Source organism: Bufo gargarizans, chromosome 1, assembly GCF_014858855.1.
Source record: "Bufo gargarizans isolate SCDJY-AF-19 chromosome 1, ASM1485885v1, whole genome shotgun sequence".
NCBI lineage: Eukaryota > Metazoa > Chordata > Amphibia > Anura > Bufonidae > Bufo > Bufo gargarizans.
The window spans coordinates 403563106-403635194 of record NC_058080.1 but is presented as its reverse complement, the minus strand read 5'-3'; the positions used below and the strand labels follow the sequence as shown (position 1 = coordinate 403635194).

Sequence of the window (72089 nt, the reverse complement as noted above, 5' to 3'; positions counted from 1 at the left end):
AAACAAAACTCAGTATTTATGGCCTCGATTCTGTAGTTTACAGAAACACCCCATATGTGGTCATAAACCGCTGTATGGGCACACGGCAGGGCGCAGAAGGAAAGGAATGCCATATGGTTTTTGGAAGGCAAATTTTGCTGGACTGTTTTTTTGACACCATGTCCCATTTGAAGCCCCCCTGATGCACCCCTTAGGCTGCGTTCACACGGGCAAGATTTCCGCGCGGGTGCAATGCAGTAGGTGAACGTATTGCACCCGCACTGAATCCTGACCCATTCATTTCAATGGGGCTGTGTACATGAGCGTTGTTTTTCACGCATCACTTCTGCAATGCTTTAAAATCGCAGCATGTTCTATATTCTGCGTTTTTCACGCAGCCCTGGCTCCATAGAAGTGAATGGGGCTGCGTGAAAAACGCATTGCATCCGCAAGCAAGTGCGGATGCAATGCGTTTTTCACTGATGGTTGCTAGGAGATGTTGTTTGTAAACCTTCAGTTTTTTATCACGCGCGTGAAAAATGCATCAAAACGCATTGCACCCGCGCGGAAAAAACTGAACAACTAAACGCAATCGCAGACAAAACTGACTGAACTTGCTTGCAAAATGGTGCGAGTTTAACTGAACGCATCCGGACCTAATCTGTCACGCTCGTGTGAACTCAGCCTTAGGCCTCATGCACACGGACGTTTTTTTTCACGGTCCGCAAAACGGGGTTCCGTTGGTCCGTGATCCGTGACCGTTTTTCCGTCCGTGGGTCTTCCTTGATTTTTGGAGGATCCACGGACATGAAAAAAAAGTCATTTTGGTGTCCGCCTGGCCGTGCGGAGCCAAACGGATCCGTCCTGAATTACAATGCAAGTCAATGGGGACGGATCCGTTTGATGTTGACACAATATGGTGCCATTTCAAACTGATCCGTCCCCATTGACTTTCAATGTAAAGTCTGGAGTTCTGTTATACCATCGGATTGGATTTTTCTCCAATCCGATGGTATATTTTAACTTGTAGCGTCCCCATCACCATGGGAACGCCTCTATGTTAGAATATACTGTCGGATATGAGCTACATCGTGAAACTCATTTCCGACAGTATATTCTAACACAGAGGCGTTCCCATGGTGATGGAGACGCTTCAGGTTAGAATATACAAAAAAACTGTGTACATGACTGTCCCCTGCTGCCAGGTGCTGCCAGGCAGCAGGGGGCAGACCCCCCCCCCCCCCCTGTTTTTAACTCATTGGTGGCCAGTGGGCCCCCCCTCCCCTGTTGTTAACTCGTTGGTGGCCAGTGTGCGCACCCCCCTCCCTCCCTCCCTCTATTGTAATAATAGCATTGGGGCCAGTGTGCGCGCCCCCCCAACCCCCCCTCCCTCCCTCTATTGTAATAATAGCATTGGGGCCAGTGTGCCCCCCCCCCCCTCCCCGATCATCGGTGGCAGCGGAGTAGAAGATTCATACTTACCTGGCTGCTGGCTGCTGCGATCTCTGTGTCTACTCCGCTGCCACCGATGATCGGGGGGGGGGGTGTGCGCACACTGGCCCCAATGCTATTATTACAATAGAGGGAGGGAGGGGGGGGGGGGTTGGGGGGGTGCGCACACTGGCCCCAATGTATTAAAACAATAGAGGGAGGGAGGGGGGGGTTGGGGGGGCGCGCGCACACTGGCCCCAATGTATTAAAACAATAGAGGGAGGGAGGGAGGGGGGTGCGCACACTGGCCACCAACGAGTTAACAACAGGGGAGGGGGGGGCCGCACAATGATATTCAAACTGGGGAGGGGGGGGGGGGTCTGCCCCCTGCTGCCTGGCAGCCCTGATCTCTTACAGGGGGATATGATAGTACAATTAACCCCTTCAGGTGCCGCACTATCATATCCCCCTGTAAGAGATCGGGTGCTGCCAGGCAGCAGGGGGCAGTCTTGTACACAGTTTGTAGTGTATTCTAACTAGAAGCGTCCCATCACCATGGGAACGCTTCTGTGTTAGAATATACTGTCGGATCTGAGTTTTCACGAAGTGAAAACTCAGCTCTGAAAAAGCTTTTATGCAGACGGATCTTCGGATCCGTCTGTATGAAACTAAAACCTACGGCCACGGATCACGGACACGGATGCCAATCTTGTGTGCATCCGTGTTCTTTCACGGACCCATTGACTTGAATGGGCCCGTGAACCGTTGGCCGTGAAAAAAATAGGACAGGTCATATTTTTTTCACGGCCAGGAAACACGGCTCACGGATGCGGCTGCCAAACGGTGCATTTTCAGATTTTTCCACGGACCCATTGAAAGTCAATGGATCCGTGAAAAAAAACGGAAAACGGCACAACGGCCACGGATGCACACAACGGTCGTGTGCATGAGGCCTTAAGTAGAAACTCCAAAAAAGTGACCCCATTTTAGAAACTACACCCCTCAAGGTATACAAAACAGATTTTACAAACTTTGTTAACCCTTTAGGTGTTCCACAAGAATTAATGGAAAATAGAGATACAATTTCAAAATTTCACTTTTTTGGCAGATTTTCCATTTTAATATTTTTTTTCCAGTTACAAAGCAAGGGTTAACAGCCAAACAAAACTCAATATTTATGGCCCTGATTCTGTGGTTTAAAGAAACACCTCATATGTGGTAGTAAACTGCAGTACGGGCACACGGCAGAGCGCAGAAGGAAAGGAATGCCATACGGTTTTTGGAAGGCAAATTTTGCTGGACTGTTTTTTTGACACCATGTCCCATTTGAAGCCCCCCCTGATGCACCCCTAGAGTAGAAACTCCCAAAAAGTGACCCCATTTTGGAAACTTCGGGATAGGGTGGCAGTTTTGTTGGTACTATTTTAACCACCTCCCGACCGCATAACGCACGGATGCGTCCGGGAGGTGGTTGATTTATTCCTCCTGGACGCATCCGTGCGTCATCTCGCGAGACGCGAGATTACGTCACAGCCGGCCCGCGCATGCGCATCGCGGGCCGGCATTTCGCTAGCAGAGTATTTCGTCAGCAGCCTGCCGGCCACGATCATTGGCTGGCAGGTTGCTGATTTTCAAAAAAAAACAATCAGCAGCCATTTAACCCCACATATTAGTAAATATGATGGGGTTATATGGCTGCTGTGCTCCTCTGCTCCTTCTTTTGGTCGGTTGGTTCCAGCAGAGGAGCAGAGGAGCACACATCACTGTGAGTACCCACTACACCACATACTAGCCCCAGATCACCCCAATTAACCCTTTGATCACCCCTTTGATCGCCCCTGTCAATCACTAGTGAAAGGAAAAAAGTGATCAGTGCAAACTGTCACTTTTTTTTTTCACTGGTATTGACCGTTAGGTTTCAGTATAGTTTAGGCCCCTTGGTTAGGTAGTTTAGGGATCGGTTAGCGCCCAGCCCACCGCACCGCAGTCCGTTATTCGCTGATTAGCGTATCGCTAATCAGCATTTGTACTTTTATAGTATCTGGAAGTGATCAAAACTGATCACGGTCAGATCTATAATAGTACTAGTGTCACTTTAGTTCTCCCTCCACCCAAAACGCAGTGTTTGCCCGATCAGGCCTGATCGGTCGCCCACACGTGCGTTCGCCCACGCCCGCCCCACCGCAGTGACAAAAAAAATTTTTTTTTGATCGCTGCACATTCACTTTACACGCACTGCGGCGATAAAAAAAATCAGTTTTGATATTTTTTATCAACCGCAGCGGCCTCCGGTACTTCGCTAGCCTCCCATTTGTAAGACAGGCTTGCTTTTTTTTTCTTGGGTAGTCTCAGGGAATACCCCTAAATTTAGTTGCCCACATGTCTAACAGGGGGTATTCTTCTGAAGAGGCCTACAGGCTTCTGACCCAGTCGGATGAGGAGTGGGAACCCTCATCTGATGAATCCAGCGGGTCAGAATACGAACCTGTAGAAAGCAGTGGCTCTCTGACCCAAAGTTCGGACGAGGAGGCTGAGGTCCCTGATAGCAGCAGGCGTACCCGGCCCCGTGTCGCTAGACCGCAGGTTGCGCAGGATCCGCTTCAAGAGCAGCAGAGTGGGGCTGGTGCTGTCGGATTACGTGGTGAGGCATACACCAGCAGCCCAGCCCTTCCTGGACCTAGTACCAGCACTGCCGTAGAACATGGTGAAGTAGCGAGCACCAGAAGGGCAGTTGAAGCTGGTACGGTGGCACGTGCAGTAGTGACCCCGTCGCAGCCACCGCAAAGACGTGCCCGTAGAGCCCCTAGAATCCCAGAGGTGCTGGCAAACCCTGATTGGCAGTCCCCAACTTCAGCCGCACCTGTAGTTCCCCCTTTCACCGCCCAGTCTGGAGTTCGGGTTGAGACAGCTCAGATCGGTTCGGCCCTGGGATTTTTTGAGCTGTTCTTGACTGCGGAGCTCTTAGACTTAGTTGTGGCAGAGACAAACCGGTATGCCACACAATTTATAACCGCTAACCCGGGAAGCTTTTATGCCCAGCCTTTCCGGTGGAAACCAGTCCAAGTTTCCGAAATTAAAACTTTTCTGGGCCTCCTCCTCAACATGGGCCTGACAAAAAAGCATGAATTGCGGTCATATTGGTCCACGAACCCGATTCATCACATGCCCATGTTCTCTGCTGCTATGTCCAGGACACGATTTGAGACCATCCTGCGTTTCCTGCACTTTAGTGATAACAGCACCTCCCGTCCCAGAGGCCACCCTGCTTTTGACCGGCTCCACAAAATTCGGCCCCTCATAGACCATTTCAACCTGAAATTTGCAGATATTTATACCCCTGAGCAAAACATCTGCGTAGACGAGTCCCTTATACATTTTACCGGGCGCCTTGGCTTCAAACAATACATCCCAAGCAAGCGCGCCCGGTATGGGGTCAAATTGTATAAGCTCTGTGAAAGGGCCACAGGCTATACACACAAATTTCGTGTCTATGAGGGAAAAGATCAGACCCTGGAGCCGGTCGGTTGCCCTGACTACCTGGGGAGCAGTGGGAAGATAGTCTGGGACTTGGTGTCACCCTTATTCGGCAAGGGGTACCATCTTTATGTGGACAATTTTTACACAAGTGTGGCCCTCTTTAGGCATTTGTTTCTAGAACGGATTGGCGCCTGTGGTACCGCGCGAACTAGTCGCGCGGGCTTCCCCCAACGGCTCGTTAGCACCCGTCTTGCAAGGGGGCAGAGGGCCGCACTGTGTAACGAAGAACTGCTCGCGGTGAAATGGAGAGACAAGCGTGACGTTTACATGCTCTCCTCCATTCACGCAGACACGACAATACAAATTGAGCGAGCAACCCGTGTCATTGAAAAGCCCCTCTCAGTCCACGACTATAACCTCCACATGGGAGGGGTGGACTTCAATGACCAGATGTTGTCTCCGTATTTAGTTTCCCGCAGAACCAGACGCTGGTATAAGAAGGTGTCTGTATATTTAATTCAATTGGCTCTGTACAATAGTTTTGTTCTCTACAGTAAGGCTGGGAGAACTGGATCCTTCCTCAAATTTCAGGAAGAGATCATCGAGAACCTCCTGTATCCAGGAGGTTCCGTGGCCCCATCCACCAGTGTAGTTAGCCGTCTACACGAGCGACATTTCCCCAATGTCGTTGCTGGTACCTCAACCCACCCGTCACCCCGAAAAAGATGTCGTGTCTGTAGCAGGAGTGGAATAAGGCGTGACACCCGCTATTTCTGTCCTGACTGTCCTGACCACCCTGCCCTATGCTTAGGGGAGTGTTTCCGAAAGTACCACACACAGGTACACCTAGCATAGGGATCATCTCACCAGGATAGGCACACAGGGCTATTAGGGCCCATTCACTCACAGCTGCTGCAAACGTCTCCTTTCACATGGGACAAAGTGCATAACGCACTTCGCCACATCTTTGGGCGATTTGCGCTTTGCACATTGACCCATGGGGAAGGAGAGGTTTGTTCTATAAAGGTAAAAAAAAAAAAAAAACACCAGTAAGCAAACACGTTAATGTTTAGTTCAAAAAGTTAAAGTTACATGTTCTGTTCCAAAGTTAATAAAATTATTGCGTTGTGGCCTGGTTTTTTCTTTTTTTTTTTTTTGTCTTATTACCTTCCAGGTGGACCAACCGATCTACTAGCTGCAGCACCGATGTGCATTCTGACAGAAGCATTGCGCTGCTGTCAGATTACACACAAGTCGGTGTGTGCGGCGCTGCAAGACGGGATTTTCTCCTCTGCAGTGACAGATACGTTTGCCAAGGCATACGAGCTGAGGAGGAGGCGGCGTTCCTATGCTTTGGCAAACACTTTGTATATATATATTTTAAAAAAATCAAAAAAAAATCCCGGCAATGATTTATTCATCCACATCGATTGATGCGAATGGAGAAATCTGGTTTGCCAGGGCATACGAGCTAAGTGGGTATGGATGTAGGGCGGAGCTCCTATGTCCTGGCAGACGCCTTTCCCCTCCATTTTTTTTTTTGGCAGAGATTTTTTCATCCACATTGATCGATGCGAATGAAGAAATCTGTGCCGTTCATTTTTTTCTTTCAGCCCAGAGGCTGAACGGAAAAAAAAATCTCATTACCTGTATGCTCAATATAAGGAGAATAGCAGAAACTCCTAATGCTGGCCATACATGTAATGATTGCGGAGACCCTCAAATGCCAGGGCAGTACAAACACCCCACAACTGACCCCATTTTGGAAAGAAGACACCCCAAGGTATTTGCTGAGGGGCATATTGAGTCCATGAAAGATTGAAATTTTTGTCCTAAGTTAGCGGAAAGTGAGACTTTGTGAGAAAAAACAAAAAAAAATCAATTTCCGCTAACTTTTGCGAAAAAAAATAAATTTCTATGAACTTGCCAGGCCCCTCATTGGATACCTTGGGGTGTCTTCTTTCCAAAGTGGGGTCACATGTGGGGTATTTATACTGCCCTGGCTTTTTAGGGGCCCTAAAGCGTGAGAAGAAGTCTGGGATCCAAATGTCTAAAAATGCCCTCCTAAAAGGAATTTGGGCACCTTTGCGCATCTAGGCTGCAAAAAAGTGTGACACATCTGGTATCGCCGTACTCAGGAGAAGTTGGGGAATGTGTTTTGGGGTGTCATTTTACATATACCCATGCTGGGTGAGATAAATATCTTGGTCAAATGCCAACTTTGTATAAAAAAAATGGGAAAAGTTGTCTTTTGCCAAGATATTTCTCTCACCCAGCATGGGTATATGTAAAATGGCACCCCAAAACACATTCCCCAACTTCTCCTGAGTACGGCGATACCAGATGTGTGACACTTTTTTGATGCCAAGGTGGGCAAAGGGGCACATATTCCAAAGTGCACCTTTCGGATTTCACCGGTCATTTTTTACACATTTTGATTGCAAAGTACTTCTCACACATATGGACCCCTAAATTGCCAGGGCAGTATAACTACCCCACAAATGACCCCATTTTGGAAAAAAGACACCCCAAGGTATTCTGTGAGGGGCATGGCGAGTTCCTAGAATTTTTTATTTTTTGTCGCAAGTTAGTGGAATATGAGACTTTGTAAGAAAAAAAATAAAAAATAAAATCATCATCATTTTCCGCTAACTTGTGACAAAAAATAAAAAGTTCTATGAACTCACTATGCCCATCAGCGAATACCTTAGGGTGTCTACTTTCCGAAATGGGGTCATTTGTGGGGTTTTTCTACTGTTTGGGCATTGCAGAACCTCAGGAATCATGACAGGTGCTCAGAAAATCAGAGCTGTTTCAAAAAGCGGAAATTCACATTTTGTACCATAGTTTGTAAACGCTATAACTTTTACCCAAACCATTTTTTTTTGCCCAAACATTTTTTTTTTATCAAAGACATGTAGAACAATAAATTTGGTGAAAAATTTATATATGGATGTCGTTTTTTTTGCAAAATTTTACAGCTGAAAGTGAAAAATGTCATTTTTTTGCAAAAAAATCGTTACATTTTGATTAATAACAAAAAAAGTAAAAATGTCAGCAGCAATAAAATACCACCAAATGAAAGCTCCATTAGTGAGAAGAAAAGGAGGTAAAATTCATTTGGGTGGTAAGTTGCATGACCGAGCGATAAACGATGAAAGTAGTGTAGTGCCGAAGTGTAAAAAGTGGCCTGGTCATGAAGGGGGTTTCAGCTAGCGGGGCTGAAGTGGTTAAGGTACATATTATTTTTGGTTGCTCTATATTACACTTTTTGTGAGGCAAGTAACAAGAAATAGCTGTTTTGGCACAGTTTTTATTATTTACATTCATCTGGTTCACAGGTTAGATCATGTGGTATTTTTATAGAGCAGGTTATTTTACACCGTTTTTTTTTTTTTACGGTATTCACCTGAGGGGTTAGGTCATGTGATATTTTTAAAGAGAAGGTTATTACTGACGTGACGATACCTGGTATGTCTACTTTTTTTATTTATGTAAGTTTTACACAATTATTTCATTTTTGAAACAAAAAAAAACATATTTTAGTGTCTCCATAGTCCGAGAGCCATAGATTTTTCAGTTTTTGGGCGAATATCTTGGGTAGGATATGATGTTTGCTGGATGAGATGACGGTTTGATTGGCACTATTTTGGGGTGCATATGATTTTTTGATAGCTTACTATTACACTTTTTGTCATGTAAGGTGACATAAAATGGCTTTTTTTTTTTACACAATTTTTTTTACGGTATTCACATGAGGGGTTAAGTCATCTGATATTTTTATAGAGCAGGTTATTACGGACACGGCGATACCCAATATGTGTAGTGCATTTTATTTTATTTTTAATCAGTGATAAAAAATATAAAAAATTGTACTTTTTCCCCCCTTTTTTTTTTACCCAGAACCACTTGGTTCTTGAAGATCCAGTAGGTCTGATGTATGTATAATACAGTACAGTACACTGTATAGTGTACTGTACTGTATTTTCACTTTACACTCAGTCTGATCAGCATCATGGAAAGCCGGAAGCCTGTGAAGGCGTCCGGTTGCCATGGTAACCATCATCCGCTGCCACAACAAAGCAGCGGGTGATAGGGAGGGAGGGGGGCCCCCTCCCTCTGTGATCCCGTCAAGAATCGGGGGCTGAAATGGCACAGGGAGGGAGGGAGCTCCCTCTCTGTTAACCCCTTCCATACAGCAGTCCCTACAGACCGCGGCATGGAAGGGGTTAAACGGTTGACATCACAGAACAGATGTCAGCTGTTTCAAGCAGAGTGTCAGCAATGTGCTGACACTCTGCTTGCTAACCGCACGGCCATCCTGGAAATAAGAGGGGGCAGGCAGGATGATCGCAATGAAAATTTAGGTCATTTTGAAGGTTCTGATCCCTGCAGTCACGGACTACGGGGATCAGAAACTTCTGAAAGCGCTGCAAACAGCAGGTCTGAATTGACCTGCGGTTTGCAGCGATCGCTGATACGGGGGGGGGGGGGTAACAGGACCCCCCTCGGCATTGAGGGCCCACCAGTAAAATTTATTTTGGGGGCCCACCGTACGGATACATTCAAATATAATAAACACTTTTTTTTATATGAGCATAGGCTGGTTGAGGTGCTGTACATTGAATATATGTATGTAGTGCAAGAAATCTAATATGTTACGTGTCACTTGTGTAGGGGGTGGGAGACTAGGGGCCCACCTTGCTCAGGGGCCCACCGGGGGATTCCCCTGTACACCTGTGGGCCAGTCCGGGCCTGCCGGTACATCATGTGTCCCCAAGAGGTTAAACATTGAAAATGTATAATGTATTTCATAAATCATTGCTCAAAAAGTATGTTGCACCTCTGGAACCATCACCGTTACCGCCCTTTCCAATTATTGTCGATGGCAACTTGGAGTTTCAGGTGGCAAGAATTGTTGATTCTCATTTTGTCCGCCACTCCCTTCTATATCTGGTGCATTGGAGGGGTTATGGCCTGGAAGAAAGAATGTGGGTGCTAGTGTCGTAAGTAAACGCCAGCAGGTTGATTTGTTCTTTCCACATTTCTTATCCAGAAAGACCTGGTCCACCGTGTCTGGTGGCCCCTCGTAGAAAGGGGGGGGGGGGGTACTGTCACGACCTATCGGTGATCCTGTTATGCCTGGGGTCAGACTGTCGCAGCGGGTGGCTACTAGCTCCGTTTCAAGGGATCACTCCATGACCTAGTTGTGATAATGGATTCCGGTCCAGGTATCCTCTTTGTCCTATTTAGGAATCGGTAGCTTTTCCTATCAGCTGTTCTCTGTCAGCTACTATATATTCTCCCTTTCTGCTTCCCTTGTTGCCCGATATAGACCTTCCTTCCAGATTTTCTATTCTGACCTCTGGTGGAGTTGCTGTTGGAACAGTTGAAACTGGTGCTGTCAGATCTCCGGTTCTCTGTTTGTTGTCTCCCTTTGGGGATTGTTTGTGGTGTTAGTGTTGTTTGTCCTTTCCCTGTTGTTACCCTAGGTGTCAGGGGTGAGGACTAGTGCTCCCATCGCCCTACGCACTACCTAGGCATATTTTAGGGTAAGCCAGGGATGAGGCACATGATTGTCGTACAGGTGACCAGCCCGTCTAGTTACATCAGGGCAGCCAGGTGCCAGTGCTAGGCGAGTTAGGGGTCACCACTCCTCCCTCTCCATAGTGAACGGGTACCCTCCTTTCCTCCTCTCTGCGGCGCACGTCTGTTACCTGCCATATCAGACGTGTTAGTTTGTGTACATGAACGTTCTTTTTTACGCATCATCTTTGTGTTCAGGAAAAATCACAGCATGTTCTATATGGTGCATTTTTCATACAGCTCTGGTCCCATAGAAATGAATGGGACTTGCGTGAAAAACGTAAGACATCCGAATGCAATGCGTTTTTCACTGATGGTTGCTAATAGATGTTGAGTGTTATTCTTCAGTTTTTGCGTGAAAAACGTATCAAAAACTGTATGCATGTGTGGGGGGGAAAAATGCAAGAAGTGATTTTCAGAAAACACTGAAGCAAACTGAAGAAAAACTCATGGGAAAAAAAAACATTACTTTTTTACCGACAGCACCTGCATACTCGTTTAAAAGAGGCCTAAGTATTAAAATGCCATGCAGCACCACAACAGGAGAAGTGAAACATTACATTGTCCTCTTCGAAATCAATAGTCATTCTGCACAATGCAATGTCCAGCCAGGTCCGCCAGAGAGAAATACACGGTTTGTAGCTGCTCTCCATTAAACCAGACAACCTGTTATTCAATGTCAAATATATACAGTACATTTCAACAATTTTTTTTCTATTTGTTGCCTTGCGTTTTTCCTTTCTCTAACTAACTAACTAACTAACTAACATTGACGTGCTGCAGTGATGTGATGGAAAGCTCGAAAAGCCAAGTAAGGAGCTGCAATCTTTCCCTTGCACAGCAAGATTATAATTGGAAAAGCAGTGCGACTTCAATCATCTACTCTTATATCACCATCTAGTGGCCATTCTTATACATTACAAATAAATCACACAAGTCTGAAATGTATCTATACCATATACAGTACATTACTGAAGCTTTCTCATAATAGCTACAGCGCCTATAAAATTCACTTTTTACTGTATTATTGTGTTGCTACACAATCACAGTAGATGTAGGGTTTGTCTTTTTTTTTTTCCCCCCACTAAGGCCTCTTTCAGAGGAGCAGTATGGAACTCTTCTGCGTGACTTCCTCTATATAGACTGATAGTACCTATGGAAAATCACTGAAGTGAATATGCCAGTTGTTGATGCGAGTTCTACCAGTTCTAAACTTGGACAGTGCCCAATAATATTACCCATTTAAAAAAGGGCCTAAACAAAAAAAAAAGACAACCATTTCTACCCCGCATTTTTTTTTTTTGTTTGTTTGTTTTTCACTCCCTGCCTTTACTGGGCCACTAACTTTTAATTTTCTGTTCACATATCCGTATGAGGGCTTGTTGTTATTTGCTTGACAAGTTGCACTAATTCAATTAGTATATATTGAGAAAAGCTCTACCAGCAAACTACTGGAGCTCAGCCTGTCAGTAACCAACTGAAAAAGAGCAAATAATAATATAGGCTGGCTCACAATATTTTTGCATACAAATTTATTACTACACTTAATAAAACAAACACCAACTTAGTGTTGACATGTCAGCATAAATACATTAAATAGGTATATAAAGTGCGGAGCTCACGCACAAAACCTAAAATGCTGGAGTACTCCAAAATATAAATAAGACCTTATGACTAGGGTGTAACTGCAAGAATCAATTGTATCACTCAAATGTCCATAGAATTATATGCCAATTTACCAGCTTGTTGGAACCATATGGTTCAAGGAATGTCCTTACTGCAAACTCCTACAACGAAAGCTCTGTTCTCAGGTGCCGTTCAGCAGTAATACTTACACCGCTTTCAATTAATAGCGCTCCACCTACTTTTTTCTTACGGAGCAAACTTCCGACCTGTTCTCACAGTGTCCCACGTGACCGGCTAGATGGTAATTCGCTGGTTGATGACGTAGACGCTTGGAGCCGTCGGGTTAGCGGAAGCTGATGTAGAGGAGTTCGTGGTTGTTTGAGCCCGTCGAATTAACAGAGGTTGTTAAAGCAGAGTTTGCTTAATACTGTTCGGCAACATTAGATATATCCACATAAGTTTAGACCACCTTATCAGTGATCAGCAGATAAATACTTTAGAAAGAGGTATAGGACTTCTCCCAATACTTGAAAATAGTTCTTTTCTTGCACATATAAAAAACCGCACCAGTAGCCAGGTCTTTGTCCACACTAGACGCGTTTCGGAACCATGTTCCTTCCTCAGTAGGTGTGAAGTGCTGCGTAGCACACCTATGGACATTTGAGTGATACAATTGAATAATTCTTGCAGTTACACCCTAGTCATAAGGTCTTATTTACTTTGGAGTACTCCAGCTTCTTAGGTTTTGTGCGTGAGCTCCGCACTTTATATACCTATTTAATGTATTTATGCTGATATGTCGACACTAAGTTGGTGTTTGTTTTATTAAGTGTAGTAATAAATTTGTATGCAAAAATATTGTGAGTCAGCCTATATCATAAGTTGCACTAATTCCCCTATTTAATATTGCATACAATGTAGTGGGTAGCTGGAAAAAAATTCCAAATGAGATTAAATTGGATAAAAAACACAATTTCACAGCTGTTTCATGGGCTTTGTTTTTACAGGAAAACTGACCTACTTATTTCTCCAGGTCAGAACTATTACGATAATATCACACTTGTATACTTTTGGAGTCTATGGGGATTTTACCATGTTGCTATAGGAACTAATGTGCAGCAACCTTGTATTATTCAGGAATAAAGAGGCTGCTGCACACACACTCCAGCTCCCTCCATCCTCATAAGGGGGAGCCTGGAAATACCTGTGTCATTGATCACATACATTAGTCCCTGGGTGTACAGCTTTGGACAGGAAGGGGCGTTAGGAGACTGTGGGGGGAATTTATGAAAACTTGTGTAAGTTTGTATTAGTTTTCCATAGCAACCAGATAAGATTCAAAGGAGCTTTGAAAAATGCTTGGTTGCCATAGGCAACTAAGCCTGTTTTCCATTACAACAGTTTTGACAAATATCCCCCTGTATGTCATCCATATGTGATCAATGGAAGTCTTAAAGAGGACCTGTCACCTGGAAAAACATTGTGAACTAAGTATCATGACCTATACAGCGGCGTCCAGGGATCTCACTGCACTTACTATTATCCCAGGGCGCTGCTCCATTCTCCCGTTATGTCCTCCGGTATGTTCGGGGACTTGGTTATAGTAGGCGGAGACTGCCCTTGTTCTGCTGGGCGTCTCCTTCTCCTAGGCTGTAGCTCTGGCCAATCGCATCGCAGAGCTCACAGCCTGGGAGAAAAAACCTCCCAGGCTGTGAGCTCTGCGCTGCGATTGGCCAGCGCTACAGCCTAGGAGGAGGAGACACCTAGGAGAACAAGGGCAGTCTCCGCCTACTATAACCAAGTCCCCCAAGTCTCCGCCTACTATAACCAAGTGAGCGAACATACCGGAGGACATCGCGGCCGAACGGTGCGGCGCCCAGGGATAATAGTAAGTGCAGTGAGATCCCTGGGCGCCGCTGTATATGTCATGATACTTAGTTCACAATGTTTTTCCAGGGGAAAGGTCCTCTTTAAAGGGGTTTTCTGACATTTTTTTTTTACTGATTACCTATCCTCTGATCTGACACCCGGGACCTCCGCCGATCAGTAGTTTGAGAAGGCAGATGTGCTCCTGTGAGCATTGTGGCCTTCTCTCTGCTTTTTCAAGGCAGAGTGACGACATGTGTCATGTGACCTAGGAACAGCTCAGCCTCATTCAAGTTAAATTGCAGCACAGCGTGATACCAAGCACAACCGCTATACAATGTATGGCACTATGCTTGGTAAGCTGCGAGAAGCCAGCAGCACTCACAGGAGCGCCGGTGCCTTCTCAAACAGTTTATCGGCAAGGGACCCTGGTGTCTAATCTCCACCGATCAGATACTGATGGCCCTATCCAGAGGGTAGGACTTCTTATAAACCAGGTTCTTGATTTTCATGATACAAGCAAGTAAAATCTTGGACGCATTTCGAGCTATACTTTCCCTTTGTCAAAAAACAAAACAAAACACTTTTGGACAAAGGGCAAGTGCAGCCCGAAACACGTCAAAAGTTTTACTCTGGAGGCTTCATTCTACCCAGAATATTGCAATTAAAGAGACATATCACAGGATGTATTTCCATTACCATGCCTGAGCATCAGCCTGTATCGCGGTGAGAAGAGAAGCCACAACATGTGCAGAATCCAAAATAAAGGGTACACCACTAGCAGTTCATATTCGGTCACTCTCAGCTCACTCAGTGTTTTTTCTTTAGTTTTACATTTTATGCTAGTGTAATTTAAAAACAGATGTCAAAATTTACAATCATATAAATGTTTTTATTTAAGACCTAATATAAATTTGCGCAAAGCAATCTTTTTTAATAAAAATATAAAATTTAAACCATTGCTACTCATCCATTCCCCCCCGGATTTTACATTAAAATTTATAAAATTCACGGAAGAAAAATATACAGTATATACACACACACACACAGTAAAAAAATCCACAGGTCAGGTGACAAGTTGAGAAATCACAGGGGGACTGCTGAGACAAATTCTGGGCACAAAAACAGACCTCAATGATTTTGAAAACCATGATGAATGTGAAAGGTAAAAACAGGTTTGTGCTTTTTTTTTCTAAATAACCCTGTGAATCAGGTCTTGGCCTGCTCTGCAACTGGTTGTATTTGAAGTACTTCTGCAAATCCATCCCCAAACCAGCAGGTGATGTGAATGGTATCAAGACTAAAGTAAAAGAGACGATCCAGACACTGGTTTCTTCTGTAGACTGATCGAGGGTCAGCAGAGAGAATTTTAGTTATTGCATACTTTGCTTCCTCAACAGACTGAAAGAAGCGAAATGACGGTTCTCCTAAGGTGAAAAAAAAAAAAAAGAGAAGAGGATTAATATAATGATTTTGCTTAGATCGATGCACTTTACATTCATTTTAGAATTGCTGAAAAACAAAATGGCACCTGCTAAATGGGTAGCTATTGGATGGGTAAATCCCTCAGAGTATTAAGCCTCATTCACATGTCAGTGTTTTGGTCCGGGATTTCCATCAGTAATTGTGAGCCAAAACCAGGATTGGAGCCCCCACAGACATAAGGTATAAGGGAAAGATCTTCATCTGTTCTGTGTTTAGAGCCGCACCTGGTTTTAGCTCACAATCACTGAGGGAAATCACTGACCAAAACTCCCATGTGTGAATGAGGCATAATGCTGTAGGATCAGCAACCTTCGGCACTCCAGCTGCTGTGCAACTACAACTCCCAGCATGCTCTTTCCACCTGTGTTAGAGTTTAGAGAGCAGCCAAGCAAGTGTGCATGCTGGGAGATGTAGTTTCACCCCAGCTGGAGTGCCGGAGGATGCTGACCCCTGCCGTAGCCCCTTCATTCTACCAACTGAAAGGGGTTATAGGGCACATACTGCTATTAATGACACGTTAGAAAATGATTAAAGAGGACTCTTCCCTTAAAATGGAGCTCTGACCCATACAGCCCACTTGAGTTTAGTGCTATAAAGTTAAAATAAAAAAATTATATGTAAACAATAGGGTACGTCCACACAAGACGTAATGCTCAACAAGATATTCATTGCAAACTATGCATTGCAGAGTAAAATCGATTCTGTGAAAATTTGCAACTTAAAATCAGCAAGCTGCCGACATAAAATCCCCATCACGGCTTAATTTCTGCATTGATTTTATTTCAGCAGCATGTGGATGCGATTTCCATTTTGCTGCTACTGTAAACACCATGGATTTTCCACATTCCTGTCCCATGTGTCGCTTGAAGGGGTTGTCCAGCTTCGAGGACTCCTGCATTGTGTTGCACATCTGGAAAAACTCACTCACCTGCTCCTTGATACTCTATTCCAGCTCCGTTCAGTGATCTTCCAGTCCCAGATGGATGGATGGGGTTACATGCACCACTGCAGCCAATGACCAGCCTAAGCGGTGTCATGTGTTCAGGCAACATGCTGTTTCGGGAAACATCACTGCCGAGGCAAGTAATTGGCTGCGGCAGTGCAATGACCCTATCCATCCAAAAGTTTACAGCACAGGGATTGGAAAACCTCTAAAGGAACATAGGGATCTATTGAGCAAGAATGGCGCAGCAGGTGCATGTGAGCAGGATTTTTTCCAATAGGTACAACTTGGTACAGTAATCAGTTAAAGTCCCTGCGGCTGGACAACCACTGAGTGGGGCTAAGTTCACAGGCGGAGTCACAACATGTAAACCAGGGATCCGTAACCTTCAGCACTCCAACTGCTTTAAAACTACAACTCCCACCAGGATCCATTCACTTCTACAGGAGTTAGGGTACTTTCACATTAGAGTTAGCAGGGTCCAGCAGGCTGTTTTGGCAGGGAAACAGCCTGCTGGATCCGGACTAACCCTAGCCCATGTGTGCGGCCAGAAGTCCTCTACGAACCCATTCACTATAATGGGGACGGGCCGGAGGTCCAGCCGCAGCACAGCAAACATGCCAAGAGGCGGCCGGACATGTTTGCCGTGCTGCGGCTGCATCTCCGGCCCAGCCCCATTATTGTGAATGGGGCCGGAGCAGACTTCCGGCGGCACGCATGGGCTAACGTTAGTACAGATCCGGCAAGCTGTTCCCCTGCCGAAACAGCCTGCTGGACCCTGCTAACTCTAATGTGAAAGTAGCCTTACAAGAACAACCAAACAAGTGTGCATGCTGAGAGTTGTAGTTTCACAGCAGCTAACCCTTGATCTAAACTGAAAATCCTTGGCAGCAGAATCTTGCTGCAGATTCTACAGCCTTGGATTTTTCTGACATGAATTTCCCAGAATGTAAAGGTACCCTTAAAGTGGACCTCCAATTATGCATAGAAAAGATTATTTCCTAATACACTTATCGAAACTGTTCCACCTCTTACCTGTAGTAATACATCAAGGCTTGCTCTTTGCAGCAGCTAGTCTGGTCCCTGTAACCAGGCTTCACATGGTATTGGGTAGTCCACGATGCATTACTACAAAGAGGCCAAACAAGTTTCTGGAGTATATCAAGAAAGAGCATCTTTGGGCAAGACCTACACACCGAATTTTACACACAACTGGGTGTTCTAAACTGCAAATATTTTTTTCTCTTTAACTGTATTTAGAACAATTAGAAAAACACTCACTGACAAAAATACTGCACCAAGAGTTGTTGGAATTGAATGAAACTACATATGTGTGAATGCAATGATGATATATAAAGTAATTACAATAAGGCGAAAGGTTAAGCTTATTGAGGAAAACTGTCAAACTGTACTGCAGATGAGATAAGATTGGGCATGGAGGAACAGAGGTTCCGTATGGTATCTGGTGACACATTTGCTCACAGATGTTGTTGTTGGGCCTGTAGATCCTGCACACTCATAAGATGCCGCAACTGGAGTCCCAGCTGGTCAAATAAATGCTCTATTGCAGGCATGGCCAACCTGTGGCTCTCCAGCTGTTGTAAAACTACAACTCCCACCATGCCCTGCTGTGAGCCGATAGCTGTAGGTAGTCTGGGCATGCTGGGAGTTGTAGTTTTGCAACAGCTGGAGAGCCTCAGGTTGGCCATCCCTGCTCTATTGGCTAAATGTGGAAATCGGACATGTCAAAGAAGTGTGCAGACTGTGTGTGAGCAAGCATTTACTGATGAAAACTGCCACTTGAAAGCCCTTCCATGACATTTCTACCACGATGCATTATTTGTTGTCATTGAGTGTATATTAACACCTATAAAGTGTTTTTTATCATGGAAATCATGGAAAAATGGTAGCGGTAGGCTTTACAAGTTTGCCCAAATACCCAAAGGTCTTTACTTCGTGATCCTGTCAGCAGAGACGCAGTCAGCAATGGGATGGAAGCGGGGAGGCTTGAGCATCAGTTCCTTCATTTTTCAACTCACTCTGATCCTAATGCCAACATTTTTACCCTCTGAAAAATGCAGATGTCGCCCACTCAGAAAACACCAGCCGGCAGTGTCCGTGAACCAAGTAAGCTCAGATCATGGGCATTTAAAGAAAACCTGTCACGTTGAACACTGTGAGCTAAAGGCACCATGTTCTGGAGTAGGAGGAGCTGAGCAAATTGATATGTAGTTTTGTGGGAGAAGATTCAGTCAAACTTGCAATTTATTTATTTAAATATCTGCTCTTTCAGGACTTTGAAGTCAAGCAGACGGTCCTATCAGTGATTGACAACTAAGTCCTGAAAGAGCAGATATTTAAATGAATAAGTTACAAGTTTTTCCCACAAAACTAAATATCAATCTGCTCAGCTCCTCCTGCTCTATAACATGCTGCCTACAGAATTTCAATGTGACAGGTTTGCTTTAACCCCTCAGATACCATGGTCAATGGCAACCATGGCATCTAAGGGGTCATTTACGTGGAGTGGGCTGCTCCTGGTAAACAAACAGCCATCCCATGACCAGATTGGGAGAGCAGTCACTACGGCAGGAAAATTAAATAAAAAAATTAAAATAGTTGATGATGGGAAGGGGTTAATATTATGGCAGTATAACAGTAAACTAAAATCTTTGCATCGTACCTTGTTCACATGACGATTTGAACTGTCGCAATTCTTTTTCTGAGTGAGGTGTAAATCTAACTGTTAATCTGGGCACGGGTGACTCTGTTACCCATTTTGCAACAAAACTGTCACAGGTGCCAGGTTTGTCTTGGCTTTCACTGAAGCTTCCATTTCTTTGACCAGGTAAGTCTTGACTTTGTTTCAGGTTCTTGATGTCCTCCTCTACAAGCAGTTTGGAAGAAAACTCTGGCAAGGAGCAAGTGTCTTCAACAGAAGACGGTTCACTATCAGTTTCCAACACATTGTCTAAAATTTGGCCAGATAGGTCACATTTGTCTACAGATTGGTCATCTATGTCCAAGAAAGGGTTATGGTCATCTTGCTCAGATCTTTTTTTGTGTTCAGAATTTTTTCTCTGGAACACAGGACTGGACACATCTCCACCTTCTGCCTGTGAGGTTACTTCTTCAAGACACTCCTTTAGAGAACCTTTAGGTCGTGGCGAATCATACTCAGCAATGTAAGGCTTGATGTCAATAACTGGTGTTCCCTGTATCATGTCAATTCCAGACAAATATACAGTGTCACCTGAGGAAAAGAACATACATTACAATTAGGCCTCATGCACACGACCGTTGTGTGCATCCGTGGCCGTTGTTCCGTTTTCCGTGATTTTCTGCGGACCCATTGACTTTCAATGGGTCCGTTGAAAACTCGGAAAATGCACCGTTTGTCATCCGCCTCCGTGATCCGCGTATCCTGTCCGTCAAAAAAACTAGGACCTGTCCTATTTTTTTTGACGGACAACGGTTCACGGACCCATTCAAGTCAATGGGTCAGTGAAAAAACACGGATGCACACAAGATTGGCATCCAAGTCTGTGATCGTAGGTTACTTTCATACAGACGGATCCGAAGATCCGTCTGCATAAAAGCTTTTTCAAAGCTGAGTTTTCACTTCGTGAAAACTCTGATCCGACAGTATATTCTAACACAGAGGCGTTCCCATAGTGATGGGGACGCTTCTAGTTAGAATATACTACGAACTGTGTACATGACTGCCCCCTGCTGCCTGGCAGCACCCGATCTCTTACAGGAAGCTGTGATCAGCACAATTAACTCCTCAGGTGCCGCACCTGAAGGGGTTAATTGTGCGTATCATAGCCCCCTGTAAGAGATCCAGTTTCAATTTCATTGGTGGCCCCCCCCCCCCCAACCTCTATTGTATTTATATCATTGGTGGCACAGTGTGCGGCCTCCCCCCGGCCCCCCCTCCCTCCCTCTATTGTATTTATATCATTGGTGGCACAGTGTGCAGCCCCCCCCCCTCTATTGTATTTATATCATTGGTGGGCAGTGTGCGGCCTCCCCTCCCCCGATTATTGGTGGCAGCCGAGTTCCGATCAGAGTCCCAGTTTAATCGCTGGGGCTCCGATCGGTACCTGCTGCGCTGTCTGTGACTGGCCGGGAGCTCCTCCTACTGGTAAGTGACAGATCATTAAGCAATGCGCCGCACAGACCTGTCACTTACCAGTAGGAGGAGCTCCCGGCCGGTCACAGACAGTGCAGCAGCCAGCAGGTAAGTATGATGCTTCTAATATTGCTAAGTAACCATGGCAACCAGGACTGCAGTAGCGTCCTGGATGCCATGGTTACCGATCGGAGCCCCAGCGATTAAACTGGGACTCTGATCGGAACTCGGCTGCCACCAATAATCAGGGGGGAGGCCGCACACTGCCCACTAATGATATAAATACAATAGAGGGAGGGGGGGCCGCACACTGTGCCACCAATGATCTAAATACAATAGAGGGAGCGGGGGGCGGGGGAGGCCGCACACTGGCCACCAATGATAATACAATAGAGGGAGGGAGGGGGGCCGCACACTGGCCACCAATGATATTGGTACGGCACCTGAGGGGTTAATTGTGCTGATCACAGCCCCCTGTAAGAGATCGGGTGCTGCCAGGCAGCAGGGGGCAGTAATGTGCACAGTTTGTAGTATATTCTAACTAGAAGCGTCCCCATCACCATGGGAACGCCTCTGTGTTAGCATATACTGTCGGATATGAGTTTTCACGATCTAACTCAAATTCGATGGTATATTCTAACAGAGGCGTTCCCATGGTGATGGGGACGCTTCAAGTTAAAATATACCATCGGATTGGAGAAAACTCTGATCCGATGGTATAAAAGGGACTCCTGACTTTACATTGAAAGTCAATGGGGGACGGATCAGTTTGCAATTGCACCATATTGTGTCAACGTCAAACAGATCCATCCCCATTGACTTGCATTGTAATTCAGGATAGATCCGTTTGGCTACGCACGGCCAGGCGGACACCAAAACGACTTTTTTTTCATGTCCGTGGATCCTCCAAAAATCAAGGAAGACCCACGGACGAAAAAACGTATCCCGGATCACGGACCAACGGAACCCCGTTTTGCGGACCGTGAAAAAATACTGTTGTGTGCATGAGGCCTTATCCTGATGCAGTATAAGTTCACCAAAGCTTGAGAGGTTCACCATGTACAATCACCAGACATGGGATCATGTTTTGCAATATAAATATATTTTGAGTAAAAATACATATCCTCTATTTTCATACAAATTAAATAGATAGTACAGCTTATTTCCTAAGCACTCTTGCTTAACCACTTCAACCCCGCTAGCTGAAACCCCCTTAATGACCAGGCCACTTTTTACAATTCTGCACTACACTACTTTCACAGTTTATTGCTCGGTCATGCAACTTACCACCCAAATGAATTTTACCTCCTTTTCTTCTCACTAATAGAGCTTTCATTTGGTGGTATTTCATTGCTGCTGACATTTTTACTTTTTTTGTTATTAATCAAAATTTAAAGATTTTTTTGCAAAAAAATGTCATTTTTCACTTTCAGTTGTAAAATTTTGCAAAAAAAAACGACATCCATATATAAATTTTTCGCAAAATTTATTGTTCTACATGTCTTTGATAAAAAAAATGTTTGGGTAAAAAAAAATAAAATGGTTTGGGTAAAAGTTATAGCATTTACAAACTATGGTACAAAAATGTGAATTTCCGCTTTTTGAAGCAGCTCTGACTTTCTGAGCACCTGTCATGTTTCCTGAGGTTCTACAATGCCCAGACAGTAGAAAACCCCCACAAATGACCCCATTTCGGAAAGTAGACACCCTAAGGTATTCGCTGATGGGCATAGTGAGTTCATAGAACTTTTTATTTTTTGTCACAAGTTAGCGGAAAATTATGATTTTTTATATTTTTTTCTTACAAAGTCTCATATTCCACTAACTTGTGACAAAAAATAAAAACTTCCATGAACTCACTATGCCTATCACAAAATACCTTGGGGTGTCTTCTTTCCAAAATGGGGTCACTTGTGGGGTAGTTATACTGCCCTGGCATTCTAGGGGCCCAGATGTGTGAGAAGAAGTTTGCAATCAAAATCTGTAAAAAATGAAATCCGAAAGGTGCACTTTGGAATGTGGGTCCCTTTGCCCACCTAGGCTGCAAAAAAGTGTCACACATGTGGTATCGCCGTACTCAGGAGAAGTTGGGGAATGTGTTTTGGGGTGTCATTTTACATATACCCATGCTGGGTGAGAGAAATATCTCGGCAAAAGACAACTTTTCCCATTTTTTTATACAAAGTTGGCATTTGACCAAGATATTTATCTCACCAATCATGGGGATATGCAAAATGACACCCCAAAACACATTCCCCCAACTTCTCCTGAGTACGGCGATACCACATGTGTCACACTTTTTTGCAGACTAGATGCGCAAAGCGGCCCAAATTCCTTTTAGGAGGGCATTTTTAGACATTTGGATCCCAGACTTCTTCTCACGCTTTAGGGCCCCTAAAAAGCCAAGGCAGTTCAGACGTCCGTATGTGTTTTGCGGATCCGATCCATGTATCCGTAAAAATCATACGGACGTCTGAATGGAGCCTTACAGGGGGGTGATCAATGACAGGGGGGTGATCAGGGAGTCTGTATGGGGTGATCAGGGGTGATCAGTGGTTCATAAAGGGTTAATAAGTGATGGGGGGGGGGGTGTAGTGTAGTGTAGTGGTGTTTGGAGCTACTTTAGTGAGCTGCCTGAGTCCTCTGGTGGTCGATCCAAACAAAAGGGACCACCAGAGGACCAGGTAGAAGGTATATTAGACGCTGTTATTAAAACAGCGTCTAATATACCTGTTAGGGGTTAAAAAATCACATCTCCAGCCTGCCAGCGAGCGATCGCCGCTGGCAGGCTGGAGATCCACTTGCTTACCTTCCGTTCCTGTAAGCGTGCGCGCCTATGTGCGCGCGTTCACAGGAAATCTCGGCTCTCGCGGGAGGACGCGTATATGCGTCCACCCAGAAGAGCAGGGCCGCCGGCAGGACGCAATCCTGCGTACGGCGGTCCTGTAGCGGTTAAAGGGAGTCTGTCACCTCCATATGGCCTACAGCATACAGTGCTTACATTGTCCTATCGCACACCTATATATGAATGTAATGGTACCTTTGTCTTTACACTTGCAGAAGCTGGAAAAACAAACTTTGATTGATATGCAAATAAGCACTCCCAAGTGCCCAGGCTGCTCTGCCTTTTTTCATTGTTCCCCCGCCCCAGCCTCTGCGGCCCGAAGGATGACGCAAGGGAATAAAAGGGCGGGCATATGCAGAGGCTGGGGCGGGGGAACAATGAAAAAAAAGGCAGATCAGCCTGGGCACCAACATAGTGAACGCCACCCCTGGGCACTTGCGAGTGCTCATTTGCATATCAATCAAAGTTTGATTTTCCAGCTTCTGCAAGTGTAAAGACAAAGACAAAAGGTACCATTACATTCATGTATAGGTGTGCGATAGTGCAATGTAAGCACTGTATATGGCCATATAGTGGTGAGAGACTCCCTTTAAAGAGGTTGTCTCATTAGAGGCAACCCCTTTCAAAAGGCCACTCCTGGGGCCATCAGTTGATTGCCCCAGATTCCACTCTCAGCATCCCTGATTTTGCAGTGGAAAGACCTATATATATATAGCAAAAACAGTAGCAGCACACCACTATATGCGCTAAGACTAAGTAAACAGGTGAATGTGTCATTTGTCTCAGGAGGTGCTGTTCCGTTTTTGGATATAGATAGATAGATAGAGATAGAGATAGAGATAGATAGATAGATAGATAGATAGATAGAGATATATATATATATATCTCTATATCTATCTATCTCTATATATTATAGAGGACCAGGCATCCTCTGTGGAACTTAGCACTCCTCGCCCATCCCCCACCCCTTGGTGCTTTTAATCAGAGAAACAATGGAGCTGGACATTCCGTGTTAGAGTAGGTCCCACCAGATGAGAAGCGACCTTGCCGTCCAGAAGGTGGGCCCGACATATTTTTGATCAATAATATGCGCTAAGAGCTTCTCCACTGCCTTGCAGTAACTATATGGCGTCATGTATTTTTGACCCTGTTCACACATTCACCTGTTTACTTAGTCTTAACGCATATAGTGGTGTGCTGCTACTGTTTTTTGTTTGCTGTATTATGCCGGGTAGCTTGCACCTGCGATTTATATCAGGAGGTGCTGTTCCGTTTTTGGATAGAGATAGATATAGATATATATATATATATATATATATACATACATACATATATATATACATATACACACACTTAACGTAACATTACCTTCTACTTTATCCAGTTTAGCCAATGTAAGGCCAATTGCATTGGGTCGATGAGGACTTCTTGTAGAGAAAACTCCAGTCTTTTCACCGTTAAGTCTTGGTGGCCGGACTTTTGCCTTCCAACTTAAATGTCCATTCTTATGAAAAATGAACAAAATCCTAAGACAGGAAAAATTATGCTACATTATTATCAGGAAAAAAAAATTCACTATAAAATGCTTCACAAAAGAGCAGGGTATTAAAGGGGTTTTCCAGGAGAAAAATACTGATGTCCTATCCTCCGGCAAGGTCATCAATCCAAATCCCGACCCTTCACAGATCAGCTGTTTGAAGAGGCAGCAGCAATGAGCGTTGCTGCCACTTCCTAGGGCAGTAACATCAGGTTCATCAGTCGCATGGCTTATGAGCAGCTCACACCCATTCAAGTGAATACGCCAGGGGTGCAATATCAAGCACAGCCACTATACAACAAACAGAACCGTGGTCATTAAGATGCAGCCTCTTCTCAAAGCTAATCAATAGAAGTGCTGGGAGTTGGACCTCCACCAATCTATTAACGATGACCTAACCTGAGGATAGGTTGTGAACACTGTACTCCTGAAAAACCCATTTAAAATTACGCTTGATTTTTAAATCAAATATAAGAGCTACTGTATTTATGATAATGCCCCCCTTGTCCCATTAAAAGGGTTTCTACCACCAGAAATACGGTTATGTAGCTGACTGACATTACCGATGCGCTAATGTCCGCACTACATAACAGTATGTTTCTAACAGTAGTTCCTGCAGCCGTTTTTGTTAAAAACGTACTTTTATAGATATGCTAATGAGTCTAGGTGCTATGTGGGCGTCATTAGCACCTAGAGGGCTCCGTCCACTAACCATTTCAGCCGCCCATCGCGTCCCTCCAGCCCGCCCCGCTCCTGTTGAATGACGTGAAACTTCTCGGTATCTCGTACCAATTCCCGCGCTTTCGCCGTGCGCTTCTGTATTCTCCCGGCGCCGGCTTCCTCACTGCGCCTGCGCCAACTATGTTACAGTGAGGAAGCCGGCACCAGGAGCGCAGCATTCACTCACTGCGCCTAATACAGAAGCGCACGGCGCAGGAATTGGTACGAGATTCTGAGAAGTTTCACGTCAATCAACAGGAGCGGGGCGGGCTGGAGGAACGCGATGGGCAGCTGAAATGGTTAGTGAACGGAGCCCTCTACGTGCTAATGACGCCCACATAGCACCTAGAGGCTCATTAGCATATCTATAAAAGTACGTTTTTAACAAAAACGGCTGCAGGAACTACTGTTAGAAACATACTGGTATGTAGTGCTGACATTAGCGCATCGTTAATGTCAGTCAGCTACATAACAGTATTTCTGGTGGTAGAAACCCTTTAAGGCCCCCTTCAGACGAGCAAGTTTTCCACGTGGGTGCAATGCGAAATCTGGACCCATTTATTTAAATGGGCTGTGTACATGAGCGTCGTTTTTCCACGCATCACTTCTGCGTTGCAGCATGTTCTATATTCTGCGTTTTTCTGGCCCCATAGAAGTGAATGGGGCTGCGTGAAAAATCGCATCTGCAAGCAAGTGCGGATGCGATGCGTTTTTCACGGATGGTTGCTAAGGGATGTTGTTTGTATACCTTCAGTTTTTTTATCACACGCATGCAAAACGCATTAAATCGCACTGCACCCGCACGATAAAAACTGAACACGATCGCATACAAGACTGAATGAACTTGCTTGTGAAATTGAGCATTTTTCACTGAACGCATCTGCAACGCATCCGGACCTAATCCGCTCACGCTCGTATGAAGGGGCCTAACCGATGGCACTGTGTCTGATGGAAAAGACAGAAGATCCAAAAGGGTGCTACTAGAGCAGGCATCTCAAACTCGCGGCCCTCCAGCTGTTGTAAAACTACAACTCCCACAATGCCCTGCTGTAGGATGATACCTGTAGGCTGTCCGGGCATGTTGGGAGTTGTAGTTTTGAAACAGCTGGAGGGCCATGAGTTTGAGATGCCTGCACTAGAGCATGTCAGCTCTCTACAGAAAAAAGGACGCCATATATTTTTTTTAATAAAGACTAATTTAAAAATAATTTTCAGATCGAAAATGAGTAAAATGCAATAATAAAAATAATTGCCCCCAAAAGGTGTGCATAGCCTTTAACGGGGTTGTCCACTTTTTACCATTAATGATGATTCATGATCTATCCTCAGGATAAGGGTCCATTCACACATCCGTTGTTTCTTTCCTGATCTGTTCCGTTTTTTGCTGAACAGATCTGGACCCATTCATTTTCAATGGGTCCTAAAAAAGAAAAAAAAAAGAAAGAAAAAAAAAAATCAGACATTGTGCTGTCCGATTTTTTTCAGGACCCATTGAAAATGAATGGGTCCAGATCTGTTCCGCAAAAAACGGAACAGATCAGGAAAGAAACAACGGACGTGTGAATGGACCCCTAGTCTAATTGGCAGGGGTCAGCTGATCAGCTGTTTGAAGAGAAAGCAGCACTGCCTTCTCTGCTCTGTTTACCGACTCTCCGCAGCAATTGCAGTGGTGAACAGATGTAATTACAAGTATTATGTCCCCAATCACTTCTATGGGACAGTTCTGTAGTATTCATTTGAACAGACAGAGCCATCCCATAAAAGTGAATGGGGACGCCATATTTGTAATTACTCTGCTCACCACTGCAATTGCTGCAGCGAGCAGGTAAACGAAGCAGAGAAGGCAGCGCTGCCTTCACTTCAAACAGGTGATCGGCAGGGGTGCTGGGAATCAGACTCCTGCAGATCTGATAATGATGACCTATCTTGAGGTCATCAATAGTAAAAAGTGGACAATCCCTTTAACCACTTTACATCCGCCCATAGGATATAAATGGAAAAAAAAATTAAAAAAAAAGGTTTTACATGTAAAAAATAAAATTCCCCAATTGATAAAAAAATAAAAATAAAATAAAATAATAATATGTTAAAAATAGAACAAAATAAATAAAATAGACATTTGTTATTGCCGCGTCCGTAACGACCGGCTATATAAATATATCACATGATCCACCCCATCCGATAAACTCCATAAAAAATAAAAACTGTCTCAAAAGACATTTTTGTCACCTCACATCACTTCACAGTATAAAGTAATTATGGCGGTACACGTTCACTAGAATAATAGATTCTCAGCCTGATAGAACGTTGAATAAGAAAATAATAAACTCAATCAAAAGCGGGGTATAGATAAAATCAGGCATACAGGGAATCAGAAGTGCGGAGAGGGATCAAGTGATAGACCATCCGACACTCTGAAAGCCTGACTAATAACCTGTGAGTCGGGCTGTAACTCGGTATTGGAGCACACTGATCAACGTGTAGCCTGTACCCACTAGGTAATAATAACACTACACTCAATACAGGGACTAACAGTACTGATCTAATCCACTTGACAACTTTTATTGCTCATGTGTTTGAGCCATACAGTGGATAGTCAGTACACTTAAGGCTGCTATACTCACTCTACGCGTTTCTACATGACTCTTATATGTCATGCGTCATCAGGAGCGAACAAAATTCGTCACCGTGTCAGATTAGATGAAGCTACTGCACTGTAGCGTGCATACACCGGCGCTGTGATGGCCTTATGCGGCCATACATACACGCCGGATATAAATAATCTAACACCCGCCCCCAGAGGGTGTGTACCGGCGCCAGTCACCAATCAGGGATAGAGGCGCGTCCTCCGACGCGCTCCCTGACGTGGCCGTCTCACAATGCAGCATGATACACTCACGGGGAGGAGCGCCAATATGCTCAATTGTATGGGGACAATCGTAATGTGGTATGTATATTCAAGTGACATCGCGATGAAGAATTGGACAGGATATAAGGAAGAGGCCAATATAAGAGAACTGACACAGTTTAATGCATCAGATACAAAACACAGACCATATATTAAAAGAGGAAAACATCTAGGGTGAAATATATATATATATATATATATATATATATATATATATATATATATATATATATATATATATATATATATATATATATATATATATATACCACCCCATGCGTATTGTAGGATTATTACATATTCAAGGACACTCTACATGTCCTGCCCCGAACATCTGATAATGACGAAATGATGGACCAAATCTACTGTCCCATAATCTCTTAAATAAAGCAGGAAAATGACACTGCATCATTTAATCCCTTAGGGTATACAGTATCTAACTTAAATATCAATTCGGTTTCTTTGCGGAGAAACGGCACATCAATGTCCCCTCCGCAAATGGATGTCACAATGTGTTCAATCCCTTGGACCTTCAGCACCTCTGGATTACCGCCATGATGATCACAGATGTGTTACGTTTGTTTTTTATATTGAGTATATGTTCACCAATGCGTCTCTGCAGTTAACGTCTGGTTTTACCCACATACTGAACACCACATTGGCAAGTCAATAGATACACGACTCCCACTGATGTACATCTGATGGAAAATCTTTCCTTAGTCACATGACTAGTAAAGAATGTCCCCTTCATGATGTTACCACAGATAATACATGCTCCACATGGAAAAGTCCCAGTTAATGTATTTTTGAGCCATGTAATCGGTGTAAGGGCTCTTTCACACTTGCGTTCTTGTCTTCCGGCATAGAGTTCCGTCGTCGGGGCTCTATGCCGGAAGAATCCTGATCAGGATTATTCTAATGCATTCTGAATGGAGTGAAATCCGTTCAGGATGCATCAGGATGTCTTCAGTTCTGGAACGGAACGTTTTTTGGCCGGAGAAAATACCGCAGCATGCTGCGCTTTTTGCTCCGGCCAAAAATCCTGAACACTTGCCGCAAGGCCGGATCCGGACTTAAGCTAAACGTTGTTTCGGCGCATTGCGGGATCAGACGTTTAGCTTTTTCGCAATGGTCACCATGGCTGCCGGGACGCTAAAGTCCTGGCAGCCATGGTAAAGTGTAGTGGGGAGAGGGGGAGCAGCATACTTACCGTCCATGCGGCTCCCAGGGCGCTCCAGAGTGACGTCAGGGCGCCCCAGGCGCATGGATGACGTGATCGCATGGCACGTCATCCATGCGCATGGGGCGCTCTGACGTCATTCTGGAGCGCCCCGGGAGCCGCGTGGACTGTAAGTATACCGCTCCCCACTACTACTATGGCAACCAGGACTTTAATAGCGTCCTGGCTGCCATAGTAACACTGAAAGCATTTTGAAGACGGATCAGTCTTCAAATGCTTTCAGTACACTTGCGTTTTTCCGGATCCGGCGTGTAATTCCGGCAAGTGGAGTACACGCCGGATCCGGACAACGCAAGTGTGAAAGAGGCCTTAGATGTAGGTAGGTGCTATGAACCAGACGATCGCGTATGTTAGAACTACGCCGATATGAGATAGGGGGACGATCTGACACTGATTCACCAATGTCCGGATCTGACTAAGATGGGCCAGTGCCTCTGATGGATCTCACGTACTTGTTTCTCCGCTTTATCGTACGTGGCTATAATCCTTGGAATATTCTGACCAGGGAGCTTCTGCTTGGGGACCAGTAGTTGATCACGGCTAACACTCATGGAGTGATGGTAAGCTCTTTGGAGTGTATGCTGAGGATACCCTCTACGCATAAACAGTGTCCTCAGATCATTTGCAGCCACCTTGAAATCCCCCATTTCTGAGCAGTTTCTCCTGGCCCTCAGGTATTGGCCTTTGGGAATGCCACTCCTGAGGGCCAGGGGATGGCCACTGTCCCACCTCAGCAGGCTGTTAGTGGCAGTCTGCTTGCGGAACAGATTCGTAGTGATCTTCCTATCTGTCCCCATAGCAACAGTCAAATCCAAGAACGTGATTTAATGCTCATTGATGTCAGACGTAAAAAACAAACCAAGCTGATTATTAAGCTCGGCTATGAATTGGGTGAAACAATCCTTAGTCCCCTTCCACAGTATAAACACGTCGTCGATATACAGATACAAACGCAAAAACACAAAATGCAATCGCACTCTGCCCTGCCTTTATGCTGGATGTTGAATAAGGCATTGGTGTACATTTTGGCCAAAGCGTAATAAGCCACTCACCATGTCAAGGTCGCCTTAATGAATGGTCCCTAACACTAGTTCCTACCTTTTATGGGCCATGACAGCCACACAAAGTCCAGGGAGCGCAGGTACAGCATGCACGCCAGGCACACTCTGCTTTTAACCCCGTCCGGTGCCATTACAGCTTTCATCGGATCCAGGGATGCAAGTACCAACATGCATGCTGAGCCCACTATATACTTCTCCTGGAGCCAAATGGCTACTGGTAGGCGCTGTAAAAGCAGACTCAGTTTTATACTGACTTTAAAACCAGCCTCCAGGGCAGACTAACTGGTCAGGTGTGCATGACTGCTTGGAGATCGCCACGCCTCCAATATATACTACAAAGAAAAAATATGGGGGATTCAGCCCGCACAATCCCTAGCAGGTGCAGATTGCTATGGCGAAATACAGATACAAACGCAAAAACACAAAATGCTAATCGCAGTCGTCGATATATCTGATCCAGATTAATATCGACGACGTGTACTGTTCCATAGCTTCACTGAAGACAACCTCTCTTTCCCACCAGCCCAGGTAGAGATTTGCATAAGTGGGGGCACACGGACTGCCCATCGCAACTCCCCTGAGCTGGTGGAAAATTTGACGGTCAAATAGGAACACATTGCGACTCAGGACAAAGTCCAATAGCTCCATCACGAAGGTGTTGTAAAAATGTTCACCCCTCTGTTGTAGGAAGGCCCGCACAGCTACACAACCGGTGTCATGTGGAATGGAGCGGTACAAGGCCTCCACATCTAGGCTAGCAAGCCACGTATCTTCATCACATTGAATACCCTCAAGGCGCTGTAGGACATCCATTGTATCACGGGCAAAGGATGGTAAACTTGCCACAAATGGCATCAGCATCACGTCAATATATGTACTAATATTGGCCGTGAGGCTACCAATGCCGGATACAATGGGCCTGCCTTTCATCGGGGTGCTCTGTTTATGAAGCTTAGGTAAGCTTTAAAACACAGCACGAACCGGAAACTTTGGTAGCAGGAAGTCCAATTCAGCTTTATTGATAAGCTTGTCCCTCAGGGCTTCATTAAGAAGTACAGACAGTTGTTGCCTGAAAACAGGGGTCGGATCAGAGGGGAGGAGTCTATATGTGGTGGTGTCTTGTATGTAATTATCCTACAATTCGCATGGGGTGGTATATATATATATTTATTTATTTCACCCTAGATGTCTTCCTCTTTTTAAATATGGCTGTCTGTACTGAGGAATATTAAGTCATGGTTGAATCCGGAAGGTCCTCTCTGTAGACAGGAGAAACAATTGGCCGAGTTTCTGGGCCTCACTAACCTATGGCCGGTTCTGGAACAACCAAAATTGTTTCCTCGCAAATTATTACCGATCCACAGAGTGGCAGTCCAGATGTGGACAGCCTGCAGGCGTCTGCATAATGTGGAGACGGAACTGTTGGAGACCCCAGTTTGGGATAACCCTATGTTCCCTGATTTGTTGATACTACAAGGCAAAACATTCTGGAAGGAACATGGGGTTATCACAATGGGAAATCTGTATACTGATAATGCTTTCAATGATTTTGAATCTATGAGCCGTAAATATGAGCTACCGAGACAGGCATTTTTTAGATTCCTGCAGTTGAGACATGCCCTACAGACACATTATCGGAACAACCCAGTCCTCTTCTGCTCTTTTCCAATGATAGGTATTATACGCTCTCAAGGACCACGTGGCTTCATTTCAGCATTATACACTCACCTCTTAGATGTCAAGTTGAAAGGTACCCCTATGTTAGCTTTAGATAAATGGAAAGCTGTGATTCCTGACTTGTCCAAAGAAGAAATAGAGGATGTGCTGGAATCCCCCACATTAGTGTCGCCAGCCATAAATAACAAATTTATTCAAGTATGTATAATACACCAAAGTTACTTGACTCCGTCCAGACTATTCAGAATAGGCAGACGTACACACTCTGAATGCCATAGGTGCACGTCAGAGGGCGCTGATTTTTGGCACCTCATCTGGGCGTGCCCAGTTTTACAAACGTTTTGGGGTGAAGTTACAAACTTGCTCTCAGATCTTATAGGCAACGCACTCTAACTAGACCCGAAAATTTGCATATTTGGAATACTAGACGAAACTGTACATCCGCATCACACTAGGATTTTTTTGAGAGAGACATTATTTTTAGCACGTAAGGCAATAGCCATGAGATGGATGGGGGACAGGGCACCCACTCTTACGCAGTGGAAACAACTGGTTAACAATGTCATACCATATGAAAACATAGTGTATAAGAATAGGGGCTGCTCGCCCAAATTTCAAAAAGTGTGGGGAACGTGGTGTGCGTCCTCTAGGACAGCTTATTCTGCTAGAAGACTAACTGAAGCACTAAATGCGGAACAAGTTGGATAAGTATAAAACACCTTGACATGCGGAAATAGTTGGTGCAGGTGAATGTAATGGAAATTATGAGGGGGGGTGTAATAGAAGATTTTACACAACCATGCAAATATCTCTTGTCTAGGAAAGAACAAGCAAAGGATTGTATACAGCATAGAAGTTTATTGTGTTATTGTCTTTATTCTTTTATTGTGCAAAGTCGTGTCACTTTTGTGTCATTATCAACATTACTGATGTACATTGTGTCATGATATGTGTACAAAGATTGACATCATAATTGACTTTGTGTGTTCAATAAAAATAAAAAAAATATGGCTGTCTGTGTTTGTATCTGATGCATTAAACTGTGTCAGTTCTCTTATATTGGCCTCTTCCTTATATCCTGTCCAATTCTTCATCGCGATGTCACTTGAATATACATACCACATTACGATTGTCCCCATACAATTGAGCATATTGGCGCTCCTCCCCGTGAGTGTATCATGCTGCATTGTGAGACGGCCACGTCAGGGAGCGCGTCGGAGGACGCGCCTCTATCCCTGATTGGTGACTGACGCCGGTACACACCCTCTGGGGGCGGGTGTTAAATTATTTATATCCGGCGTGTATGTATGGCCGCATAAGGCCATCACAGCGCCGGTGTATGCACGCTACAGTGCAGTAGCTTCATCTAATCTGACACGGTGACGAATTTTGTTCGCTCCTGATGACGCATGACATATAAGAGTCATGTAGAAACGCGTAGAGTGAGTATAGCAGCCTTAAGTGTACTGACTATCCACTGTATGGCTCAAACACATGAGCAATAAAAGTTGTCAAGTGGATTAGATCAGTACTGTTAGTCCCTGTATTGAGTGTAGTGTTATTATTACCTAGTGGGTACAGGCTACACGTTGATCAGTGTGCTCCAATACCGAGTTACAGCCCGACTCACAGTTTATTAGTCAGGCTTTCAGAGTGTCGGATGGTCTATCACTTGATCCCTCTCCGCACTTCTTATTCCCTGTATGCCTGATTTTATCTATACCCCGCTTTTGATTGAGTTTAATAAAGAGTTTATTATTTTCTTATTCAACGTTCTATCAGGCCGAGAATCACCTCACATCACAAAAAGTGCAACTCCAAGTGATCAAAAAAGGCATCTGCCCCCCCAACTAGTACCAATCAAATCGTCACCTCATCCTGCACAAAATGAGATCCCAACTAAAACAATTGGTCAAAAAATAAAAAGCTATGGCTCTCAGACTATGGATACACTAAAACATCATTTTTTTGTTTCAAAAATGCTATTATTGTGCAAAACTTAAATAAGAAAAAGTATACATATTAGGTATTTCAACGTCCGTAACGATCTGCTCTATAAAAATGTTACATGACCTAACCAATCAGATGAACACTGTAAAAATAAATAAAAACTGTGCTAAAAACAACCAATTTTTTGGTCACCTTGCCCGATAAAGTGTAATAATGAATGATCAAAAAATCATATGTACTTAAAAATGGTAGCAAAAAATATCAACTCTCTGAAAATAATAAATACGAGCCCCTGGCCAAGATGATCAGCAGAAAAAAAATAAATAAATAAATATATGGCATTCAGAAAATGGAGACAAAACATTTTCTTTTTTTCAAAAATGCTTTATTATGTAGAACTGAAACAAACAAAGAAAGCAGACATATTTGATATTATTGTGTCCGTAACAACCTGCTCTATAAAAAATAGCACATGATCTACCCTGTCAGATAAATGTTGTAAAAAATAAAAAATAAAGTGCCAAAACAGCAATTTTTTGGTTACCTCACAAAAAAAAAAACATAATATAGAGCAATTAAAAATCATATGTACCCCAAAATAGTACCAATAAAACTGGCACCTTTTCCAGTATGGGGTCACTTTTTGGGAGTTTCTACTGCAAGGGTGCATCAAATGGGACATGGCATCTAAAAACCAGTTCAGCAAAATCTGCCTTCCAAAAACCATACAGCGCTCCTTTTCTTCTGCGCCCTGCCATGTGCCCTTATATCAGTTTACGACCACATGTGGGGTGTTTCTGTAAACCGCAGAATCATGGTAATAAATATTGAGTTTTGTTTGGGGAAGGGGGGCGTGGCTTCAGCATGGCGGAGTCAGTCAGTGGCCAGTCCTGAACATTCAAATCAGCAGATACCTGCGCTCCGGACCGCCGGAGTCGGCACACCCAGAAACCTCAACAACAGCTGCAACAGCGGCACCTCATCCGCCCTTTACACCAGCGGTCGCGTGCCAAGGAGCCACTCCGCAAGGAACAGAGACTCGCTTGCCTCTAACCACCAGTCTCTGCCCCTCTACCAGGAGGAGACCACCTGAACACACATGGGGGCAGCGAGCTTGCTCCAGTAGAGATCTACAGAGGGACGTCAGTGCGGTAGCTCAAACCGCTGAACAGGTACCGACCACCTTCATGGCGGTGGCTTAGACACCTTCACTTAGTCAAATCAATTTTTGTTACACCCTCACAGCCACCTGACAGCATACATGGGGGCTCTACCCCCCCCCCCCCCCCCCCCAACTTTCCTGGATCGCACATTGGCAGAGCTTTGGGAGATGGTGAGGGCACTTCCCACCAGATCAGACCTGGAAACACAAGCGACACTCAGAGGCTAAAAAGGCACAGGCCCTACAGGCAGTCCATGAGTCCGTATAATCCCTGAATGATAGGGTTACTTAATTGGAACAGCAATACTCGGCCTCAGCTTCTGCAATATCCTCTTTATCTACCACCATAGAGACTCATACTACTCAACTGAAGGATTTTTCTCTTCACCTTGACGATGTGGAAAACAGGGGACGCTGTAATAACCTTAAAATCCTAAATATTCCAGAAACAGTCACTAGTGACTTATTGTACGACACAGTAGTATCCATCTTTAACTAGGTGTTAGACAAAACACCGGGAACTGAGACCGAACTAGACAGAGTACATAGAACAGTAGGTCCAAGGAACAGGGACTCAGACAAACCCAGTGATGTAATCTGCCGGGTACACTTCTACAAGGTGAAGGAGGATATCCTACATGGGGCTTGGGAGAAAATGAGAGATTCTCTATGAAGACACGCCAATCGTCATTCTGCCGGACGTCTCCCGCCTGACACTCTATATGCGCAGGCTAGTTCGTGCATTGCCGGAAGCCATAAAGGAAGCGGGGGCATCATATTGCTGCGGCCACCCATTCCACATTATCCTATGCAAACAAGGAGGACTGTCCAGGACTATTTACTCCCCAGCAGACCTTCCTGAAGCCTTCCATTTCCTTAACATCCCACCAGTTCCAATACCAGACTGGACACTACCGCCGCTACTTCAGGCCCTGAACCCGAGAGACGAACAGACTTGGAGAAACCGACCACCTATTCCCCAACGTATAGCGAATGGACGTCTTGGAAGCAATTGGACCCATCCACAATGTCTCTCTACAATACAACATCAAGTACCACCCCGCTGAAGCTGAGACACGGAGTTGGTTAATAGAAGACTTTCTGTCTGAAACAAGTCTTGCAAGATATCCAGTATATCTCACTGAAGAACCTTTTTGAGCCAGTGTCCTCTTTACATCTGAGGAGACGAGAGGGGGACTTGCAGCAATAATTAAGTCACTAGAGCCTAGTTATCCACATTATGATCGTGTCTCCCCTCTTTACCAACCCACTCATCCAATAGATCAGGATTTCCCCAAGCAGATAACCCTAGTTTCCATATTGGTCAATGGATGTCCCTTTGATTGGTCAGTCGTTCCACTTTCCCCCACTAGGGCACTGTGTTACTTAGCCCCTTGTGGCTGTAGTTACAGCCGAAGTGGGTGAACCACAGTTAAATAAAGTTATAACTAACCTTTAGGCCTCTTACACGCGAGCATGACGGATTGGCTCCAGATGCGTTCAGTGAAACTCGCACCATTTTGAAAGCAAGTTTAGTCAGTTTTGAGATTGCGTTCAGTTTTTTCCGCGCTGGTGCAATGCGTTTCGATGGGTTTTTCATGTGCGTGATAAAAAAAAGGAAGGTTTACAAACAACATCTTTTAGCAACCATCAGTGAAAAAAGCATTGCATCCACGCTTGCTTGAGAATGCAATGCAATTTTCGCGCAGCCCCATTCACTTCTATGGGGCCAGCGTTGCGTAAAAAACGCAGAATATAGTTCATGTCACGCATTGCAACCGTGCGGAAAACTCGCTCATATGAAAGGGGCCTTAGGTTTACTGTATAGATTTAGTCTCACCCCTCTACCCTCCTTCCAGACACCGCCCCCCCCCCCCACTCATGCCTCCCACCCTTTTTTTTTTTTTCCCTTTCTCTTTCTATTACTATAACATGTCAGATATACTTATAGTTTCTCTCAATGTCCAGGGCTTGAACATTCCAGAGAAAAGATCCTCCTTTCTCAGACTACTGTGGAAGAAAAGAGCACATGTTGCATTTATACAGGAGACGCACTTTCGGTCGGACGGCATCCAGTCTCTTACCAATGCTAGGTTTCCTCATGTCTATCGCTGCACCTCGCCAGATTCCAAGACCAAAGGTGTGTGCGTTCTCATTTCCAACACCGTTTCCTGGAACCCGATCGACCTCTGCACTGATGGAGCGGGCAGATACATCTCCGTGAGAGGTAGGCTGGCTGGTACGGTGACTACCTTAGCAACAATATATGCCCCCAATACAGGTCAGGTCCGGTTTATAGACAAAACACTGATGGGCCTTGGAGCGGTTCATGGAAGGCGCCCTGATACTAGGGGGAGATTTTAACCTCACCATGGATCCGACCATTGACTCAGCCAAAGGTCAATCATACTTACCTCATTCCACACAGTCCAGACTAAAAGGAAATTCTTCATGCCCACCAATTAGTAGATACATGGCGCCTTTTACATTCAACAGACAGAGACTATACATTTTACTCTAAACCCCACAACTCATTCTAGACTGGACTATTTCCTCATACAACACACCAGACTAGAACAACTGACGGGAGTACAGATCGAGTGACACTTACACTACCGACCTTTAACGCTAGAGCGTGGCACTGGCACTTGAACGACTCTCTGTTGCAAGACCTACAGGTTACAACAGAGGTTCGGAAAGACTCGACTGACTTCTCCCTCAACGCAACCTCAGACAGAAATTCCCTTACAGTTTGGGAGGCACACAAATGTTATATCAGGGGTACATTTATTAAACTGGGAACCCCAATTTAAAAAAGAAAGGGCGGCAGTACTAACTGACCTCATATCCAAAATACACAATCTGGAACAACATATGTCCACACAGGACAAACAATTGGGAGTCGAATTGACACAACAGAGAGCAGGTCCGATCCTTGTGTATGTCTAAAGCAAAAGCAACCTTAGTTAAATGCCATAGACACTATTATGAACATGGGAACAAACCCGAAAGGACCCTAGCAAGGGCACTACACAAGACTAGAATACACTCCTATTTGCCATTTCTTGTGGATAGTTCTGGTCAACGTGTGACTTTGCCCCAAAAGATAGCTGAAGCCTTTAGATTGTACTACCGAATCCCTGTATAATTTGCAAGATTCTAGGTACTCGCCTTATTACACACATGCATCAACTCATTCAATTAGATCAGACTGGCTTCATGCACTTGAGGGAAGCCCGGGATAACACCACTAGGGCTCTAAATATTATATACCATGCGATCACATCTAAAACCTCTGTGTTTCTTCTCTCAACCGACTCCAACAATGCGTTTGACAGGGTTGACTGGACCTTAATGTTTGAAACATTGGAGCATGTGGGGTTGGGGGAGGCAATGATGGCTCGCATTCACAACTTATATTTGAATCCCACAGCATCAGTCAAGGTGAACGGCCAGTTCTTAGCACCCTTCTCAATAAGAAATGGTATGAGACAGGGGTGTCCCCTATCTCCCTTGATATTTATCCTCTGCCTAGAACCACTACTGGGTCACATAAGAGCTAGATACAACATAACTGGGATACAGATCTGGGGAATGTTGCATAAAGTAGCCGCATACGCAGATGATCTCCTTTTCTTTCTCATTAACCCTCGCATATTGCTACCGCACCTTTTGAAAGAACTTAAACACTATTTGCAATTATCTAATTTCAAGGTAAACTTCCAAAAATCGGAAGCCCTGAACATCACACTCCCACCAAAGCTAAACGCGAAAACGGCAGATAACTTTCCATTCAAATGGACTAGATCCTCACTTAAATATTTGGGTATACATTTAACCTCAAACTTATCCGACCTTAATCCAGTGAACCACCCCCCCCCCCCCCCCCACCCCCACGAGCAATAAAAATGGACTTAGACCGCTGGAACAAAAGGTACCTTTACCTGATTTGGACAGATCTCCATTTTTAAAATGAATATTCTACCCAGAATATTATATTTCTTACAAACTATGCCCATACACATTCCTAGATTATTTTTCAATACTTTATTAGCTACCCTTACACGCTTTATATGGGCAGGGAAAACCCCACGAATGACCCGCTCAGTGCTATTCATTCCCAAACTTCGAGGAGGCCTAGGTTCATTTCATATCACCGAGCCACACACCTGTTGATAGTGGTAGATTGTTTATTCAACTGATGACTACACCAATGGATAACGGTAGAGCAATGCTTTTTACCTACCCCGTTGGCCACAACACCATGGTTGGGATCTCACATACCATTGGAGGCACGAACACACCCCACCATAGGGCCGACACTTTGGTCAGTTTTCTCGATCCTTGAACTACCGGACATTTCTCCGTCTCCCTTCCTGATGTTCCTGATTTTGGGTAACCCCATGTTTCCCCCGGACTAGAGTAGGGTCCGTTCCAGAGACTGATGAAGGATAAAAGGTTTAGAGCATATCACTTTATTAAGTCCAACTCCTGGCCCTCCTCTCAGTCACTTACTGACACCGCAGATCAATTAGGTCATTTGATTGGCAATCCTAACAACTACAACATTTTTTTTACAACACTACCTCCAGCTATATACCAAAGAGACTGAACTGACTTTCAACAAATCTGTGAGGCAAGGGGGGAAATTAGACATGTGCTGTCCCGACTAGAGTGCCTGCTCATCTTACCATCCAACTAACCTTCTCCTACATATACACTCAATTGGGAAAGAGACCTAGGTCTTACCTTTTCACCAGAACAGAAAGAATGTATATACACATTTACACACAAGACATCGATAGCCAGAAATATCCAGGAAACAGGATTCAAGATCCTTTCCAGGTGGTACAGAGTACCTTCCAAGTTACGTTCCATTTTCCCTATAGTTTCCCCACTATGTTGGCGATGCGGAAGAACTAGGGGGTCCATGCTATATGTTTTCTGGAAGTGTCCTGTACTAGCCGGCTTTTGGAGTGAGGTATGGCGTATTATGTCTAAATTTACCTCCTATGTTCTGCCTAAGACACCTGCATTCTTCCTGCTCCATCATAGCGAGATACCCATGTCTACGTACAAGAGGTTGATGATACGACATATGGTCAATGCTGCCAGAGCTTGTATCCCTTGCATGTGGAGGCAAACATTTGCCCCCACAATAACAATGTGGATTAACAAGATACAGAAGGTCATGAGAATGGAGGATCTGACAGCATCTCTGAGAGGTACAGATACTAAATTCAATAAAACATGGCAACACTGGATCACATTTCAAAACTCCCAGGGATTCAAACGATTGCTGACAACATAAAGATAAAATTATATAAAAGGAGGTGTTTTTTTTTTTCTTAACCCTCCCCCCCACCCCCCTAGATTTCTTGTTCCTTAATACACACTTCATGTGTTTGTTAAATAATTGTATACAACAATTTAAGCAATAGGCATTTTTATGTCTGTCATTGCCTTTGAGTATAACTTTTGAGAACAGCTGTCCACTTGCATAATTAATCCAGTATGAACGATGGGCTGCGTCCCATACTTGATACCGTTTTGTTGCTTTCTAAAACAATTGGAAAACGTAAAGAATAAAAATAAATTCTAAGCCTTCTAACGTCCTAAAAAATGACATTTACAAAATGATGCCAACATAAAGTAGACATATGGAGAATGTTAATTAATATTTTATGAGGCATCACTTTCTGTTTTAAAAGCAGAGAAATTGAAATTTAGAAAATTGAGAATTTAGAAATTTTGGGATTATTTTATAAATAAAAGTGAAATATATCAACTCCAATTTACCACTGTCATGAAGTACAATGTGTCACAAGAAAACAATCTCAGAATGGCGTGGATAAATAAAAGCGTTCCAAAGTTATTATCACATAACAAGATACATGTCAGATTTGCACAATTAGGGTCTATTCACACGTCCGTTGTTTGTTTCCTGATCTGTTCCGTTTTTTGCTGAACAGATCTGGACCAGATCTGGACCCATTCATTTTCAATGGGTCCTGAAAAAAAACGGACAGCACAATGTCAGATTTTTTTTCAGGACCCATTGAAAATGAATGGGTCCAGATCTGGTCCAGATCTGTTCAGCAAAAAACGGAACAGATCAGGAAAGAAACAACGGACGTGTGAATGGACCCTTAGGCTCTGTCAGGAAGGGGGTAAATGGCCCGGATGTGAAATGGTTAAAGTGAGATTTTACCTAACTTACCTTGACAGCAACACATTGGCAATAAAAGGCTGGAAAAATAAGTGGTACTAGTAAACAAAAAGTATACCCTGACTGGGTATAAAAAGAGCATGTTAGAGAGGCAGAGTCTCTCAGAAGCAAAGATGGGCAGAGGTTCACCAATTTGCTAAAAACTGTTTCTGTGTTCCTCAAATGTAAAATTGTGCAGACTTTGAATATCCCACCATTTAGAGTACATATCATCTACAAAAGATTGATAGAACCTGGAGAAATCCATGTGAGACAGGGACAAGGCTAATGGTCAATATTGGATGCTCATGATCTACAGGCCTCAGACAGCACTGCATTAGGACTCATGCACACGACCGTATGCCCTCCAAGACATATGTCCCGGGGCAGCATACATAGGTTACTATGATGCTGCGCGCATCGGGCCGCCCGCAGGGCTATTGTCCAGCATTCATAATATCATGAGTGAGGTATCCCTGCTCCCGTGCGCACAATGTATGCCGCTCCGGGACATATGGTCCGCATGTGTCGGAGGGCATACGGTCATGTGTATGAGCCCATAAAAACAGGCGTTATTCTGTTCTTTACTGGAAATGACTGCACGGGCTCAAGAACACTTCCATAAATCACTGTCTATGAACACAGTTCACCATGCGAGGCACAAATATGAGTTGCATGATACAGGTTAAACCTGTATCATGCAAAAGCCATAAGTCAACACGATCCAAGGATACTGCTGTCTTCTCTGGACCAAAGCTCATTTAAAACAGACTAAGGCTACTTTCACACTGGGTTTTCGATTTCCGTTTCTGAGATCCGTTCAGGGCTCTCACAAGCGGTCCAAAACGAATCAGTTTTTGCCCTAATGCATTCTGAATGGAAGAGGATTCGCTCAGAATGCATCAGTTTGCCTCCGTTCCGTCTCCATTCCGCTTTGGAGGCGGACACCAAAACACTGCTTGCAGCGTTTTGGTGTCTGTCTGACAAAACTGAGCCAAATGGATCCGTCCTGGCACACAATGTAAGTCAATGGGAACGGATCCGTTTTCTATGACACAATAGAAAATGGATCCATCCACCATTGACTTTCAATGGTGTTCAAGACGGATCCATCTTGGCTATGTTAAAGATAATACAAACGGATCCATTCTTAATGGATGCAGACGGTTGTATTATCTGAATGGATAAATCTGTGCAGATCCATGATGGATCCGCACCAAATGAGAGTGTAAAAGTAGCCTAAGGCAAAATGGAAAAATGTTCTGTTAGAGGATTCAAAATTTGAAATTAATTTTGGAAACAACCGACACCATGTTCTGCAGACTCAAGAGGGGAGGGAACATCCAGTTCAAAAGCCTGCATCTCTGATGGTATGGGGTGCATTGGTGCCTATGGTGTGGGCAGTTCACAGATCTGTAAAGGCACCATCAATGCTGGAGAGTAGATAGAGGTTTTAGGACAACATATTCTCCTATCCAGACATCTCTTTCAGGAAAGGCCTTAGGTGCATACGTTAGATATAAGACAGATAAGATAGATATCCAGCAAAGATGACCCAGGACTGTTGAGCAGCTTAAATCCTACATCAGATAAGAATGGGACATCTCTCCCAAAACTCCAGCAATTGGTCTCCTCATGTCCCAGACGTTTACAGACTGTTGTTAACATAAGAGGGGATGCTACACAATGGCTCTCCCAACTTTTATTTTTTTAGATGTGTTGCATCAAGTAATAAATTAGTTTTTTTTTAATGAAATCGGAAAAATTTCTCAATTTCAACATCTGTGTTCTATGATCTATTTTGAATAAAATATGGGTCTATGAGATTTGCAAATCATCCCATTCTGCTTTTATTTACATTTTACACAGCAGCACAATTTTTGGAAGTTAGGAATGTACAAAACACCCCAGCCAGAAGCTACTGCTTCTAGTACTTCACCAATTCAATACTACAAAGGGCGCCTGGTGGCCGTAGGGATCGGCAGCTCCATCCAAATATGCTCATAGTATCTGTATAGCTCTGCCAGGTGACACGTTCAGCTAAATACAAGTAGGAGCTGCTGAAAAGCTTTCCAGTGCTAGTTCAGGACTCCTTTAAAACTCACCAAACATGGGAAAATTGCTGCAGACCCATAAGCGAATGCTCAGGATTATTAAATATCTTCTTGCTGATTCTTAAACAGCCACGAGACAAACTGCAAATGGAAGGCTGCCTGGGAGTACCATTTTTCCCAGTAAAACAGGATTCAATGTATCCAATTGGCTGGGTTAACACTTGGCCTGTCAAAAATAAAAAAAAATTATGTATGAATTGTCTCATAACTAGAACTCAATTTGACTGTCAAGAGAGCAAAGTATAGAAGACGCAGGTTTACAGATGTTCTACACAGGAGGTACGTAGAGACAGGGAGCTGACTGGTGAACTGCAGAAGTGATCTTTATGTATCGGCACCCCTAGAAAACAATGCTAAATCCATTTCCAATATACTCTTCCTGAGGAGCAGAAGTTCTAGGAAACAGGAGAAACATCAAAGTGTGGAGGACACAGATGAACTGAAAAGTTGAGCAGCTCCAAAATTCCAGTTAACCCTTTCATGACTGAGCCCAAAAAAGGGCTGAATGTCCAAGCAACTTTTTGTGATTTTGTGCACGTGGTTTAATGACCCTAGCTTGTTTGTTTGACTACACATATTATATATATAAAAAAATTTTTTTTTTTTTTACTTGACAGAATATATTTTTTAGGTTTAAATTTGGAGGAAACTCACTAATTATTAAAAAGCAATTTTTTTAATTATAGCTCTTTATTTCTTAAATATTAAAACGGACACAAATTATTTATTGCAATGGGTTCCCTATTTTGTGACGATCATTTTCATATATAACATGTATAGGTTAGAGATGGGGCGACATGGTGACGGTTTCTGTTAGCGACTGCATTTTAAATTTTATTTAAAATTTATAATTTTTTTTAACTTCTATTTTAAATTTCATTTTGGCACACAATACAGTTCTGGTCAAAAGTTTAAGACCACTTGAAAAATAGCAAAAAATCATATTTAGCATGGCTGGATCTTAACAAGGTTCCAAGTAGAGCTTCAACATGCAACAAGAAGAAATGGGAGTGAGACAAAACATTTTTTGAGCATTCAATTTAATGAAAACAACGAATAAACAAACAGGCTGATCAAAAGTTTAGTACCACACCTCCCCCCCAAAAAAAAAAAAAAAAAAAAAAAAAAAAAAATTAACCCCCCCAAAACAGAAATCCAACTTCAAAACATGAACTCAGTAATGAGTAGCTCTGCCGTTATTGTTTATCACTTCAATTCGTTTAGGCATGCTTGATGCAAGCGTTTCCATGTGGTGAGTGGAAACATTTCTCCAAGTGGTGAAGACGGCCGCACGAAGGCCATCTACTGTCTGGAACTGTTGTCGATTTTCGTAAACTTCCCTTGCCATCCATCCCCAAAGGTTCTGAATTGGATTTAGATCAGGGGAACACGCAGGATGGGCCAAAAGAGTCCCTTGTCCTGCGGGCATTGTGTACTGTAGCGTTGTCTTGTTGAAAAACCCAGTCGTTACCACACAGACGAGGGCCCTCAGTCATGAGGAATGCTCTCTGCAACATCTGGACATAGCCAGCGGCCGTCTGACGTCCCTGCACTTCCTGAAGCTCCATTTTTCTACTGAAGGAAAAAGCACCCCAGACCATTATGGCGCCCCCTCCACTGTGGCGCTTAGAAAACATCTAAAGGTGGGATCTGCTTGTCATGCCAGTAACATTGGAAACCATCAGGACCATCAAGGTAAAAAAAAATTCTCATCACAGAATAAAACTTTCTTCCACCTTTGAATGTCCCATGTTTGGTGCTCTCTTGCAAAGTCCAAACGAGCAGTTCTGTGGCGTTCAAGGAGACGAGGTCTTTGAAGACGTTTTTTGTTTTTGAAGCCCCTCAGTCTCAGATGCCGTCTAATGGTTATGGGGCTGCAGTCAGCACCAGTAAGGGCCTTAATTTGGGTCGAGGATCGTCCAGTGTCTTGACGGACAGCCAATTGGATCCTCCGGCTCAGTGCTGATGAAATTTTTTTGGGTCTTCCACTTGACTTTTGTTCCATAACCCTCAGGATCATTTAAGAAATTCCAAATGACTGTCTTACTGCGTCCCACCTCAGCAGCGATGGCGCGCTGTGAGAGACCCTGCTTATGCAGTTCAACAACTCGACCACGTTCAAAAAGGGAGAGTTTTTTGGCCTTTGCCATCACAACGTGTGACTACCTGACACAAAATGACAATGAATCCACATCTTTGCACAGATTTGGCCTTTTGAAGGCATGTGGTCCTAAACTTTGGATCAGCTGAAAAACAGCCTGTTTCAGTTTAATCGTTATTTTCAATTAATTGAATGTTCAAAAAAGGTTTTGTCTCACTCCCATTTCTTTATGTTGCATGTTGAAGCTCTACTTGGAACTTTGTTAAGATCCAACAATGTAAAATATGATTTTTTGCCATTTTTCAAGTGGTCTTGAACTTTTGATCAGGACTGTATGTCCCCAGGAGGTCATTAAAAAAGACCTCTGGAGGACACTGACTTTTTTTCCACAGGAGCCCCAGTTCCAGGGGAAAACATCCCTCTGTGGGGGGCATTACACACAGACAGAGCTGATCAGGGTCTCCTTAGACCCTGCAGCTCTGCTCCTGCCCCTGCCTGCTCCCTCCACCATGATCCGATTCAGTGTTCTCCTGCAGTCACAGGAGAAGGCAGAAGCGGTAATAAACCGCTCCTGTCTTCTCCTCAGGGTCCCCGCTGTGTCGGTCAGCCAGGACCCCACTTGCTCCTGCTAAATTAACACGATAAGGTCTTCAAAAGGTTAAAAATAGTTCCTAAGATATAGTTTGGCTTTGTATTTCCCCTCATTCTGGTACTGTTACAGTGGGGAGTATTTAGATGTAAAAAAAATTTAATAGATATAATAGACGTTATATGGACATATATATGGAACAGTCTACATTTGTACCATTCAGAATATATTTGGGAAAAGTGGATCAGGTCTTAAGACAAGGTACCTACCATCTTTCGTCTCAGCACAAAATCAATTGAGGCAAGCTTACCAACTTGACCACCACGTGGGACGCCACAAATAGATGCAGACCTCACAACAGTGAGTATATTAGACATTACCAAACGGAGCATGAGATTCTAACCTGACTAATGAATTTTACCTGACTAACAAACACTAGAGAAACGCTTGGAGAGCATTGAAGGACATATCTTTTGGAGCACAATATATGGATTGCATGTTATTTTTATATATTGATCACAAGGATTGATGGATATGGAATGACTAACACATAATTACTGGCAACAATCTGACACGATTATTGTTAACCCTTTGAGAACACAGTTATTGTTTTTTGTTCTCAAGGTGTCCCTTTACTTATTGTGTACTACATTTATTCTACAGAGTGCTCTTACTAACTCACTGATTCTGCGCGCAGACCCACTAGCGCAATACCATCAGCGCAATTTACCATCTGGAGCTGCCCAACCCTAGGGCATACCAGAAAATTCAAGGGCAACATACACTGTGTATTTATTGTTATTTATTCAACAACTAGAGAAGATACGATCAACTTGTGTACATACATGATTCATTTTTATATTCTCCATTTTATATTCTCTATTATCCATTGTACATAATTTTTTATTGAATTTATTGACTTTTGATAGATAAAATAAAATCAATTTCCCAAAAAATTGTCCTATGTAATTCCCAATATATGAGTGCCCATTCATACATTTTATTATCTAAACCTCTATTTTGACCCAGACAGCCCCCCTGACTTGAGCATTGGAGCAGGGGCAAAGGCTCTTTTGTTTACAATAACACATTGCCCAGCAGAGGCTTCCGCCCAGCAGTGTGTTCGATGACGTCACCGGCTCTGAGGGCTTTAGTGCTGCCCTAGTCGTTTTAATTGCTAGAGCAGCGCTGTAGCCCGCCCATCAGTGCCGGTGACGTCACCGTGCTCCCTAAGCAGCCGGAAGAAGAGGCTTCAGCGCTCCTGCAAGGGACTCGGTAAGTCACCGAGTCTAAGAAAACGTCACTTTCGGCTAAGAATTTCCTATAAGAAAACGGGGCTTCAGAAACGTTGAAATAAGTAGAGATGAGCGAATTTCATATTCTGAAATTCGTTCACGCTTCGTTTGGTGGTAAAAGCAGAATTGTGTTATGGATTCCGTTACCACGGACCATAACGCAATTCTATGATGGAATGCATTCCGTTATTCATAATAGAAGTCTATGGGCTGCAAAACGGATCCGTTCCGTTTCGCAGGAGAGTCCTCTACTGCATAACGGAAACCGGACTAATCCGTTTTGCAGCCCATAGACTTCTATTATGACGGCATGAATAACGGAATGCCTATAAAGGCATTCCGTCATAGAATTGCATTATGGTCCGTGGTAACAGAATCCATAATGCAATTCTGCTTTTACCACCAAACGAAGCGTGAACAAATTTTATAACATGAAAGTCACTTATCTCTAGTCATAAGCATTGGAATTTCTGTGGAGCACGGCAGATTCTTGAAAAGGTCTGTCGTCAGCAACAACAACCAACGGGCAGACAGGCTTTTTCGTCTCCTCGGCTAAATGAAAAATGTCACATCCAAGTGGTTAGGCATCATAGGTATGCAAGGTCAGAGCACTGGGACAAATGCACCAGTGTGGTGCAGTCATGGCACTATTGGGGGGGGGGGGGGGGGTTCCGGGGGTTATTAAGCTTTCTGTTGCAGAAAAGTTGAATATTTTTCTGTTTCTTGCACGCAGACCTCCTGGGAGGCACCAAAAGAGGCATGTCTCATCAGTGGCGTGCCTAGGGTATTTCTCTGCCAACCCCCACAATACTTGACCACACACCTCTTGACCACCAGGGACATCTCCTGGCATGTAGACCTTCTCTTTCCTCTACTCCTCCGTTAGACCACCATGACAAATTCTGTCATCCACATCTCATCTCTACAGAGTTTATAACAGTTAGATTTCTCAATTTTTCCATCAACCTCCCCATCCTGGTGTCCCCACAGTGTCATCCTGCTGCCACCCCCAATACTGTGCCCGTTGTGCCCCCCAATGCCCCAGGTACTATACTGCAAAACAAAAAAATTGTGACCCCAGTAGACATAATTGCGGTTATTTATCAAACTGGTGTAAAGTAGAACTGGATTTCCAAAAGAGCTGTCAAAAATGAAAGGTGGAATCTGATTGGCTGCTATGGGCACCTGAGCCGGTTCTGCTTTACACCAGTTTGATAAATTACCCCAAATGTTCCTATAGTGTCCACAGCAGTTATAATGTCCCCTAGAGTACCCCAGTAATAATAACACCCAATATTGTGCTCCGGGTAATAATCCCTGTATAGTGTCCCCAGAAATAATAGAATTGCCCCTACAGTGCCTCCCCAATAGCAACGCCCCCCACACCGCCCCATATCGTAATCCCCCCATAGTACGTAATTTGACCCCCCACACAGTAATTTCCCCCACAGTAGTTCCCCCCCACTGCCCCATACAGTAGCTTCCCCCACACAGTAATTTGCCCCACACTGCCCCCATATATAATAATTTGCCCCACACAGTACTTTCCCCCACACTGTCCCCATACAGTAGCTTCCCACACACGGTAATTTCCCCAACACTGCCCCCACACAGTAATTTCCCCCACATTCGCCATATAATAGTTTTCCCCCCACATAGTAATCCCTCCCATAATAATTTGCCCCCACACAGTATCCCAACATAATATTTTTCCCCCAAAGTTGGCACATAAAATAAAAAAAGCTAAATACTCACCTATGTCCAGACACTTGCTCGCAGAGGGAGGCGCGCACACTTCACTGTGCTGCTGTGTCTCGCCGGCACAGGCGCGCGCGATGATGTCATCACACACGCCTGCGTCGAGATTTCACTACTGAAGCCTATGGCGGCGGGGCAGGGAACTATGCTCTCCAGTGCCCGTCGCAGTATGTATCTGTATTGATTGAAGCGCTCATTGCTTCTGGCACCCCCCTGAGGGCCGCCCACACCCCCCTAGGCACGCCACTGTGTCTCATGCTGGCAGAAACTAGATCAAGATAAGTATAAAATGCCAGTCTTGATAAATTCTCCCCTATGTCTCTAGACCACATGGATGCGAGCTCATTAGGAAAGCATGTCGCCGCAGCTGCCATTTACAATTTCACTTTGAAAAGGGTCTATCGCTTTGCGTTATTCTTTTATCCAGGTTCGGTACAGCTGCACGTCACAGGGACATGAAGGTGTACGGAACGTCACCGCTGCAGCCAATCACTGTCCTCAGGGATAGACTACTGGGGACAGTCACTGGCTGCAGAGGTCACTTGCTGTATCATGGCCCATCCTGCTGCAGGTTGTACAAAAAGCAGGACCGGATCAGCACCACAGAGAACCCGCTGAGGAAAGGGCTCAATATAATAGCATTTGTTATTTTAAGCAATTGTAGGGCTTGTCAGTTTTTTTTTATTTTGTTGGACAACTCCTTTAAGGCTGGGGACAAACATAGCATGTGAATGATTGCAGTACGGTGCTGCCTGCATTCTGACTAGGCAGTATATACTGATGGCCTATCCTCATCAATATATAATATCTCATCTGATATTAGGGAACAGAAAGTGAAAAAACTGAGTATACTGACAGAAATCAGTGCTGAATAAGTGAATGGATGGCTATCTATGGACTAATCATAGGAAAAGACCTATTTACATACAGCTACTTCTGCAGAGCCCACACTAAAAATGGCTGTGGCTGGACGCGGATCACATGTCAGGGAAGCCGCTCACTGATTGGTTACCTGTCTCAAGCGAGCACATGACGGACTCTGTAAGCTTCTTTCGCGTACTTTTCCCGTATACACTAGTTTTCCGCCCGCTGCCCTGTAGGTGACAGGCGAGGACAGTGCTTCTCTATTATCTCTGTGCTCGGACTCTTCCTGGAGAGTGTGTGGTGCAACCCAACGCAGCGCGCGCCTCATGCCCAGTCACGTGACGAGGCGGAAGTCACTCCTTCGCCCCGCCCTGACAGAGTGACTAGGTGGTTTGGTGTGCGCTCCTGCACGTGTCACCACACAGGTGTCCTCATAATCCTGGGTGGGGTCCCCAACATCAAGGTGCTAGCCACAGATATCCTTTTGGTTTGCTGTGTCTATATGCTAGCTTACAGGTTACTTATACCCCAAAGCCTGCCTCCCCTAATGAAAGCGCCATACCATTACCTGCTCCCCAACACTGTGATCCCATCCATCCATTTTAGGCCTCATGCACACTGCTAGTTGTGGATCCGCATGGATACTGCCTATTTTCTACATCAGTACTTCTGCCCTCTGTTAGAACTGCCTATCCGTGTCTGCAAAATGGAGAAGAATAGGACATGTTCTATCTTTTTTGGGGGGCCGTGAAACGGATGTGCAGATGCGAACAGCACACAGTGGGTCCACATCTGACACACAAAATGCAGACCAAAACTACGGTTGTGTGCATGAGGCCTTATGGTCCCCCAGCTTATTTTTCTTCCAGGCAGATATGGGCATGATCACCCGTGCTGCTGCAGCCAGTGACTGCCTTCGGCAGTAATATGTCCCCAAGTGGTACATCACTGCTCTAGCCAGTCGTTGGCTGCAGTAGTGCACTTGATATCCGACTGACAAGCGGGAGCCAGCTCAAAGTACTGTGATGTCGGGGAGCAGGAAAGTATGACTCCTTCATTCTTCCCTATAGGCTCCATTCACACATCCGCAATTCCATTCCTACGATGTGTGGCCCCGATCCGGAATTGCATACCCGCGCTTCCGGGTCCGCAATTCCGATCCTGAAAAAAATAGAACATGTCCTATTCTTGTCCGCAATAGCGGACAAGAATAGGCATATTCTCTTAGTGCCGGCAATGTGCGGTCCGCAAAATGCGGAACACACATTGCCGCTGTCCGTGTTTTGTGGATCCGCAAAACACACACGGATGTGTGAATGGACCCTAAGGGGCCATTCACACGTCCGCAATTTGGGTCCGAATTCGTTCCGTAATTTGCGGACCCATTCACTTTCAATGGGGCTGGAAGGATGCGAATCCGCATTTTCGGGATCCACATCCGTTTTTTCGGGATCCGCAATTCCGTTCCTGAAAATGTCCTATTCTTGTCCGCAATTGCGGACCTTTTCTATTATAGTGTCTGTGATGTGCGGTCCTCAAATTGCGGACTGCACATTACAGGTGTCCGTGTTTTGCGGATCAACAAAACACTTACGGACGTGTGATTGGACCCTAAAGGAAATGTGTCACCAAAAAGGTTATTCCAGCTAAAACCAGATAGTAACATATCCTTTTTATCTAATGTGTTTTCATTTTTTTTATTGTAGATTTTTTAAATCTATTTCCTGAACATGATTATGGGGGCGGCCATCTTGCCTGAGCTGTAAAACAGCATTTGCAAAGCATTAGAAATAAGCAGCAGCCCCATGGGCCATAGACACAATGGTCAGGATGGGACCCGATTGACTTCTATGGCAGAGTTTTGTAGGCGTTCTGTGACCTGTGCAGAGGTCATTGTACAAGGAATAGATAAGCTCTGACAATCGCCTATTGTAAATGGTGGATCCTGTCTTATCTATACCCAGAGGTGATATCATTACAGGCAGGATTAGAATGAGTTAACTGCAGGAAAGTGATTTGTATAATGGCTCATGCACACGACCGTATGTATTTTGCGGTCTGCAAAAAACAGATCCGCAAAAAATACTGATGACATCCGTGTGCATTATTTGCGGAATGGAACAGCTGGCCCCTAATAGAACAGTACTATCCTTGTCCATAATGCTGACAATAATAGGACACGTTCTATTTTTTGCGGCAAGGAATATACGGAAACGGAATGCACATGGAGTACCTTCTGGTTTTTTTTGAGGACGGTATACAGAACCATTCATTTCAATGGGTCCGCAAAAAAAACAGAAGGTATTCCGTTTCCGTATATATTCCGTTCCGCAAAAAAATAGCATTACGGACAAGGATAGGACTGTTCTATTAGGGGCCAGCTGTTCCGTTCCGCAAAATACGGAATGCACACGAACGTCATCGGTATTTTTTGCGGACCGCAAAATACATACGGTCGTGTGCATGAGCCATTATACAAATCACTTTACTGCAAAACGGAACGGACACGGAATGAAAATACTTTCGTGTGCATGAGGCCTAAACCAAGAAGTGGAGCCAATTATTAGACATAGTGGCCCGTGCGAAAACTGCAGGATTTTTTGTTTTAGTTAAAAAAAAAAAGTGACATGGGAAATAAAAAATATCATCAAAAATTATTTAAAAATATTTTAAACATAAAAAAGTGATTTAAATAGCAGGTAATTTTTTGATTACACGTTCCCTTTAACACCTTCTATCCCAGGCCATTTTTCACCTTCCGGCCCAAGCCATTTTTTGTAAATCTGACATGTCTCACTATATGTGGTAATAACTTTGGAACGCTTTTACTTATCCACGCCATTCAGAGATTGTTTTCTCGTGACACATTGTACTTCATGTTATATTTTAGGCTACTTTCACACTCACGTTTTGTTCAGAATGGATCAGTTTCTGTAACATAGCCAAGACGGATCCATCATGAACTCCATTGAAAGTCAATAGGAGACGGATCCGTTTTCTATTGTGTCATAGAAAACGTATCCGTCCCCATTGACTTACATTGTGCGCCAGGACGGCTCAGTTTCATCAGATGGACACCAAAACGCTGCAAGTAGCGTTTTAGTGTCCGTCTCCAGAGTGGAATGGAGACTGATCGGAGGCAAACTGATGCATTCTGAGCGGATCCTTTTCCATTCAGAATGCAAATTGATCCGTTTTGGACCGCAAACAGATCTCACAAACAGAAAGCCAAAACGCCAGTGTGAAAGTAGACTCACCTTTATTTATGAAAAAATCCCACATTTACCAAAAATCAGGAAAAATTTACAATTTTATAAATTTCAATTTCTCTGCTTTTAAAACACAAAGTGATACCTCATAAAATATTTATTACTTAACATTCCCCATATGCCTACTTTATGTTGGCATCATTTTGAAAATGTCATTTTATTTTTGTAGGATGTTAGAAGGCTTAGAAGTTTAGAAGCAATTCTTAAAATTTTTAAGAAAATTTCCAAAACCCACTTTTTAAGGACCAGTTTAGGTCTGAAGTCACTTTTTGAGGCTTACATAGTAGAAACCACCCATAAATGACCCCATTTTAAAAACTACACCCCTCAAGTTATTTAAAACTGATTTTACAAACTTTGTTAACCCTTTAGGTATTCCACAAGAATTAAAGGAAAATGGAGATGACAATTTTTTTGGCAGATTTTCCATGTTACTTAATTTTTTTTTGTAACACATCAAGTGTTAACAGCCAAACAATTATCTATATGTAACAAACTCAATATCTATTACCCTGATTCTGCAGTTTATAGAAACACCCCATATGTGATGGTAAACTGATGTAAGGGCACACAGCAGGGTGCAGAAGGAAAGGAGCGCCGTATGGTTTTTGGAAGACAGATCTTGCTGAACTGGTTTTTAGACACCATGTCCCATTTGAAGCCCCCCTGATGCACCCTACAGTAGAAACTCCCAAAAAGTGACCCCATTTTGGATGCTACGGGATAAGTTGACCGTTTTATTGATACTATTTTAGGATACATATGATTTTTGATCACTTTATATTACGCTATTTGTGAGGACAGGTAACCAAAAAATGGCTGTTCTGGCACAGTTTTTATTTTTTGTTTTTTTACAGTGTTCATGTGACAGGTTAGATCATGTGCTATTTTGCGGACAGGACAATATCAAATATGTCTGCTTTTTTTGTTTGTTTCAGTTTTACATAAAGCATTTTTGAAAACAAATTATGTTTTTATGTCTTCGTTTTCTGAAAGCCATATATTTTTCAATTTTTCTGCCGATCGTCTTGTTCGGGGGCTCGTTTTATGCAGGAAGAGTTGACGTTTTTATTGGTGCAATTTTTGGGTACATTTGATTTTTTGATCATTCAATATTACACTTTATGATGCAAAGTGACCAAAAAAATTGGTTGTTTTGGCACAGTTTTTGTTTTATTTTTTGACGGCGTTCACCTGAGGGGGTAGGTCATGTGATATTTTTATAGAGCAGATCGTTATGGATGTCTACTTTTTTTTTATTTATTTCACTTTAACAGAATAAAAGCATTTTTCAAACTAAAGAAATCATGTTTTAGTGTCTCCATATTCTGAGAGCCATATTTTTTATTATAAAATTAGGGGAAAGGGGCGTTTGTTAGTTTTTTTTACTTGAAACATTTTTTTTTAGGGGTCTAAACCCCTCTCCAATGCATTACAATACATGTGTATTGTAATGCATTGCCAGTTAGTGTAGTACACTAACAGTTGTCAAGGTGACCCAGCTGTCACGGATTAGAATGGGGGTAACTCTAATCCGAGTGATGTTACTGTAAGTGGAAGCTGCTTGACCAGGACAACAGAGTTAGGGAGCAGGTCACCTCCTAGCGCATCCCTAATCTGACCCTGACTCCTAGAAGTATGAGCCAACCTTGATGGTAGGAGGGCTCATACTCAGGAACCTCGGATCCCTACTAACCCTCCGCAGATCCCTGAGCTAGGAGCTGGGTAGACAACCTGTCCCTCCTGGATACGGACGGACAGGAGTCTAAACTGGCCAAGCTGTAAGGGAAGAGAAACATCAGCCTATGGATATGGCAGGAGGGTGAAAAGCACTTCCACACCTACCTGCCACAGACACACTGACTGGATCCCGTGCTCACAAGCTGGTGTCCACACCCATACATAAAAGGACACAGCACACACACATAAACACAGGAACCCAGAACCATAGCTGCAATAAATATAGACACCACATAAACATAAAATAACATCATGGAACATAAACCTATGACCACAAGGGTGGCCCTCACTGGCAGATGGTATATAACCAGGAGGATGACTCCAGCTGACCATGGCTGAAGTACCCCTCAGCTTCAGACATTCAGAGGAAGCTAAATAGCCCTGGTGGCCACACCCACACAGACACACACAGGAAAGGGAATTAACCCTTCCAAGACCAGACAGGGTAGTGAAGCCTCTTAAAGGGGAAGTGCACACATACAGGAACCCTGTGCAATACAAACAGGGAAAGTGCACACCATACAAACTAAAAGCACACCTACAAAGAGAGGTTGCCAGGTGCAACCACATGCACTACACAGCAAGCTGCCTCGCAACAGCACAGGCTGCTATACTGACCATAACAACATGTTGCCAGCGGCAACCACAAGTGAGGCAACATACTAGCGGCCCTCACCTGTGGTTGAACAACCAAACCAGACCGCAGGCAACAGCCTGCGGTTCAGGAGTCACGACCATGACCATAGTTGTGGCCCGTGCATTGGGGACAACAAATTGCGGCCATGTGCATGAGGCCTTAAAGAAACTCCTCATGAACAGCCCCAGACATCCTGATAGGAGTTGAAAAACCAGCTGTTCCACCCAATCCACAGCATCAAGGCGGGTGACCTGTTGGGGCTGAAAAACAGCTAAAAATAAATACTTGTATATAATTTTACAGTACAAAATTGCTAAATAAATGCTGCAAAAAACTGTTGTGTGGATGCCGTTTTATTGCTTTTATTTTTCCTTGTTACTATTCCTAGAGAACATAAAAAAACGCATGGAAAAAAACACCATATTGTCTACATGCTGTATTTTGTTTTAAAAACACCAGAGAAACAAATAAAAATCCTCCACTAGGCAAAAAACTTTTCCCATGGACTTTCAACTAACATATAGAGCTGGAACGTTTCTCTGCAAAAAAACACACAAAAATTCAAGCGCAAAAATGCCACTAAAAACACAAAAGTGAAGAAAAACACCACAAAATTCCCTTTGCGTGGATCCCCCTTCAGTTTTTTTTTCGGGAAGTAGAATAATGAGGGCCTGTCCATACGCTGTGGCAAAAAATAGAGAAAATTTTCATATAACGTGACCTGGAGTGCAAATATCTGCTTCAGATTTTACCCTTTGCAATGCATTTTCAGTTTTAAAAAGTGATTTCTGCATCAAAATCTGTTACACCTGTTCTGTGAGGAAGTGCTCTTTGAGGGTTGGAAATGGCCTTAACCCTCTTCTAACAAAGCCAATAACGGCATTCAGAAGTTAATATTTAAAGTGTTTTTTTACTCACATATCTGGAGGCCTTTTTCTCTTTTTTTAGGTGTACAGTAGCTCATCAAGCATCTGCATTTCTCAGTATGGATTGCAATTGGCAATTCCACCCCTGCATAGAAAATATTCCCTCACATATAGTTTCAGAGATACATATGGTCAGTTTCAGAGGTGTGTGTTTGCAATGTGAGTAAATATATAGATGTGTAATGGGTAAGCGTGAGTAATTTGTAATATATATATTGTGGGGTTTTGCTCTGGTAGACAGGCTAGGGGACGCAGTATAGAGGCAATTACAAAGTTTTTAACTTAAACAGTTCGGTGTTTATTCACACATAAGGAAACACAAAATGACCGTTCACAGTCTTGGTGTTTGTTCACACCATGCAATGTCCATAGAACAAACTTTTTACCTGGTTAGCAGTTTTTCCCCCAGCCATCCACAGCAGGCTTTAGATGCCTGTTTTCCAGCACGCGGCTTTCAAGCCTTTAGCGTGGCACCAACTCACAGATCCCAAAACAGAGTCTCCCCAGCTTCCCTGTCAGATGGAGGATTATTCACACCCAGCTTAGACTGCTGGCTGGGTTTTATAAAGGCCAATAAAGACCCGGCCTGGAGCGTGGGGGGAGGCCACCCACCCAGCACTTTGGCTACGCTACTCCCAGTAAGAGCCGGCCCGGATCGGGTTTACAGCCATATTAACAACAAAGAAGGTTAATCAGCACTAGCTGCCACTGACACTTAAAACTACCGGCAATTACCTCACCGAGGCCAGGAACCTCTGTGACACATACCTTCCATCAATGACGGCCCCTTGCGCCTTCCTACAATATATATATATCTGACAAAAATAACAAGGCATGAGCTAATGCACCAAGAAGGAGTTGTTGAAATTGAATGAAACTTTATATATGTGAATTTAATTTTGATACATGTAAGTGATTACAATATTAGTACGAAAGGATGCTTTTATTGGGGAAAGCTGTACAATTCAAAGGAGCCTCTAGCCCCCTGTGGGCAGCCACTAGCCTGGATAAAAGATGAGATACGGTTGGGCATGGAGGCATACAGGTTCCACATGTTATCCTGTAGCACATTTGCCCACAGATGTTGCAGCTGGACCTGTAGATCCTGCACACTTGTAGGTTGCTGAAGCTGGTGTCCCATCTGGTACCATAAATGCTCGATTGGTGATAAAGCTGGTGAATGGGCAGGCTGAGGAAGTGTTATCGTGCTTAAAAATACCAGTTAGAAGCCACAACATTGACATTTCTATCTAGGTGCGTTATTTTTTTTTGGTCAATGAGTGTATATACAACCTCAATTCCCAAAAAGTTGGGACCCTGTAAAACATGTCAATAAATGTAAATAAAAACAATGCAATGATTTGGATAGACCGATGTGTAATTCACAATAGAACGTATATATCAGATGCTGAAAGTTAGATATTTTACCATTTCATGAAAAAGATTAACTCGCTTAGAACTTGATGGCAGCAACACAGTGGCAACAATAGGCTGGAAAAGTAAGTGGTACTAATAAAAAACAGCCGAAGTAGCAATTTGATTGACCAATACTAGTGTGTTGTCAGTAGAATTTCCATGGACACTTGGAGGTGGAGACCACCCACCTGACAATTTACTAGTATCGGAAGCCAAAATTGACTGCACATATACTGTATGTATGAAGTCTTAGTTGAAATTGTAGTTTTCATTGGTACTTGGGTTGCATACAACTTACTATTATGGGGGATGGGAAAAAATAACAAATCTGCTTCATTCCTTGGGATAGTTTTTAATGCAGTTTGCAGTATCAGTTATATTATATGTTAAGTTGTTATGATTGTAGCAATATCAAATGTGTATTTTGTTGCTGTGTACAATTTTTACACAATAAAATTATTATTATAAAAAAAATCTGTATTTCTGAATACCGTTTTTGAATATTCAGACATAAACCCCCTTGATGGAAATCCCTGAGCAGAGCTCAAACGCAATGTGAATACAGCCTAAGTCCCTGAAAATCCCTTTGATAAAATGTTTTTGGTTGTTTTTACTGGTACTCAAGTGGATGCCACCTGTAAGCAATTTAGTACACCTAGCAGGGTTTACTGAGATAATACTGATGGTAGCAACAAGAAGATCAGTGATCATTGGCTTTTATGTCCTGTATGTGTTCGCATTGCTTAGCAGCTTAGCCGCAAATTACATGTTGGGCATGTAGTACATACCTTCTTTGCTGAAGCACAACATAAACTAGCCACTACCTGCTTCAGGTAAAATACACAAAGGAATCTATATGTATATCATATATATTGTGTTTATACACTCACCTAAAGAATTATTAGGAACACCTGTTCTATTTCTCATTAATGCGATTATCTAGTCAACCAATCACATGGCAGTTGCTTCAATGCATTTAGGGTTGTGGTCCTGGTCAAGACAATCTCCTGAACTCCAAACTGAATGTCAGAATGGGAAAGAAAGGTGGGCTACAACAGCAGAAGACCCCACCGGGTACCACTCATCTCCACTACAAATAGGAAAAAGAGGCTACAATTTGCACGAGCTCACCAAAATTGAACTGTTGAAGACTGGAAAAATGTTGCCTGGTCTGATGAGTCTCGATTTCTGTTGAGACATTCAAATGGTAGAGTCCGAATTTGGCATAAACAGAATGAGAACATGTATCCATCATGCCTTGTTACCACTGTGCAGGCTGGTGTGGTGGTGGTGTAATGGTGTGGGGGATGTTTTCTGGGCACACTTTAGGCCCCTTAGTGCCAATTGGTCATCGTTTAAATGCCACGGGCTTACCTGAGCATTGTTTCTGACCATGTCCATCCCCCTTCATGACCACCATGTACCCATCCTCTGATGGCTACTCCCAGCGAGATAATGCACCATGTCACAAAGCTTGAATCATTTCAAATAGGTTTCTTGAACATGACAATGAGTTCACTGTACTAAAATGGCCCCCACAGTCACCAGATCTCAACCCAATAGAGCATCTTTGGGATGTGGTGGAACGGGAGCTTCGTGCCCTGGATGAGGATCCCTCAAATCTCCATCAACTGCAAGATGCTATCCTATCAATATGGACCAACATTTCTAAAGAATGCTATCAGCACCTTGTTGAATCAATGCCACGTAGAATTAAGGCAGTTCTGAAGGCAAAAGGGGGTCCAACACCGTATTAGTATGGTGTTCCTAATAATTCTTTAGGTGAGTATATATAGGCTGTAAAAATAGTCAAATAATTATCAAATATATACATACATACTGCACATTTCTTTGTGTGCTTTTTTTACTTGCCTTGTGTGCTTGCTATACAGTCAGATATTAAGATTACAAAAGCAAAACAGTGTATAGGCTTTAAGCATATTTACTGTATGTCTCACTAAGGCCTCATGCACATGATCGTAGTTTGGGTCCGCGTCAGGTACACATTTTCTTTGCGGATCTCATGTGGACCCATATGCTTTTATGGGTCTGCAAAAATGCAGACAGGGCACGGATCTGTGTGCTGTCCACCTTCATGTGGCTGTTCCGCAAAATATATACCACATGCTATTTTTGTCCATTTTTCAGACAAGTATAGGCAATTTTAGTAGAAAAATTCAGAATGCACACAGCCGTTATCTATAGACCACAAACCGGATACGGTTGTGTGCATGAGACCTAAAGGGTAACTAACTCTTAAGACAATTTTGTTTAAACATATTCTAAAGGCCCTAAAATTCATTTTCCTAATATCCTTTTTTTAACAGTTTTACTAAACAAATATTGCACTTTGGAATCGGTACACTCATCCACTGCTGACGTGCCAATGGTGTACAGGTGTGTGTACAGGTGTTCAGATTCAACTATGCTGTTGGAGTAGGGGCCACAGTGAGCGCTGTACTAGGAGGTGCACACATCACTGCTCCTGCCTGTGCCTACTCCGCTCAGCTAAAAGCTCTGCACAACACACCCTGCACAAGTGTGTGCTAAACAGAGTGTACGTATTCCAAAGCGCTATAAACATCTGAACTTCAGGTGCCTATTTGTTTGGTAAATCAGTAAAAACCATAAATAAAATATATTCGAAAAATTTATGTCAGGGCATTTAGAATATTTTTATATAAACCTGTCTACAGGGTTAGTTACCCTTTAATAAAGCACCACCCAAAGTAGAATCAATGCAATTCATACTGCTTGTTCTTTGAAGACCACTAATTTTAAATGAGGTTTCTAAGTGTTGTTTATTCTGCATTATGTTAGAATATCATATTGAGATTATCTTCTGTTGAAGGAAATACCATAGAAGCCAAAACGATTAGCAATTATTTATTGTTACATGTAGGAACAAGTTGTATTCAAACAAGAGATTGTTTCATTAGCTATACGTTAGGTTAGTTATTTGACAATAGATCTGTTGTAATGACTATGAGGTTCCACTTCTAATCTGATATGTAATAAGTCAATACTTTACCACTGAATACATATTTGTTTTTCTCTGGCACATAATAAGACATTTTCTTCTTGTCACCATCGAATAACCTAACATACAATGATTGCAGTGATGAACCTTAAAAGATACAACTATGACTCCAGCATGCTCCATTCACTTCTGTGGGACTTCTGAGAACAGCCAAGCATACTTCTGAGAACAACCAGTCATAGTTTGGCCACAGCTGGAGTGCCAGAGGTTGAGCCAATGCTCAAAAGCTGTATCCACTTTACATGCTGTGTAAAATGTATTCCAGAAATATTGTTAATTTACTACCATCAAAAATGTAGTAAAAATTTCTTTTTTTTTTCATCCTCCTCACCTGTGGGTTTCTGCCATGTTTTTTGTGGTTTGATCAACTGAACTCTTTTTTGCAATATTTATGTCCAACTTTAGGCTGGTTTTCCACATTCCAGACTTCTGAGGTTGGATAGGTGACAAATATTTGTGGGCTGCCAGTAATCACATATTTACCACCTATCCTGTGGAAAGGTGATAAATGTCAATAGTGGGATAAGCCCTTTAACAACGTAATTCTGGTTTAAAAAAATAGGTCATTTTCTGATTACACATTCCTTTTAAGTTTAACACCTTAATGACTGCTGATACGCCTTTTTACAGTGGTCATTAACGGGCCTTGATCTAGGCCGCCATATGTTTAGTCCTGTGCAGCAGAGAACAGGAGCTCAGCTCTCATATGACAGTTGGGCTCCTGCTCTAACAACCCAGAAGCAATGATTCTGTCTGTTTAACCCCTTAGATGTCGTGGTCAATAGTGACTGTGGCGTCTTAATGATTTAGAGAGAGGGAACTCCCTCTCTTAGGTATCAGCACATGAGTTTTCTGGATCCCTATGTCTTTGCATGCCAGCAAGGGGCCTAATGATGTCCCCCAGGTCTGCCTGCAGAATAACAATATAAGACTGTGCCAGAGTGCTTGTCAGTTTTCTACTGAAAGTATAATACACTGTAGTACATGAAGTAGCACAGTGTATTATAGAAGCGATAAAAGAATTGCATGTCCAAGTCCCCTTGTGGGACTAATAAGGGGTAAAAACAAAAGAGCGTAAGCTTTATTTAAAAAAAATCTCCAATACACCGTTTCCATTGAAAAAAATGCTTTTAAATGCAAAAATTGAAATAATTAAATTCCCTCCACATATTTGGTATCACCGCATCTGTGCCGATCCACACTTTACAGGTATGCTAGAATTGCTGTTTTTGCGTATTCTCCACAAAACCTGATTAAAAAACAATCAAAAAGTGTTATGTACCCTAAAATATTTAAAACATGAGGCTGTCCTGCAAAAATCTAGCCCTCAGACATCTCTGTAGAACGAAAAATAAAAAAGTTATGGTTCTTTGGATGTGGTGATAGGAAAAGGAGATCCCACTGTAATATTCCCTCACAGTCAGCTTATCACCGAGGGACCTTTCACGTGAATAGTGATTGTCCAAACTAAACAACTCTGTTAAATCAACATCTGCAGTTTTATGTAAAACTAATGATCCTGGATTTATGAAATACTATATACTATAACAATACATGTTCATACACAAACATCTGATTTATATTAATTCCTTTTAATCTTGCACATCTACTGAAATGAAATGATTAAATTTAGCATACTATATAATGTAACTAAATTGGCGCCTTCAAAACTGGCAACTGTTAAAGTAAAAGAAAATATATACCTTGGATGGCCATGAAGTGAGTAAAACAATAAACTACCTTATACTCACCTCCCCGATTCCTGTTGCTACCATTCTGAAAGTCTTTGGGTCCCCGCTGCACTCCAGTTGCTACTCCTGTCTCGACACGGCTGAGTGGCATTCTCAGTCATTTCCTGTCATATTGAGACAGTAGCTGGAATCGTAGTGCAGCGGGGACCAGAGCACCATCGGAATGGCAGCAATGGGGGATAAAGGGGATGAGTTTTTAAGCTAGTTTTGGGGGGTTTTCATGGCCATCCAATTTTTTTTGTCTACTGGAATTCCCCTTCCTGTGAATATTCCATGATCATTGGCACATGTAAACATGTGATATGAACGCATAGTACCCTCACTTAATCCCAACCCATTTATTTCAATGGGTCTGTGTACATGAGGTTTTTTTTACGCATCAGTTCTGCGTTGCGTGAAAAACGCAGCCCTGGCCCCATAGACGTGAATGGGGCTTCAGTGAAAAACGCATTGCATCCGGAAGCAAGTGCAGATGCAATGTGTTTTTCACTGATGGTTGCTAAGAGATGTTTTTTATCACGCGCATGAAAAACGCTTAAAAACACATTGCACCCGCGCTGAAAAAACTGAACAACAGAACACAATTGCAGACAAAACTGACTGAACTTTCTTGAAAAATGGTGCAAGTTTCCCTGAACGCATCCAGACCTAATCCGTCATGCTCGTGTGAAAGAGGCCTAAGGCAGTATGCTTTTCATCTTTTGTTGCGATTGCTCGTTTGAAAGAGATGATTTGTAAGATTGAAATCTGATTAAAGGAATTATAGCTACACTACATCTCCTTCTGAAAATGCCTTTTGTAGACGTTTTGCTTTGCAAAACATCCAGGACGTCAACTGATAACCTCCTGCTCCTTCTTTTTCCTCTCAGCTCATCTTCACTAAATCTATCCCTTTCACTCTTGCAGATTTTTGGGTATCTCTTTATGCTTGGCGGTAAGATCCTGGCTTTTCTGCAGTAAGACAAACTGAGTTGCATCTCAAGAGTTGCAGTTAGCCTTTGCATGTCTTGCCTCCAGTTGGTATCCTGTGAGTTGTCCTGAATTGAATTACCTCCACTTGTCAAGCTCTCCTTGTTGAGAGATGATTTTTCTTGGGTCTTTAAACTACAATGTAGTTTGGAAGTAGTTTGCAGTAACTTGCCTTTGGTGGCATTGTGGAATTTTGCCCTTTTTTCCCAAATGTCAGCTGATATAGTTTTGTAAGGTGGCGTATAATGTATTGTACTGACTTTTGTCTTTGAACGCTGTCGTGACTTGTTCTGTTCTTGATGAACAGCAGAGTTGTCTTTGGTTCTCAAAATACTTGACCTATCTTCTGTCTCCAAACCGTACTTTCTAAAAATTTCGTTCAGCATTGTTGTAATTTTGCTATTTCCAGTTAAGACGGCATACCAGAGCACTGTGTGTTTCCATTTATCAGTATGAGTTAACTCACAGTCTAATGCGTTGAGGAACAACGTGACAAGACTTTCTCTGTTGTACATGACTGCATACATCAGGGCATTTCGACCCACCTTGTCACATAAACTTATCTTTGCGCCATGTGTCAGCAGAAGCCTTGCTGATCCCAGTGCCCAGGTCTCTCCATCATGTAGACAGCAGTTTATCAGAGCAGTTCTGCCTTCCTTGTCTTGTAGATTAACATCAACACCTGATACCACAAGAGTTCTTAATAGATAAAAATCTCCTTTAGATAACGCCTTATTTATATCCAATATTGGCAGCATTTTCACAGACAAAAATGGATCCACAGAAGACAGAACGTTTCTATGTCCTCAGTTGTTCATTCAGATGTTGAGTGGTGCACATTATGTTGTAGAACTGCCACTGAACTGTTACACCTCTGATGTAATTGATACTGTTGGGAGTGACTTTGTTGACAGGACATCATTGATTTGCAATAATCTGTTAATTTTGTTTGGCAAAGTTAATAGTAGGTTTGCTTCGTTAAAGCCTGTTCTACAAATCAATGATTAACAGATTAAGGAAACACTAATTCTATGTAATATTCTGGTATTACCTGGCAGTACAGGCTAGCAATGCTTTCAAGTATTAACGAGGTATTTTAGAAGACCACGAAGGGGCGTAGCAACTCACTATATTCCAGATTCATCAACACAATACTCACCCTGTAAATGAATGTGCCCTCAGCATGGAGATGGGAATAAGGCAGGAGGATTGAGTATGCTAAAATCCAACATGGCCAGTCATTATTTCCCCCAGCATCTGCTATTGGGAGAAAATCGGAGCACCACCAGCACCAGCTAGTCCTGCTGAAATAATGAGTTCAGCAGGTTCACACAACATTCATCTAATGTGTATGGCCACCTTAATTAGTCACTAAAGAAGACAGATCCCTGTTTTTACAAGTTTTCAGTGCTATGTCCCTTCCAATGCACTAGTTTGTTCCTAAGTCCCACTCCCTTGTTCAGTACAGCACTCCCATCTGGAAAATGGAGGCTGATGAAGGGACCAGATTCGTCCATCAGCAGCCTCCTTTAAAGGGCATCTGTTATTAGATTTGTACTTGTGAAACAGGCTGACCTGTTACATGTGTGTTTGGCAACAGAAGGCATCTGTGTTGGTCACATCTTCATATGTTCCCGCATTGCTGAGAAAAATATTTTTTTTAATATATATGCAATTGAGCCTCTAGGAGCAACGGGGGCGTTGCCATTACACCTAGAGGCTCTGCTCTCTCTGCGATTGCCGCACCCACTGCACTGTGACTGACAGGACCAGGTGTGTTAATGTTTTCACTACCTGGCCGTGTTAGTGCAGAAGGCATGGCAGTTGCAGAGAGAGAAGAGCCTCTAGGAGTATGGGCAACGCCTCAGTTGATCCAAAAGGCTAATTTGTATATTTTAAAACCTCATTTTTCTTAGCAATGTGGGCACATATAAACATGGGACCAATACAGATGTCTTCAGCTGCCAAGTGCACATGTAACAGGTCAGCCAGTTTTATATGTGCAATTCTGCTGATAGATCCCCCTTAAATAACACCGTGCACAGCATTAGAAATTAGCACATGCACAGTGTTGTGCTGTGTGTTATACAGTGTAGACCTATGACTGCCTTTCAGTCTATGAAGAGACAGTGCTCCAGACAAAAAAAAAAACATCAAGGAGCCATTGGCTCCTAATTTGAAAAATTTAGGAGCCAAATTAAATTTTTGGGTCGCCAATTTTTTTTGGTAACATAAGGGTCAGAAACGTTTTCTTTAGCCACTTGGCTATTCGTTTTTTCCATTCATAAACCTCCACATTGAGCTCCCAGCAGCAGATAGAAGCCTGCAGGGCACGCTGGCACTTCTGGTGTGACATCACCTGGGCACATGGTCTTTGCTCAGCAGAGGCTCCGTTCCTGCCATGCTGTCCCTGGCACTTCATGAGCAGTCGGCAGTGGCGCGTGCTCCCCTGTTCCATGAATGGCAGTTAAATTATCCTGCGTATTCATACGTATTAGACATTTTTTAGGGAGAAAAACTGTCTGTACAGGCGTCCATGACCAAACTAGGGATGAGCGAATCGACTTCGGATGAAACATCCGAAGTCGATTTGCATAAGATTTTGTTCCCTAATTGCGACCTCTCCCGCTCACCATGTCTGCGATGCTGCATGCCCTAACCCTGCTGTTCTGTCGAGACTCCAGCTGAAGCCTGGCAGGTAACGGCCATATATTAATGAGGAGTGCTGTTGGACCACTCCTGCACATCAGCCGTACTGTGCATAAAAAAAAAAAAAAGGGGGTGTAAAGTTGTTGTCCCAAATGGCCATTTATTACATAAGCAGAGGTTAGATAAGCCGGGGGCTACATGGTGACTTTGGCCCCTTGCAGACGAGTGTTACTCCCGCAGCGAGTCCGCAACACAGCACCCCGCCTGACCTCCCAGCACTGACAAGAATCACATAGCATTATATTGATTTATGATGCTATGTAACCCTTACAGTTCTGGAATGTATTGGATAACACGGACAGCATTATGTCAGTGTTATCCAATACATTCCAGAACTGTAAGGGTTACATAGCATCATAAATCAATATAATGCTATGTGACCCCCGGCAGCGCTGGGGGTCAGGTCGGGAGCTGCGGAGCTGCGTTGCGGACTCGCTGCGGGAGGAACGCTAGTCTGCAAGGGGCCTTTGGCTGTGACAAACATCACATGGCCAGAGATCACAGTGTAGCAATGCAGCATTGCTACTAGTGAGAGGGGTCATTTTGGGACCTGCACATTGTCATGACAGCCCTAATAATTCTGACTACTGTCACGATTTGAAACCCTGCACTACACTACGATGATTGGTCGTGCTGGCATTAGTGCGTTCCTTCCTTTTTAGTTAGCACACAGAGAAAGTGCACCAGGCCCTGTGACAGAATTGCGTAAACCAGCTATGGAATCAGTTTCATCTGCTAGTGTGAGGAGACATAAAGCCCAGCGTTACTCGGCATTCTGTGTGTGGCTGAGCGCACTGCAGCTGTCCACCATCATTGCCCTCTCTTCACCACCACTTACCCCTTACATGGGGGGCACAGGGCACCCTCAGCACATGGCGTTGTGCTCACCTCTGTGCGTTGCATGACTGAAAAACTCCTCTACTTTAGCTGCCCCTTGTCTATGGAGCAGTCGGCAGTAAGCGCACTCCCGTTTTCATAACTGAAAAGCAAGCTGCTGTGTTCAGCGCGGGAGAAGGGGGGTGAGAGGAGCAGCCAATGGTATGGCAGCACGCTGATACTGGCCAATCAGCAGCCTCCTTACTAATAACAGAGCTCTGTACTGTGCGGAGCTCTGTTATTGGATTGGAGCAGCGGAGGGGCTAGGCGCAAATGGCGACAAGACTACAAACCATTTTGGTCGCCATCTGGAGCCCTGAGAGACTGTACTAATCAAGAGGGTAGGACTTATGGCACGTATAAAGTCATCGGTCCTGATTCCCTAACATTATCTGAGCAAGTGTATTATATAGCACATTAATAGCACTTTTGGGAAAATACTTCAATGCCAGAGGGAGGATGAAGCACAAAATAAGATTTGAAAGCAAGAGTGTAAATAGGGGTTAAGACCAGAGAAGAAAACACAGTCACGTGCAAGCAAAGGTTACATTTGGAGTGGTATCTATAAATAAGTAAGGAGCACACAGGGAGTAGGTTCTAAACAGGAACTATTAAAGGGGTTTTCCGGATTTTCATATTGATGGACTATCCTTAGGAAAGGCCATCAATATCAGATTGGTGGGGATCCAACTCCTGGCACCCCCACCAATCAGCTGTTTAAAGAGACGTTGCAGCAGCACTTGTAATTACTGCTCTTCTGGCCCATGGCAGTAGTTACACTTACACTCCTTCCCATTTAATTGAATGTGACAGAGGAGAAGTAATTACTCCTGCTTGCTGCTGCAGTGTCGATGGTGAGGAGGTAAACAGTGAAGAGAATGGAGTTCTTGCAGGAGCATTGTGTTCTCTTCAAATAGCTGATTGGCAGGGGTATCAGGAGTCATACACCTGCCGATCTGATATTGATGACCTATCCTGAGGATAGTTCATCAATATGGGAAACCAAGCATCTCCTTTAATGAATCAAGAACTTCACCTGCTCCTTCTTTAGCTGTAGAAGTACTGGCAGAATTTTGACAGATATGCTGTCCATCCGTGCACTTGTCAGCTTTGGGAAGTTGAGTTGGAGATCAGTTATAGAAGTTCTAGATGGTTTGCTAGTAGACTACATACTTGTGTTATTCACTGTCTTCAAGTAATGCCATGTTTTGTGTCATCTTAATACTTGAAATTCATCATGGATAAAACTGAATTAGCTGTTAAGGTAGAAATCAGAGCCTCTTCAGCTGGAAAACAAATTAGCTCCCCAGTCACATAAAATAAAGATATATTTACAATGGTAAGTCCAGGTGGGCAGATTTACATGCAGATTTGTCATGGATTTTGCGGAAGATTTGGAAATCTGCAGCATAAATTGGCATGCTGCTGGTATAAAATTTGCACCACAGGTCAATATACAATGAAAACAGTGTAGTACCATTGGAGGATGGACATAGAAGTGACAGGCCTTACAATTAAAAGAAAATGTAAAAACAGTTAAATTCCTTTACTTTAGCATCAGTTGGACCTGCTGGTGCTGGATTATCAGATGTCTGGATTAATATAAAAAATATACAGTGGCATGCAACATTTTGGGAATCCCTGGTGAAAATGACCATTACTATGCAGTTCTGCAAGTTGAAGATGAAATGATCTCCAAAAGGCATAAAGTTAAAGATGACACATTCCCTTTGTATTTTAAGCTAAAACTATTTCTTTTATTTTCATCTTATTAACTTTTTCAAAATAACAAAAAAGGAAAAGGGCCCGAAGCAAAAGTTTTGGCACCCTGCATGGTTAGAAACTGGTAGCACCCCTTAAAGAAAGTATCACAGCTTGTAGAAACTTTTTGTAGCCAGCCAAGAGCCTTTCAATTGTTGCTTAAGGGATTTTCATCCATTCTTCCTTGCAAAAGTCTTCCAGTTATTTCAAATTCCTGGGCCGTCTTGCATGCACTGCTCTTTTGAGGTTTATCCACAGATTTTCAATAATCCTCTTTTCAACTTCAGCTTTTTTACAGTTGGTGTTATGTTTGCTTCCAGAATTTGCTGGAATTTCATTCTTCCCTCTACCCGTGAAATGTTCCCTCTGCCATTGGCTGCAACACAAGCTGAAAGCATGATTGATTTGATTTAATGGTAGGAGAGGTGTTCTTTTCATTAAATTCTGTGCCCTTTTTTCTCCAAATGTACCTTGGCTCATTGTGGCCAAAGAGTTCTATTTAACCTCATTGGTCCACAGGACTTGTTTTCAAAATGCATCAGGCTTGTTTAGATGTCCTTTAGATGAGAATGCAGAGAGGTTTTCTTATGATGACTGTTCCATAAAGGCCATACTTGTGCAGGTGTTGCTAAACAGTAGAACAATGTACCACAAATTCAGTGTCTGCTAAATCTTCCTAACGGTCTTTTGCAGTAATGAGTAATGATTTGCCTTTCTAACAATACTACGAGCAGCTGTCTCTGACATTTTTCTTAGTCCTTTTCTTGACCCCCACTGTTCTTATTAACTGTCATTTCTTAATTACATTTCAAACTGAGGAAATGGCAACCCGAAGGTACCTCAAAAGGTTTTACTATGGTCCTCACAGTCCCCTGATCTGAACATCATTGAAAATCTGTGGACAGACCTAAAAAAACGCAGTGCATGCAAGATGGCCCAGGAATCTCAAGGAACTGTAAGACTGTTGCAAGGAAGAATGGATGAAAATCCTTCAAACAAGAGTTAAAAGGCTCTTGGCTGACTACAAAAAGTGATTACAAGCTGTGATACTTGCAAAGGGTGTGCTATTAAGTATTAACCATGCAGAGTGCTTTTGCTTAAAATACAAATGGAATGTGTCATCTTTATCTTTATGCCTTTTGGAGATCATTTCATCTCAAACTTGCTTAAAGAGGACCTTTCACCACTCATGACATGCCTGTTTTAATAGCTCCATGCATCCCCCATGTAATAACAATTCTGGAGCATCTATTCTTATGGCTCTATGTTGTGCCATTCCTTTATTATTTCTACTAGAAGTTATGAATGAATTGCCGGCAGTCTGCAGTAAGGGTACAGAGAATTGTTAACCAGTCTATCCAATCAGTGCTGCCATTTTCAGATTGTACAGGTACACCCCCCCAACTTGTTAACACCCCTCTGTACCCTTACTAAAGGCTAATAGCAATTCATTCATAACTTCTAGTAGAAATAATAAAGGAATGGTACAACATAGATATATATATATTGTGGGGATTCGCTCTAGTAGACAGGATAAGCGGACACAGTATAGAGGCACCAACCAGTTCTTAAATCAAACAGTTCTGTGTTTATTCACACTCTTGGCAAGTTCATAAACAATAATTTGCATTCAACACAAAAAGTCACCTTTTAGTTTTGGTGTTAGTTCACACCCAGCTAGCAGTTATGCCTCAAAGAGTCCATGAACAGACTTTAGGCGGCCTGTTTCCCCTCACACTGGTCTCAGACCTCCAAGCCCAGCACAAGCCTCAGATCCCAATACAGAGATCCTTTCTGCTGAACCCAGCTGTCTTTCAAAAGCAGCTAGGTGTTGTCAAAACCCGGATCGGCACATGAGTCCAGTCCAGTATTTGACCCCACCTGGCCGCTAATCAGTCCAGAGCACACACTGGGAGGAAAATACCTGCCTCCCCATACAACTGACTTTACTGTGTGACTATATATATATATATATATATATATACATACACAGTACAGACCAAAAGTTTGGACACACCAAAGAGTTTTCTTTATTTTCATGACTATGATAATTGTAGATTCACACTGAAGGCATCAAAACTATGAATTAGCACATGTGGAATTATATACATAACAAAAAAGTGTGAAGCAACTGAAAATATGTCATATTCTAGGTTCTTCAAAGTAGCCACCTTTTGCTTTGATTACTGCTTTGCACACTCTTGGCATTCTCTTGATGAGCTTCAAGAGGTAGTCACCTGAAATGGTTTTCACTTCACAGCTGTGCCCTGTCAGGTTTAATAAGTGGGATTTCTTGCCTTATGAATGGGGTTGGGACCATCAGTTGCATTGTGGAGAAGTCAGGTGGATACACAGCTGATAGTCCTACTGAATAGACTGTTAGAATTTGTATTATGGCAAGAAAAAAGCAACTAAGTAAGGAAAAACAAGTGGCCATC

General features: G+C 43.4%; 1 protein-coding gene across 1 annotated transcript; it reads right to left on the bottom strand.

Annotated features, from left to right (window-relative positions):
• Nucleotides 1-14860: 14860 nt before the first annotated feature.
• TRMO (tRNA methyltransferase O) lies at nucleotides 14861-50892 on the bottom strand. The gene is made up of 5 exons (XM_044286096.1): nucleotides 50706-50892; nucleotides 43942-44116; nucleotides 24742-24899; nucleotides 19077-19646; nucleotides 14861-15392 (listed from the first exon to the last, which is right to left on the bottom strand). Exons 1-5 carry the CDS (start codon nucleotides 50722-50724, stop codon nucleotides 15175-15177), a joined length of 1140 nt encoding a protein of 379 aa, XP_044142031.1. The 5' UTR covers nucleotides 50725-50892; the 3' UTR covers nucleotides 14861-15174.
• Between the last annotated feature and the right edge of the window lie 21197 nt (nucleotides 50893-72089).

Excerpts from the sequence above, each read along its gene's own strand:
- TRMO (XM_044286096.1), bottom strand. Across the intron at positions 24,900-43,941 it reads CAGCAATTTTCCCATGTTTG|GATTTTGTTCATTTTTCATA; the intron begins GTGAGTTTTAAA and ends TTCCTGTCTTAG. Across the intron at positions 19,647-24,741 it reads TAAACTGGATAAAGTAGAAG|GTGACACTGTATATTTGTCT; the intron begins GTAATGTTACGT and ends TCTTTTCCTCAG.